This window comes from Eumetopias jubatus, unplaced genomic scaffold, assembly GCF_037043125.1.
Source record: "Eumetopias jubatus isolate StellerSeaLion01/CBP00866 unplaced genomic scaffold, mEumJub1_p1.0 scaffold_15, whole genome shotgun sequence".
Classification (NCBI taxonomy): Eukaryota; Metazoa; Chordata; class Mammalia; order Carnivora; family Otariidae; genus Eumetopias; species Eumetopias jubatus.
Window position 1 is genome coordinate 38,353,504 of NW_028274821.1, and position 72,089 is coordinate 38,425,592.

Sequence of the window (72,089 nt, forward strand, 5' to 3'; positions counted from 1 at the left end):
ATAAAGATTAGAGCAGAAAGAAATGATATAGAAATCCCCCCCACCAAAAAAAAAAATTAAAAAGAAAGGACAGATCCATGAAACCAGGAACTGGTTCTTTGAAAAAAAATTAATAAAATTGATGAGCACCTAGCCACACTGATCAAAAGAAAAGAGAAAGCACCCAAATAAATAAAATCACAAATGACAGAGGAGAAATAACAACCAACGCTACAGAAATACAAACAATTAGAAGATCATGAAAATCTATTTGCCAACAAATTGAACAATCTGGAAGAAATGGATAAATTCCTAGAAACATATAAACTACCAAAACTGAAACAGGAAGAAATAGAAAACTTGAACAGACGAATAACCAGCAAAGAAATTGAATCAGTAATCAAAAAATCTACCAACAAACAAAAGTCCAAGGCCTAATGGCTTTATAGGTGAATTCTACAAATATTTAAAGAAAAAGTCATACCTATTCCTCTCAAACTATTCCAAAAAAATAGAAACGGAAGGAAAACTTCCAAATTCATTCCATGAGGCCAGCAGTACTCTGATACCAAAACCAAAGAGTCCACTAAAAACGAAAATTATAGGCCAATATCACTGATGCACATGGATGCAAAAATTCTCAGTAAAATACTAGCAAATCAAATATGACAGTACATTAAAAGAATCATTCATCACGATCAAGTGGGATTTATTACTGGGCTGCAAGTGTGTTTCAAAATTCACAAATCAATCAACACAATACGCCACATTAATAAAAGAAAGGAAATGATCCTTTCAGCAGATGCAGGAAAAAGCATTTGACAAAATACAACATCCACCCATGATCAGAACCCTCAACAAAGTAGGGTTAGAGGGAACATACCTCAACATAATAAAGGTCACATTTGAAAAACCCACAGCTAATATGATTCTCAATGGGGAAAAACAGAGCTTTGTCTCTACAGTCAGGAACAAGACAGGGATGTCCACTCTCACCACTGTTATTTAACATAGTACTAGAAGTCTTAGCCTCAGCAATCAGACAACAAAAAGAAATAAAAGGCATCCACATTAGCAAGGAAGAAGTCAAGCTTTCACTATTGGCAGATGACCTGATACTCTATATAGAAAACCCAACTCTATCAAAATATTGCTAGAACTGATACATGAATTCAATAATGTCACAGGATACAAAATCAACATACAGAAACCTGTTACATTTCTATATACCGATAATGAAACAGCAGAAAGAAATCAAGGAATCAATTCCATTTACAATTGCACCAAAACCAATAAAATACCCAGGAATACCTAACCAAAGAGGTAAAAGATCTGTATTCTGAAAACTATAAAACACTGATGAAAGTAAGTGAAGATTCAAAGAAATGGAAAAACTTTCCATACTCATGGATTGAAAGAACAAATATTGTTAACATGTCTATACTACCAAAGGCAATCTACACATTTAATGCAATCCCTATATCAAAATACTAACAGCATTTTTCACAGAGGTAGAACAAACAGTTGTATAATTTGTATAGAACCACAAAATATCCCAAATAGCCAAAACAATATCGAAAAACAAAAGCAGAGTCATCTCAATTCCAAACTTTAAGTTACATTACAAAGCTGTAGTGATCAAGACAGTATGATATTGACACAAAAATAGACACATAGATTAATAGAACATAATAGAAAACCCAAAAATGAACCCACAAGTATATGGTCAATTAATCTTCAATAAAGCAACAAAGAATGTGCAATGGAAAAAAGACCATCTCTTCAACAAGTGGTGCTGGGAAAACTAGACAGCAGTATTCAAAATGATGAAACTGGAATACTTTCTTACACCATACACAAAAATTAATTCAAAATGTGAAAGACCTAAATATGAGACAAGAAACCAATAAAATCCTAGAAGAGAAGAGAGGCAGTAATCTCTTTCATATCAGCCTAGTCACTTACTAAATTTGTCTCCTAAGCCGAGGGAAACAAAAGCAAAAATAAACTATTAGGACTTCATCAAAATAAAAAGCTTCAGTACAACAAAACAAACAATCAGCAAAACTGAAAAGCAACCTCCTGAATGGGAGAAGATATTTGCAAATGACATATTTGATAAATGGTTAGTATCCAAAATATATAAAGAATTTATAAAACTCAACACCCAAGAACAAATAATCCCATTAAAAAATGGGCAGAAGACATGAATAGACATTTTTCCAAAGAAGTCATACAGATGGCTAGCAGACACATGAAAAGATGACTCATTATCTTAGAAATACAAATTAAATATACAAGGAGATATTACCTCACACCTGTCAGAATAGCTAAAATGAACAACACAGGCAACAACAGGTGTTGTGGGGAGGATGTGGAGAAAGGGGAACACTCTTACACTGTTGGTGAGAAAGTGAAGTGGTGCAGTCACTCTAGAAAACACTATGGAAGTTTTTCAAAAAGTTAAAAATAGAATCATCCTAGTACCCAGCAATTGCTCTACTAAGTGTTTACCCAAAGGATAAAAAAAATTCTAATTTGAAGAGATACATGCCCCTTGATGTTTATAGCAGCATTATCAACAGTAACCAAATTATGGAGACAATCCAAATGTTGTCCATCTACTGATAAATGGATAATGGATAAAGAAAATGTGATATATATAAATTTTATGTATATATATATACATAAAAATTATATATAATGGAATATTGTTCAACCATAAAAAAGAATGAAATCTTGCCATGTGCAATAACGTGGATGGAGCTAGAGAGTATAATGCTAAGCAAAATAAGTCAGTCAGAGAAAGACAAATAGCATATGATTTCACTCATATGTAGAATTTAAGAAACAAAACAAATGAGCAATGGGGGGAAAAAAGAGAGAAAGAGAGACAAACTAACAGATTCATTACCATAGACAACAAACTGATGGTTACCAGAGGGGAGGTGAATGCAGGGTTAGGTTAAATAGGTGATGGAGATCAAGGAAGGCACTTGTTGTAATGAACATCTGGTATTGTATGTAAGTGTAGAATCACTAAATTCTATACCTGAAACTAATATTATACTGTATTAAAAACTTGAAAAATACAGGGGCGCCTGAGTGGCTCAGTCAGTTAAGCATTTGCCTTTGTCTCAGGTCATGATCCTGGGGTCCTGGGTTCGAGCCCCATGTGGGGCTCCCAGCTTTGCAGAGAGTCTGCTTCTTCCTCTCTCTCTTTGCCCCTCCCTCCACCCCAGCTCATGCTAGTTCTCTCTCTCTCAAATAATTTTTTTAAAGATTTGATTTATTTATTTGAGACAGAAAGAATGAGACAGAGAGAGAGCATGGGGGGAGGGTCAGAGGGAGAAGCAGACTCCCTGCTGAGCAGGGAGCCTGATGCCAATTCAATCCTGGGACTCCAATATCATGACCTGAGCTGAAGGCAGTCGCTTTACCAACTGAGCCACCCAGGCACCCTCTCTTTCTCAAAGAATTAATAATTTTTTTTTAAAGATTTATTTATTTGACAGGAAGTCAAAGCGATAGAAGGAACACAAGTGGGGGGAGTGGGAGAGGGAGAAGCAGGCTTTGCACCAAGCAGGGCTCCCGAAGCGGGGCTTGATCCCAGGACCCTGGGATCATGACCCGAGCTGAATGCAAACACTTAACTCCTGAGCCACCCAGGTGCCACAAAGAATTAACAAAATCTTTAACAAAAAAACTTGAAAAATACATAAATAACTAACAATCTCGTGTACAAAAAAAAGAAAATCCATCTTAACATTTGTATCAAAGTGATTTTTTAATTCATATCCTGTTACCTATTTGAAAATTAAATATTCTTTGAGTTTTTATCCTCAAAACTTTAACCTATATGCTTAATTTTAATTAATAGTAATTAATATATTTTTAACTAACTTTCTTTACAAATATACGGATCTTCCTCAATTTATGATGTGGTTAGTTCCAATAAACTCATTGTAAGTTGAAAATATCCTAAGTTGAAAATGCATTTAATACACCTCACCTATCAAACATCAGATCTTAGCCTAGCCTAACTTATACATGCTTGGAACATTTACATTAGCCTATAGTTGGGCAAAATCATCTAACACAAAGCATATTTTATAGTAAAGTGTTGACTACCTCAAATAATTTATTGAATACCATACTGAAAGTGAAAAACAGAATACGCATATTGGTCTAGAATTGTTGTAACAGTATTGGTTGTACACGCTTGTGATCCTGTGGGCAACTGTGAGCTGATGTTTGCTGCCACCATGCAGCATCATGAAAGAGTATCTTATTGCATGTCACTAACCTGGGAAAAGATAAAAATTCAAAATTTGAAGTATAGTTTCAACTGAATGTATATCAATTTTGTGCCATTATGAATTTAAAAAAAAATGAAATTTTAAGTCAAGCCAGTTTAAGTCAGGGCTGTCTGAACTAGAAACAGCTGATATCATCCACATTTTACAGACAAAGAAGCTGAGACTGAAAGAGTTTCAGTAATTTGAATGCAATTTGCAGTTTGTTCCAATTTTAAGTCACATGATTTTTTCGTGTGTGTGTGTGTGTGTGTGTGTGCATATGTGTGTCTTTTGATTGTTTACTTCTCAGGCATTAGATTTGAGCTGTACATTCAAAACTCAGGCTGAAAATAATTGCTGCTCTAACTACTTTATAGTTTGATATATGAATAAATTAGATAATGTATAATACAAATGTAAAATGTAAGATGTATGATATCATGTGTTGTTACTCAGATTATCAGTGTTGCATTTCTGATGATGATTATTGCAAAATTTAAAAATCGGTGGTTTTGTACTTGAATTTAGTTGGGAAGATGGCTTGTACATACTTTTATGAAAATGTCTAAGGACAGGGGAGGAGTAAGATGGCGGAGAAGTAGGAGACCTAAATTTCATCTGGTCCCAGGAATTCACCCAGATAGGGATCAAATCATTCTGAACACCTACGAACTCAAAAGGAGATTGAAGAAAAGAATAGCAGCAACTATCTGAACAGAAAAGCTACCAATTTCTGGAAGGGAGAACATGCGGAGAAGTGAATCTGAGGCGATATTCGGGAAGGTAGATGGCGGGGGAGGAGGCTGGCAAGTGATAGAGCAGCAGAGCAAAAATTCGGAACTTTTAGAAGTCTGCTTCGCTGAGGGACGTCGCACCAGTGGCTAAGCAGGGGGTGAAACACTTGCAGGGACAGTGTGGTCTCAGGCCTCTCAGGATCACAGAAAGACCAGGGGTGCCTGAGTGAAGCAGAGTTCCCAGGTATTGGAACAGGGAAGCTGGCTGCAGAGACAGAGCTGAGGAGCAGGCTCTCAGCTTGGGGTTGCTGTAAACCATGATCCACGGCACAGTCAGGCCACTGCTCTTCCAGCAGGGACCCAAAAAGTGGCAGATCCAGGGAGACTCCACTTCCTCCTCTGGGAGGAGTGGTGCAGGAGTGCACCACAGGGATCTGATGGGTTTGGAGACTCCACACCGGGTCATGTGCCAGAGATAGAAATGCTCGGTCACAGGCTGGGTGAGCATGGAGTGAGGCTGGAGCCCAGGGAGACGGGAGTGATTGACTGCTTTTCTCTGGGGGATCACTGAGGAGTGGGGCCCCAAGTTCTCAGCTCCTCTGAGGCAGAGATTGGGAGGCCGCCATTTTCACTCTCGTCCTCCAACGCTGTATGGAAAGCTTGCAGGGAGCAAAAGCTCCCGAGAGCAAACCCAAGCAGATTACTTAGCCTGGCCCCCAGAAAGGGCAGGGCAATTCCGCCTCTGGCAAAGACATCTGAGAATCACTGTAATAGACCCGCCTCCAGAAGATCAGCAAGAACCACCAGCCAAGACCAAGTTTACCAGTTAACGAGAATGGCAGAACATCATCACTATGGGAATACTGCACACAGAATTCATGGCTTATTTTTCCCTGATTCTTTTGTCTTTCAAAATTAATTTTTTAAATTTTCTTTTCTTTCTTTTTCTTTTTCTTTTTTTTTTTGATTTTTTTTTCCCTTTTCAACCAACATCTTATCAATCCCTTTCTTAAAAATCTTTTTTATTTTTCATTTTTAGAGTCATATTCTCTCCCTTCATAGTAGTTAACCTTATTTTTGGTATATATATAAGTTGTTCTCTCTTTAAAATTTTGGGATACCGTTTCTTCTAACAGACCAAAATATACCCTAAATCTCTAGTGTATGGCTTTGTTCTAGTCTCCTGCCTGATCACATTCTTTCCCTTTTTCTTTAAAATTTCTCTTCTTTATTTTCTCAAGCATCTTTGTATATTATCAATCCCTTTCATAAAATCCTTTATAATTTTCATCTTTACAGTCATATTCCATGCCTTCATCGTATTTACCCTTATTTTTGTACATATATAAGCTTTTCTTTCTTTAAAATTTTAGGAAGCACTTTTTTCTAATAGACCAAAATATACCCAAAATCTAGTGTGTGGCACTGATCTATGAACCAGCCTGATCATGTTTGATCATATTCTTTATTTTTATTTTTTTTTCCTTTTTTTCCTTTCTTTCCCTTTCTTTTCCCCTGGTTTCAGGTCTACTGATTTGTTTAGTGGGTATTTTTCTGAGACCATTGTTACCCTGTTAGCATTATGTTCTCTCATTCACCCATTCTCCTCTAACAAAATGACAAATGGAAAAAATCACCTCAAAAAAAAAAAAAAAAGAACAGGAGGAAATACCAACTGCCAGGGACCTAATCAATACAGACATTACTAAGATGTCAGAACTAGAGTTCAGAATGACGATTTTAAAGATACTAGGTGGGCTTGAAAAAAAGCATGGAAGATATTAGACAACCCTTTCTGGAGAAATAAAAGAACTAAAATCTAACCAAGTTGAAATCAAAAAACTATTAATGAGGGGCAATAAAAAATTGGAGGCTCTAACTGCTAGGATAAATGAGACAGAAGAGAGAATTAGTGATACAGAAGACCAAATGATGGAAAATAAAGAAGCTGAGAAAAAGAGAGATAAACAACTACTGGATCATGAGGGAAGAATTCGAGAAATAAGTGATAACATAAGATGAAAAATATTAGAATAATTAGGATCCCAGAAGAAGAAGAAAGAGAGAGAGGGGCAAAAGGTATATTGGAGCAAATTATAGCAGAGAACTTCTCTAATTTGGGGAAGGAAACAGGCATCAAAATCCAGGAGGCACAGAGAACACCCCTCAAAATCAATAAAAATAGGTCAACAGCCTGACATCTAATAGTAAAATTTACAAGTCTCAGAGACAAAGAGAAAATCCTGAGAGCAGTGCGGGAGAAGAGATCTGTAACCTATAATGGTAGAAACATTAGACTGGCAAAAGACCTATCCACAGAGACCTGGCAGGTGAGAAAGGACTGGCATGACATATTCAGAGCACTACATGAGAAAAACATACAGCCAAGAATACCATATCCAGCTAGGCTGTCATTGAAAATAGGAGAGATAAAAAGATTCCAGGACAAACAAAAACTAAAGGAATTTGTAAACATGAAACCAACCCTCCAAGAAATATTGAAAGGGGTCCTAGAAGCAAAGTGAGAGCCTCAAAGTAACATAGACCAGAAAGGAACACAGAAAATATACAGTAACAGTCACCTTACAGGCAATAAAATGGCACTAAATTCATATCTTTCAATAGTTACCCTGACGGTAAATGGGCTAAATGCCCCAAACAAAAGACACAGGTTATCAGATTGGATAAAAACAAAACAAAACAAAAAACAAAAAAAGACCCTATATGCTGTCTGCAAGAGACTCATTTATAGATCCAAAGTCACCTCCAGATTGAAAATGAGGGGGTGGTAAAGATTTTACCATGCTAATGGACACCAAAAGAAAGCTGGGTTGGCAATCCTTATATCAGACAAATTAGATTTTAAACCAAAGACTATAAGAGATGAAGAAAGACACTATATCTACTTAAAGGGTCTATCCAACAGGAAGACCTAACAATTGTAAATATCTATTCTCCTAACGTGGGAGCAGCCAATTATATAAGCCAATTAATAACAAAAGCAATGAAACACATTGACAACAATACAATAATAGTAGGGGACATTAACACCCCCCTCGTTGAAATGGACAGATCATCTAAGCAAAAGATCAACAAGGAAATAAAGGCTTCAAATGACACACTGGACCCAATGGATTTCACAATATATTCAGAATATTCCATCCCAAAGCAACGGAATACACCTTCTTCTCTAGTGCCCATGAACATTCTCCAGAATAGAACACATCCTAGGTCACAAATCAGGTCTCAACTGGTACCAAAATATTGGGATCATTCTCTGCATATTTTCAGAATACAATGCTTTGAAACTAGCACTCAGTCACAAGAGGAATGTGAGAAAGAACTCAAATCTATGGAGGCTAAAGAGCATCCTACTAAAGAATGAATGGGTCAACCAGGAAACTAAAGAAGAATTTAAAAAATTAATGGAAACAAATGAAAATGAAAACACAACAGTTCAAAATATTTGGGATGCAGCAAAGGCAGTCCTAAAGGAAAGTATATGGCAATACAAGCCTTTCTCAAGAAAGAAGAAAGGTCTCAAATAAACAACCTAACCCTACACCTAAAGGAGCTAGAGAAAGGAGAGCAAATAAATCCTAAGCCCAGCAGGAGAAGAGAAATAATAAAGATCAGAGGAGAAATCAATAAAATGGAAACCAAAAGAATAATAGAACAGATCAACGACACTAGGAGCTGCTTCTTTGAAAAAATTAATAAGATTGATAAACCCCTAGCTGGACTTATCAAAAAGAAAAGAGAAAGGACCCAAATAAATACAATCATGAATGAAAGAGGAGAAATCACAACCAACGCCAAAGAAATACAAACAACTATAAGAACATATTATGAGCAACTCTATGCCAACAAATTAGATAATCTGGAAGAAATGGATGCATTTCTAGAAATGTGTCAACTACCAAAACTGATCCAGGAAGAAATAGAAAACCTGAACAGACCTATAACCACTAAGGAAATTGAAGCAGTCATCAAAAAATCCCAAAAACAAGAACACAGGGCCATATGGCTTCCCAGGGGAATTCTACCAAACATTTAAAGAAGAATGAATACCTATTCTGAAACTGTTCCAAAAAATAGAAATGGAAGGAAAACTTCCAAACACATTTTATGAGGCCACCATTACCTTGATCCCTAAACCAGACAAAGCCTCCAAGAAAAAGGAGAATTACAGACCAATAACCCTGATGAACATGGATGCAAAACTCTCACCAAAATACGAGCCAGTAGGATCCAACATATATTAAAAGGATTATTCACCATGACCATGTGGGATTTATTCCTGGGCTACAATGTTGGTTCAACATCTACAAATCAATCAATGTGATACATTAATAAAAGAAAGAACAAGAACCATATGATCTGCTCAATCAATGCTGAAAAAGCATTTTATAATGTACACCATCCTTTCTTGATCAAAACTTTTCAGAGTATAGAGATAGAGGGTACATACCTCAATATCATAAAAGCCATCCATGAAAAACCCACAGCGAATATCATTCTCAATGGGGAAAAAATGAGAGCTTTCCCCCTAAGCTCAGGAACACGGCAGGGATGTCCACTATCACCACTGTTATTCAACATATTACTACAAGTCCTAGCCACAGGAATCAGACAACAAAAAGATATAAAAAACATCTGAATCAGCAAAGAAAAAGTCAAACTCTTGCTCTTTGCAGATGATATGATACTTTATGTGGAAAACCCAAAAGATTCCACCCCAAAACTGCTAGAACTCATATAGGAATTCAGTAAAGTGGCAGGATATAAAATCAATGCACAGAAATCAGTGGCATTCCTATACACCAACAACAAGACAGAAGAAAGAGAAATTAAGGAGTCGATCTCATTTATAATTGTACCTGAAACCATCAGATACCTAGGAATAAATCTAACCAAATAGGCAAAGAAACTGTACTCAGAAAACTATAAAATACTCATGAAAGATATTGCGGAAGATACAAAGAATTGGAAAAACGTTCCATGCTCATGGATTGGAAGAACAAACATTGTGAAGATGTCAATGCTACCTAGAGCATTCTACACATTCAATACAATCCCTATCAAAATACAATCCACTTTTTTCAAAGAAATGAAACAAATAATCCTAGAATGTGTATGGAACCAGTAAAGACCCCGAATAGCCAGAGGAATTTTGAAAAAGAAAAGCAAAGCTGGCAGCATCACAATTCCAGACTTCCAGCTCTATTACAAAGCTGTCATCATCAAAACAGTATGGTACAGGCACAAAAACAGACACATAGATCAATGGAACAGAATAGAGAGCCCAGAAATGGACCCTCAACTCTATGGCCAACTAATCTTCAACAAAGCAGGAAAGAATGTCCAATGGAAAAAAGAGAGTCTCTGCAACAAATAGTGTTGGGAAAATTGGACAGCCACATGCAGAAGAATGAAACTGGACCATTTCCTTACACCACACACAAAAATAGACTCCAAATGGTTGAAAGACCTAAATGTGGGACAGGAGTCCATCAAAATCCTAAAGGAGAACACAGGCAGCAACCTCTTCCACCTCAGCCGCAGCAAATTCTTCCTAGAAACATCGCCAAAGGGAAGGGAAGCAAGGGCAAAAATGAACTATTGGAATTTCCTTAAGATAAAAAGCTTCACACAGCAAAAGAAACAGTCTACAAAACCAAAAGACACCCGACAGAATGGGAGAAGATATTTGCAAATGAAATATCAGACAAAGGTCTAGAATCCAAAATCTATAAAGAACTTATCAAACTCAACACCCAAAGAACAAATAATCCAATCAAGAAATGGTCAGAGACATGAACAGACACTTTTCCAAAGAAGACATCCAAACGGCCAAGAGACACTTGAAAAAGTGTTGAACATTGCTCGGCATCAGGGAAATCCATATCAAAACCTCAATGAGATATCACCTCACACCTGTCAGAATAGTTAAAATTAACACGTCAGGAAACAACAGATGTTTGCGGGGATTTCTGAAAAAGGGGAACCCTCTTACACTGTTGGTGGGAACTCAAGCTAGTGCAGCCACTCTGGAAAACAGTATGGAGGTTCCTCAAAAGTTGAAAATAGAGCTACCTTACGACCCAGCAATTGCACTACTGGGTATTTACCCCAAAGATACAAATGTAGGAATCTGAAGGGGTATGTGTACTCTGATGTTTTTAGCAGCAATGCCCACATAGCCAAACTATGGAAAGAGCAGATGTCCATTGACAGATAAATAGATAAAGATGTAGTTTATATATACAATGAAATATTATGCAGCCATCAAAACGAATGAAAGCTTGCCATTTGCAACGACATGGATGTAACTAGGGGGTATTATGCTGAGTGAAATAAGTCAATCAGAGAAAGACATGTATCATATGACCTCACTGATATGAGGAACTCTTAATCTCAGGAAACAAACTGAGGGTTGCTGGAGTTGTGTGGGGTGGGAGGGATGGGGTGGCTGGGTGAAAGACATTGGGGAGGGTATGTGCTATGGTGAGCACTGTGAATTGTGTAAGACTGTTGAGTCACAGACCTATACCTCTGAAACAAATAATAAATTATATGTTAAAAAAAAGTAGAAGATATTAGGAAGGGAAAAATGAAGGGGGAAAAGTGGAGGGGAAGATGAACCATGAGAGACTATGTACTCTGAGAAACTAACTGGAGGTTCTTGAAGGGAGAGTGGTGAGGGGATAGGTTAGCCTGGTGATGGGTATTAAAAGGGCATGCATTGAATGGAGCACCGGGTGTTATACACAAACAATGAATCATGGAATATTACATTAAAAACTAATGATGTAATGTATGGTGATTAACATAACATAATAAAATAAAAAAAAGAAAATGTCTAAATATGATTCTCCAATGGAGGGTCTAAATGAAATTTAAAGCATTCAACTATGACATGATAATATTTTCTAATATTGTATAGAAACCAGAGGGGTACTCATTGAAAGCAGTCAACAAAAGCATAAATTCAAGTGACTTTCACTGTCTTTATTCTTTGTTAGACAAAGCCACCCCTCATTAGGGACCAGACTTATTTATAATTCATTAGCTTGACCCAGATGGTGAAGTCTAAGTGTAATCGCAATATCAGCCTAAATTACCCCATGCTGTTTTGGGTGACTCACATGTGCTATACTATACACAGTTAACAAGAACAAAGCAATACTGAGTTCAAACATTTCCCAAAGAAGTGAGCACATGGGGCACACTGGATTCACTGTGAATGCTCATTAAAACCACTGAACATCTTGCACGGGTAAGGATTTTGGTATTGGGCCTGTGGTGTCCATGTTACTATAGCAAAAACTATTATCTCTTGAGCTATTGCAATTCTGACCTGCACTGTTTAATAACACTCACCCACCTCAAAGGGATGTAATCATAATTTATTAATTTTTGTAAAACAGTGTTAATTTAAAAATGCAATGTAAGATCTAAGTATTATTTTTTTCTATGTACCTTAAAATTTATCTATGTGACAAAATTCCATATACCCTACAGCATCAATTAAAACTTAACATCTTTGATACTAGTGCTTCTTGGTCTCCCTTTTAAGGGAGAATCTTCAAAAGAATAACTTTTCAATTGCTGGTCTTATAGTTATTCGAGCTTTGCATTCAATACCTTTTTCCCTTTGCTTTTCTCTGCTAGAAAAAAAAAAAAGCATGCTCTTTTGAACCTTAGAGTGGTTTAGTCCACTTTTAAAAATCAAGATAGAAAATTTACTACTCTTGCCATTAAATATTACAGTGGGACTAATACACTGAATTTAATATGTAAGGGAAGTTATTTATCCCAAGGGGGGGGAAAAACAAATTCTCTTTATAAATTACTAGTGACATTAGTAAGTCATATATTAAAGAGCAACATGTTTGGAACTCAAATAAAAAGCCATTTTAACTACCCAGTAGGGATAATGTAAAGTAAATTAAACTGTTACAGTCTAGCATTTGGTTAAGTTCTATTGGGTTTAATATACTTATATTTATACTTGAGACTTTTGAGTATGTAGTCAAATTTTGAGCATATATTTATAGATTAGCAAATTAGCAATGATTTTAAGTTTCCCTTATTGTCTACTGCTAGGCATCAAAGATATCACTACCAGTTTTCAAATTTATGGCTAGGAACCCAGAATAAATTTCATGGGTGTATAGTAGACAAAGTTTAGGGAAATCCTAAAAGACTGACAGAATGTGAATAAAAATATCTCAATTATTAACATTAGCTCTGTGTCCAACCATAATGCCTTTGGGGAATTCACTTTGGATCTGTTTCCACAACTGTACAATGATGTTCATCTTAGAAAGTACTCAATTGTACCTTCTGGCTTTAAACTCAAGGGTTCCTGCTCATGATACAATGTAGAATATTGAGAAAACCTAAAGAACGAAAGATAGAGGATATAAGAGAGAATCTAATTGCAAGGTAATATTCACACTTGGCAATGTGATCTAGCCACCAGACCATATGAAAGTGCTGCTAGTAATCTTTCCATTTGTGCGAGAGGCTGAGAAAACTACTGCTATAGATGTTCTAAGATCATGGGATGCAAGAATGGGGAGCTAAGATTATTTCTATGGAATAATAAGAACCAGTTGGAAGGTGGAGGTGATCAGCAGACTTGAAATAGAGAAAACTGGGTGATTTGAACATTCTGCAACTTTAGTTTTACAAACTATAATTTTATATTTAGAAATGAATAATTAATAATTTGAACGTTCTTTTAGTTTGTTTAACAAGTTTAAACTTTGGTCCACTAACCTTAAGTAAAATAATGCGACCATATAATGGGTTTATGAGATAAGGTACTCTATTTATAAAATGCTTTATTGTGTGTGTGTGTGTGTGCGTGTGTGTGTAACTGGCTACAGTATCGTTATGTAACAATCACAAAATCTCAGCAATATACACATATTAATATTCAAACATGTGCTTGCAGATGAGCTTATAGTTGGTTCAGTTTACAAAGTAGTTGAGCTGTATTTAGAATATTCTCGCTTCTGTACAGGCTGGAGGTCATCAGATGTAGCTGGGGTTAGCTAAGGGTGGCTCTGCTCCACATATCTCTCATTCCTCTTCCTTGAACCAGTGGGTTAGTCTGGGCATGTTCTTAAGGAAATGGCAGAGCACATGGTATTTAATAAGTATTATAGGTACTCAAAGTTATTCATTTTTTTCAAGGTCAGCTTAGTAAGTCTTTATCTTGTATTTTCCAATACAAACTTAGGAATCAGCTTATTAATGTCCCAAACACCTGACTTGAGTTTATATGTATTTTATTGAAACTATATATCATAATTGAGGTATCCTCTGCATGAACATGATACATATTTCCCCTTAATATGTCTTCAGCAATTTCTCTAATACTTAGTTGTTTACAAATATTTAATAAATTGTGTAATATTTCTAATATTTTATTAACAGTATATAAATGATTTCTATATTTTGGAACTAATTTGTAGAATGTGAAATTCTTTTTGTTTTCTTTTTTTTTGCAAGCAGCTATATCATCTTCTAATAATTATCCTCTAATTTCTTCCTATTTTATTTATTTATTTATTTGTTTGTTTGTTTATTTAAGTGGGCTCCATGCCCAGCATGAAGCCCAACATGGGGTTTGAACCTAGAACCCTGAGATCAAAATCTGAATTGAGATCAAGAGTTGGATGCTTAACTGACTGAGCTGCCCAGGTGCCCCTCTCCATTTATTTAATCTTTCATTTTTCCCTCTTGCTATTTACATTGGCTATGAGCTCTGCTATAATGACTAATAGAAGTGGAAATGGCAGGTTCCATTGTCTTTCAAGTTCCTAGGAGAAAAGATTCAATTATTCGAAATTAAGTATAATGTTTGTGTTATATTTTTGAGAAATATTTTATTTTAACTCTATGTAAATATATAATGCATATGGTAGGGTAGAGTGTATATATATATATATATTAGATGAACATTATGAATTGTTACCAAGTGAATACATTTGTATAGAGAGCAAACTAATAATCCAAGAGACAGAATATTTTTAGATTTTCAAAAGCCTCCTTCATGCTATCTTTACAACTCCCTAAATGGAACACATTTCCTAACGTTTATATGCATAGAATCATCCACTATATATTCATTTATTTTTCTGTCTGTTTTCCTCAATCTGATGTCTATCTGAGTCATCCATGTTGTGACATATTTCTTATTTCACTCTCTTCCATTTTAGTATAGTTCTCTATAATATGAATCTATCATACTTTATTACATTGTGTTTTGAGGGTGTTTGTTTTGTTTTGTTTTGTTTAGAGAGGGAGGGGAAGGGACAGAGGGAGAGAGAAAATCTTGAGCAGGTTCCATGCCCAGCGTGGAGCCTGATGCGGGGGTTGATCTTACAACTCTGAGATCATGACCTGAGCTGAAATCAAGTGTTGGATGCTTAACTGACTGACCCATTAAAGTACCCCTATTTATTCCATTGTTAATGAAATAGTGCTTTAAGTTATTTTCAGTTTGGCCCTACAAAAAAACCAAAATAAAATGTTATAGGACTTCCAATTCTGGGAATTTGGAGAAGACATGCTTTTCCTTTTTCCCTACTAGGTACACCTAAATACCTGGACAAATATATATATAATGTTAAATAATTGGGTTATAGCTGTTTTAAATGTTTTATGTTATGCTGAAATAACATATATATATATGATATATATATATATACATATATATATATCATAAGAAGACTCTGAAAGGTGAAGAGAGGAAGACAGGTTAATGATCTCAAGATCCAAGGACTAATACAATGGTGACTTTCTTCAGACTTTTTTTTTGTCTCATGTATCTCAAAATTGGAGATGAAGAAGCTGGTAACCCAGAAATAATGCAGACAAAAAAAAAAAAAGCTTCAACAAAGAGTGTTCTCCCTAGCTAAAAGATGAAAAAAGGGGCAACCTAACAGGACAGAAAATATTAGATAAAAATTGTTCTATTTCAGCATAACATAAAACATTTAAAACAGCTATAACCCAATTATTTAACACTTAAGGAACTCATTAGTGACTATGTTCGTAGTGTAAAATGATCTTGTACATTATCAAATGTAAATTGTGATTCCATTTGCATGACAATAATCATGTATTATAATAAAAATGAAAAATATTAGTGTTACTAAAAACATAGTCTTCATTGAGTATAGGTTGATGATATTTCCCCAGTGCCTAGCAGAAGTACATTTTGGGATCTATGAAAGGCTAAGCCTCAAGAAAAATATGGGGAAGATCATAGTAATAAATGCATGATATATTTAAATGGCATGAACAGCAAATAGAAGACTCCTGAGAAAAAGCTGAGGAGTAACTGCAGTGCCCTATACATGTTCTATTTGTGGACTTAACCAAAGCATGTTTTCCTCCTGGCATGCATGCAAGTTGATTATAGCAGAGTTTTTATTCACATATTCAATTTTAAAGAAAAAAATAGTTGTTATAGAAATTATTTTGATAATGAGAATTTCAATAGCAAGAAGTAGATGTATTTTGAGAGAATGATTTTATGATTTTAATTTATTTCACCACCTTTGCCCAGAAGTATTAGTTATTAGTCATTCTTTTATCCTAATTATGACCAAATGAAAAATGTTTACTTAAATTGTTAATAGAATCAAATACATTTGCATTTCTGAATCCTAAATACCTGACTTGGATTCCCTGAATTAATGTTTATCAGGTGACTCAAACTGAGTATTTATCAGTGAATGCCCTAAAGACAGCAATATGCTATGGCATAATTGGAAACAATTATGAATCTGGAGTCAGAAAAATGGGACTTACTTCGTGATGCAAGACTTCCAAATTTCAAAAAGTGTTTTATCTCCTTGGAGCTGCCGTTTCTTTAATATCAGCAAAGTTATTTCTAGAACTTACAGAATTTTAATGGTGACAAAATGAAATGATGTAGAATTGTATTTTATACTGGAAAGTGCTAGATAAGTGTAGCATATTTAATTAGAATGAAGATGATGTACTTCTAGTCATACATGAGGTGTAAGCTTAATGTTTTTCTGTGTTACTGACACAGCCACTTTTTGTCCTAGGCTGTAATGCACACCAGAGATGGAGATGGAATTTTAACTAATATAGTAAAATAAATCCATACCTACTGTGTCTTGTTGGACAACATAAGCAATATTGTATCTGTTTTGCTTGTTTTTATGAATTTAAACCCTAAAAGAGTCAATATTGGAAGTTAACATGTCTTAGCATTATGTTAGGCAGATTTGCATACAAAGGTATAAATTGGAATTTCCCATTTTTATTTTTCATATTAAACCTACATTTTAATCACAAGATGTTCTTTGAAATGAATACTGGTAATGTTTAAAATAAAATCCTATAACCTAACAGTGCACATAGAAAGTTTTCTTAAAGAGATGGGCAAGCATTCTAAATAATATTTTATTTTAACATGCTTTAGTTATTCAAATTATCCTTTTCATGTTTTTCTTAAAAAAAATGAATGTGTACTTGTATTATCTCATACACACTCAAAAAATGAAAATTATGGAAATTCCAGTTAGTCAACTATAACAGATATGACTTGTCAGAGCCCTGAAATCTCTGATAAAATTTATCCTGAGCTAGCAAGATGGAGATCATGTTTTAGTACATGCATCTGATATTAGAAGCCCATCTTCCTCTGGCTTTGAGCTTGATGACCGATATATAGAATCACATTTTTCAGATATGTCTTTAAGAATAGAAGCAGAAGAAAGAATGTTAACTCCATTTTCCTAACAGGCTCACTCTTAATTGAAAATACCTCCACATTGGAATTCAGAAGTTTCATTTGTACTCCCAGGTCAACAGCCGTGCTAATGCATTGTACTATACTACAATTGATTCTATTATTTTATCCAAAACAACTCACTGTGTATTATGGTACCAGACCAAGCATCTGTAATATAAAACAGGTTTATACTTTGTATATGAAAAACTAACACACAAGTACTTTAAGGATTACTTTCTATTGTAATGGCTTTTATTTTATTTTTTAGATTGTTAAAGATCAGAATATAAAGGCTATAGTTTCCATTTCAAGTAATGTTGATTTTGACATAGTAAATTTTCTATTTAACTGGCTTTTAAAATATTGGATGAGAATTATATTTTGATAGAAATGCATTTATCATATTCTACTCATTTGAGGAGGAAAGTGACAGGAGTCAGAAAAGTGAAGTTATGTTAGTAATCAAAAATGTAGTTTGCCAGCTGTTTTTATTATGCCTCCTCCATTCATGGTACAGGATTGCTTTCATCAGCTCCCTTGTATTTGGAAGCAGTTATAACATTTGTTCTGAACCATGGCTTATGAGTACAGTGGTAGCTGTCATTTTCAGCTTGGATACTCAATGTTAACACGAGACATGCCAGAACTCTATTTGCTCCAGGTTAAGGAGATGTGTACCAATGTCTCCGACAGACCTAAAATGAACAGGTAGTGCAACCCAGGAAACACTCTACTTTAAACCAATAAGATCTGGGGATTGTTTGTTATCGCAACATAACCTAGAAGGCCTTGGTTGATTAATACTAGAATTGTAACACTGCTAATAACAGAAACACTCTACAGTATGTAGCTTTGACTAGAAGGCTGATAGCAGTAAAGGGTATTTTTGAGAACATGGAAGGCATTTAATACAGTCAGTGAACTTTTACCTCCAAGGGAAAAGATTGGAAAGCAGAAGTCTAATTGTATATATGGATTGCGATTGACTGAACCTGTGAAGATTGGATGAGTTACATGAGTTCTCCTAAGCTCAATAAAGAAAAAAAGTCCAAATTTAAGAAATATAAAGGTAATAACAGAAAGAGTCTAGAAATTATAGGCTCTTCAAGTTGAGAAGAGAAAATAGTTTACAACTTGTAAACCTTTGACAAGCGGCAAATCAAGGATATAATAATAACTTATATTGTTGAAATCTCAACATATATATGACCAAGATGACTTTAATGTTCACTTCAGTTTGACTAAACTTTAGACAGTTTTCTTCCTCACTCTAGGCCCTTGGCCTTCCTATTTTAGAGCACTGGCTTTTGAAAACTTCAGTTATAATTTCTTTCTCTGTCTCTCTTGTATGTATATCTTTTCCCAGCATATTGACAGTTTTAGAACCCAGGAATGTCTTTCTCAAAGACCTGAGTTATCTCTTTGAAATGTAATCATAACCTTAAGTATATATCATTTTTATTTGTCAATTATACCTCAAAGCTGGGGGATAAAGAAATATAAGTCTCCTATCTTTCAGTATATGTGGGACGATAGGAGTCTAACTTCAATAAGCACCAATTAGCAAACAAAATTGGTCTAATTGTATTGACAAACCTTTCCCCTAAATCCCCCAGTACTTTTCCACTAGCTCAACCTAGTGCTTAAAATCTTCCCCATCTTTTAAGATAAGATTTAAATAATGAAAAACATGTCAAAAACTCTTCAGAACTTACACTGAAGAATTAACAGGCAATAGATCTATTTAACTTGATTGCAGTGCCTATCTTGAGAGAACAATGATGATACGGACAATATTTCCTTTAATTTTTTTTAATTTTTATTGTTATGTTAATCACCATACATTACATCATTAGTTTTGGATGTCGTGTTCCATGATTCATTGTTTGTGCATAACACCCAGTGCTCCACGCAGAATGTGCCCTCTTGAATACCCATCACCAGGCTAACCCATCCCCCCACCCGCCTCCCTGATGATACAGACAATATTAAGAGTTGCCCGGGGTGCCTGGGTGGCTCAGTTGGTTAAGTGGCTGCCTTTGGCTCAGGTCATGATCCCAGGGTCCTGGGATCGAGTTTCACATTGGTCTCCCTGCTCAGCGGAGAGCCAGCTTCTCCCTCTCCCTCTGCCTCTGCTCACCCTGCTTGTGCTCTCTCCTCTCTCACTATCTCTCTCTGTGTGTCAAATAAATAAATAAAATCTTAAAATTAAAAAGAGTTGCCCGTCAAGGGGACCCAGCTACCTCAGTCAGTGGAGTGTGTGGCTCTTGATCTCGGGGTTGTGAGTTTGAGCCCCACATTGGGTATAGAGATTACTCAAAAAATAGAGAAAAAAAAGAAACTCTCAAAAAAAGTAGCCAATGAATTACCTGGATGTCTAGTTTAAGTAAAATGATAGGTAATACATAGTTGTTTATTGTCAGTAATTATTAAATATATCTGAACCATGATGAAAAGCTTTCCTTTGGTAGACATATCCCTTAGAGTCCCATAAAAATATATAAAAAACAATAGAAATGTAAACAAATTCACTTTACAATTTTTTCATTCTAAAATAGGAGAATTCAAGAAAAGTTCTGTTGAATGTTGGGATCCTAGGAGATGTCTGTAGGTATTATAGATGATCCTGATGTGAAAAAAAAATCATATTTGAACTTCATGTGCTACATGATGTTAGTGACTGAGCAGTCCTGCTTACAATTTTGTTAGAGGCCTTTCATCCTCATATGGTAATGCATAATAAGACTATGTTTTAGTATTTGAGACTATTTTCAATTTGTGAATGAACGAGGGGAGGCCATGAATAAATGGTAAGTGGTGAATCACAGAGAGGGGAAAATGGTAGGCTGATGGCATAGCTTCTCCCTCCTATATTGATTCTTTCAACAACCTCTTAACACCCTACTGTGTAACATTACTGTAGCAAGCAAGCTCTACTACTATAACAGAAAACTAGAGGAAATTCTTATTATAAAGAAGGAATATTTATGCATCACAACTCATCTCCTTCTCTATAGCAGTGTCTTTTGGCTGATATTGGGTAGGTTAGCTGTTACATTGTCAGGTTTTTGTATTTTTTGTCATTTTTTATTCACATATTTATTTTTCAATTTTGTTATATTTTATATGATATTAGAGTTTGTGTTTTATAAAGTATTCAACCTTTCAACATGGAAAACTGTGAAGCAAAGATGTGAGGTGGAAGAGAATAGGTAAATAATGAAAAATTAAAACTTAACTTGCTAACATGTAAAGTTATAAAGCTTGAAATGATAGAAAAAAATGCACTATGAGAAATGGAAAGTCTTCCTTTTTTAAACAAATTAAACCATGTGTAAGTAATATGTCACATATGCTAAAGAGGTATTACATATTAAAGTGAAAAATATCCCTCCTTTTTCTGGGTTGATTATAAACAAATTTTATCAGAAAAATGTGATGCTGTAGCATTAATGAAATTTGGAAATGATGGCAAAATTAAAGCATTTTCCGTTACAAAGAGCTGATTGAAATAAGCAATAGTCAAGATATATTTAAAGTTTTCTTTGTATCTGAAAATAAATGTTCTGCTTTGGAGGAAATATGTTGATATTTATACTGATGCTGTCCCATTAGTGGGTGCTTTCATGAGAGTTTTTGCCTGTACTGTAAGTAAAAGGAAATCCTGATGCATTCAACAAATTTTTTCCTTCCCAGGCAAGTTTGGTGCATAAATTCTTGGAGATAAAAAAAAAATCTGGAATATGCTACAAAAATGATCATCTTTATTAAACCAAGATGTTTATTTGACAATGTTTAAAAATCTGTGCAAAAGCCTGGGACTAGAAGCAATATCTTTTCTAGTTTGTAGAAAAATCCAGTGGCTCAACAGGAAAAACTCTCAAAAGGCATATTTTAGCAAAAAAAAAAGTGATCACAGGAGTACATTTAAGGAAACAGTAGGCAAAAATGACAGGTAGCATAACTAAGAAATGAGCCCTTTTCATTCTAAGCTAGTGAGATTTGAAATTTGTTCATTACAACAGCATAATTTAGCTTATCTGGATCTAAGCATTATGTAAAATGAAAAAGAAAGAATAACAAATATGGCTGGATCATGTTTCTAACAGAGTGTCCAATGAAACAATCTTTCAAACACAGAATAGCATATTATTTTAAGTAAAGGTATAATGACGCTGAATAAAGTCAGGGTCATTACAACTAGTGATACCCACATTGTCAAGTTCATTCTTAGGTAAACATAACAAAGAGGAAAGAAGATTCTCATCAATGGCTTTTAGAATTACTTTGAAATTCCTCACATCATTCAATTTTTTAAATATGTTTTGATTTAAAGGTAAAGGAAACAATAAATTACAACATAGATATCATATTTCAAGCTACAGGAGTAAGTTCAAATACATAGATATATTTGAAATGCAGAGTGCTATCACCTAATGTAACTACTGTTTTAGAAAAATTTTCTCCAAGCTACAGCTACATATCTCTTTATTTAAATTTATAGGCATGCATATAGGGAATATTGAGCAATAGATCATAAAAGAAAAAGTCAAATTACAGAGAAAAAGGTGTGGTTACATTCAAACCTGTCTGTATGGTTAGATATGTTACTTCCAAAAATGAAGTATTACCTAGATGTTATTAGTTTCACAAAGGCATCATGTTTAGTATGGCTTTGTAAATTCTAAATATACCACACCATAAAAAAATGTACTTTTTTTCCTCCATTTCTCCTAACCCACCCAATATGTTCTTGGAACCTACAATTTTAATTAAAAATTAAGGTGTATGTGTGGGGTGCCGGGGTGGCTTAGTCGGTTAAGTGTCTGCCTTCAGCTCAGGTCATGATCCCAGAGTCCTGGGATTGAGCCCTGCATCAGGCTCCCTCCTCAGTGGGGAGCCTGCTTCTCCCTCTGCCTCTCCCCCTGCTTGTACTCTCTCTTTGTGTCAAATAAATAAATAAAATCTTAAAAAAATAAAAAAAATAAAGTGTATGTGCATCTAAGAGAACTCTGGGATATTAAAGACCAACTGTAGCCTTCACAGATTGTGATATATGTGATATATATACATATATATGTATATAGATGTGATATATATACAGATTTAAAGGTATCCCTAAATGCCTGTGTACCTCAGTATAAACACTACTCTAAGATACATCTTTAATGTGACATATTGATAGGCTGATTATAATGATCACTTTTTAACTTTTCTCATTGCCTATAACCAAATTTCCTTCTTGGTTCTTAGGAATGCTGCAGTTCATGGATATCCACCTTTGAACATTGAAGAAAGGGAGGCAAAGCAAGGGTTTTCTATGAGTGTTAATACATGGGAACATTACTTGGACTTGGCCAGGTGGATCCCCAACTGGGATTTTGTTGAACAATATTTTTTTTTTTTTCTAATGGGGAGATGGCAATATTAGATTCTCATCGACAGTATTAGCATCAGATAATAATGGCAAGATCCTGGATAAACTTTTTTGCTGCTTATCCTCCATTGATTCCTATTCAGTGGTGGAGCCTAGTCCAGTTAATCAGTCATTCCTTCTACTAACAATGAAGTAACCCAAATAATACATTACATGTTAAAAATACATCTAAGAAAAAGTAATGCTAGAGCTGTGCACAACAAAAAGAAATTCAGCAAGACATAAAAGAATAGCTCTGAGTGTTCACATAAGCAGAATTCCTTAATCTCATCAAATAGATCTTATAAAACCTCTGATAACTATTTTATCAAAGTGCAGTAAAAGCAAATAATGTATCTATCACAGTTATAATTTTATGCTAAGTCACATGCAGTTGTTTAAACATCCAGAGACCTACTATATAATTCCTATATGAAGACTGAAAAATCTTTATTTCTTTCAAGATGCCAGCATATAATGAAGTTAAACTCTAGCTTGATTTGTTTATTTCTAGTTATTTGTTATATTGGGTAGTAAATTTTAACTTATATGTATTTGTTAGAAGGGTACTAGCTGCTGTAACAAGCAAACCTAAAAATCTAATATGGCTCAAATATGATGGAAGTTTATTTTTCACTCACATAAATTCTAAAATGTATGTTCTGATAAGAGTGGGTCTATCTTCCAAACAGAGACTCAGGGACGCAGACTCTTTCCTTCTAAGGAGTCTCTCTTTTTCAACACCCAGCCTGAAGAAGGAAAAAAATTGTAAGCCATTATTGTAAAGCCTCTAGCCTCAGGCCTGGAAATGGTGCAGCTTAACCTTCTACTGGCCAAATTTCAGCCCTATGTGGTCACTTCTAATTGCCAACAATCTGGAAAAAAAAAGTTTAGTTGTGTTCCAGAAAGATTGATTTGATGAGTAGCCAGCCACTACACATCACATGAGACTTCTGTTTCAATCAATTCACCCTACAGTCAGAATGAGCACCATAAAAATGCAAATCCATACATGTAATTCATCTTTAATGTTATTCTATTGTCTTCCACATAAAGTCTAAACTCAATAACATTATATAGAAAGTTCCATAAGGTCAAGGTTTCTTCTAAGTTCTTTAACCTCATTTCCTATGCACATTAAGTTCCAGCCATTCTAAACTAATTAATTAAACAAATTAATCCACAACTTTGCAATCTACATCTCAAATCTGACCTATTGCATATATTATTTCTTTTTTTTTAAGATTTGTTTATTTATTTGAGAGAGCGAGAATGAGAGAGAGAGAGTCCATGACAGGGGGGAGTGTCAGAGGGAGAAGCAGGCTCCTTGCTGAGCCCGGAGCCTGATGTGGGACTTGATCCCGGGACTCCAGGATCATGACCTGAGCCGAAGGCAGTTGCCCAACCAACTGAGCCACCCAGGCGCCCTATATTATTTCAATATGAAATGACTTGACCTTCCACCTTACCTGATTAACTCCTATTTATTCTTCACATCTTAGATCAGAATCACCTAATTTAGAAAACATGTATGGATTCCATTCCTTTCCATGCTCTCAATTTATGTTTACTACATATCTACATATCACACAACCCCTGTGTAATTAGACAAAAATGGTCACTTTATGAGTATATCCAAGCTCTCTCTTCTTCCTGCCCAGTAAAGAAGATTCTAGGTTTATGTCTTTATTTACTTTCTTTGATTCCCTTTGAGATAGAATTTCACCAACCAAGAATGAGTCCACAAGACTTTGTGAATGAAATCAGAAATATGTTGTGCAAGATCACTACTCAGGACCACTTCTTGGGAAAAACAAAAACAAAAGAAATATGTTGGACAAGGAAAATACCAATTAGGTGGGTTCTTCCAAGAATATCAAGCAAAAGGAAGATCATCCCATTGCTCAAGTGTGGATGATATATTAAAACAACAACAATAACAACCATGCCTTCTTGTGAAAGCAACAAATTTGGAAGGGCAGGAAGAACAAGGTGGAGAGATCACAATAATGAACCTTATGCATGAGGAAAGAGAAAACTTGAAGAGACAAAGGCATTAGAAAAGAAGAGATTATTGTTTTCTGTGTTCTTAGAAGTTTTTCAAGAGTGAGTGGGGAGGTAAATATCAGAATTCATGTTTGTATTATGCTCCTTTGATGGGGCGCCTGGGTGGCTCAGTCGGTTAAGTGGCTGCCTTCGGCTCAGGTTATGATCTCAGGGTCCTGGGATTGAAACCCACGTTGGGCTCCTTCCTCAGCAGGGAGCCTGCTTCTCCCTCTCACTCTACCTGCTTCTCTGCCTACTTGTGTTCTCTCTATATCTCTGTCAAATAAATAAATGAAATCTTAAAAAAAAATAAAGTGGTCTACAAAGGTCAGGACTTCATTTGAGTTGGATTTGTCCACTTGTCTTTCCCACTAGGCTCCAGGGTACTTGAATTTCTAGTGCGGTGCCTATCTGGAATTCATAAATCTTCACTTGGATTCAAAGTAAAAGTCTTTTAAGGAGAATTAATATCATAGATGAAAGAATACAAATATATACACAATAGTCTTAAAGCTTGGTAGAGATAGAACTAGATGCAGAGGAAAATATAAAGGCTGATTACTATGCATGCATTATGTAGGAAGTCTATATTCCTCTCTCCCCATTTTCACAGAGAAGAGGGAAATCAAACCCTCTTTCCAGAAGGGAGTATTAGAAGAATAGCATAGAATTCTATGGAATACTGTTGGAAGAATACTTCCAGTCCAGCCTGCTGTCCTTATGGCTTGCTCTTCCTCACAGAAGGACTGATATATAATTGTTGAAGTTGAGACAAGGTGCCAGCTTGCATAGCTCAGACATGTTTCAATTATGGGACTGGGAAAGTCTGTCTGCAAATAATGTGGTTTCTTTCTGCCCTTATTCTCCATGCAGTTAGAACTGGGGAAGGACAGGAGAAAATTCTAACATTCCTTTCTGCTTTGCATGGTGCTATTAAGAAAACAATTAAGAAACTTATTTTTCTTTGGATCCAAGCAAGATTCTCCCATCTAGCCTTAAATGTAAGATAGCTGATCCTTGGCTAATTCCAATGTATATATATATTTTTATATTTCAAAATGGTGAGGTGCAATGTATGGTTAATTATCATCCTCAAACTTCCCCAAAATTTTTAACTACAAACCCCAAATTTTAAATCAGTAATGATAATTGAGGAGGATCTTTCTACTTTCATGCAATTATAAAGGCTTCCCCCATAACTGAATCATATGGAGTTAATTGTGTAATACATTTCTAGTTGCCTAACAATTTTCATCTGAGAAACTCAAAATTTGTATGGAGAAAATGTCTATTTTTAATGCTAGGCTGACAAAATTGGACATGGCCTGCTAGGCTGAGAGAACAATGTGCCTGAATTGTAATTCTCATTTTTGCAGGCAACGTTTCTCTCTCTCTCATGTTAATAGAATCTCTGATAAGAACTATTATTTGCAATGTTTTGTTGTAATATATTCAGACTGGTTAATTGTAATCCTTAGCAACTAGTTTTATCATAGCACAAGGTTAAATTCATATGATAGTGAAGAATAAATATTTTTAAAAACTTACCATGACAGATTCTGCTTATGAAAGGAGATAGCTGTTTTCCCTTTTTGCCTTGGAGACAACCACACTCCCAAATCTAAAGAAGTTAAAGCATTAAAAATGTGTCTTTCATCTCATGTATCACATAGAATGAGAAATTTGTCCAGCTACTCCTCACTCTCTTTCCAATTTCTGATTTTTCCATCTAAGAATTGGAACAATATCTAGGGTGTGAATTGAAATAAAACTGAAAAAGAAACAAGTGCTTTTTCTTCCTATATAGAGCTTCTGAATTTTATATATACTATAATCTTGATTTTCCATAACCCAAATAAATATTCAAGAACTCAAGATTTGTTGAAATAATTTACTAAATATTTATGGTGATTGGCTAACAAAGAAATGTGAGATATAACCAAATTTACTGATATAAACTATTGACTTGTCTGAAAAGTATTATGAGAAAATTACAACCTTGGCATCTATATATTATCAGAGATTATCTGAGAATATATGACAAAATTATTTGATGCTATTAGCTAATAAAAGCAGGAGTTCATATATTCTTTAAAAAAAATAAAAAATACTTGCAAATGTTCCAACATTGCTTGCATCCCTATATTTTGTAATATGTTGGGACATGTGTCATATAATTATAAAATAAATATAATATAATAATATAATATAATATATCACATTTCTATTTTTTCACTTTTCTATTAAATATATCTTTGTTAAAAGTTATGCTGTGCCTCACTCTAGTTGTTCCTACTCATTATAAAAATTATCAAACTGTGTTGGAACAACTAAAATTTTCTATTGACTATAAACATTTTAATTTGGTAAAGAATTTATATATATATATATATATGATAATTGACTTTCTCTGCTTGACTTATTTCACTTAACATAATCTCCTCCAGTCCCATCCATTTTGATGCAAAAGTTGGGTATTCATTCTTTCTGATGGCTGAGTAATATTCCATTGTATATATGGACCACATCTTCCTTATCCATTCATCTGTTGAAGGGCATCTCAGCTCTTTCACAGTTTGGCTATTGTGGACATTGTTGCTATGAACATTGGGGAGCATATGGCCCTTTTTTTTTCACTACATCTGTGTCTTTGGGGTAAATACCCAGTAATGCAATTGCTGGGTCCTAGGGTAGCTCTATTTTTAATTTTTTGAGGCACCTCCACACTGTTTTCCAAAGTGGTTGTACCAACTTGCATTCCCACCAACAGTGTAAGAGGGTTCCCCTTTCTCCACAACCTCTCCAACATTTGTTGTTTCTTGCCTTGCCAATTTTTGCCATTCTAACTGGTGTAAGGTGATATCTCAATGTGGTTTTGATTTGAATTTCCCTGATGGCTAATGACGATGAACATTTTTTCATGGGTCTGTTAGCCGTTTGTATGTCTTCTTTGGAGAAGTGTCTGTTCATGTCTTCTGCCCATTTTTTGACTTTGCTAATGTTCCAACATTGCTTGGGTGTTGAGTTTGAGAAGTTCTTTATATTATTGTGATATGCCACATCACCAAAAATGTTAGCTAAAGGGATTGTGACATATTTAATGGTATTTGAAATGTATTTTAAAGAAAATTTAATAATATATAATCCTACCTAAATGCAGTCCCACTTTCAGAAAAACTACAGAAGCTTTATATCAACATCCAAGGGACAATAGTACAAATGACATTAGTATAGAGAAATAATAAAATCCAAAGGTTAATTTGAAAGGAATGATAAAATGAGAGTATGGATATTATATAACTGTCATAACACTGTTAATGTATAACGAGCCTCCTAAAGATGAAGTTGAGCACACTCTAGGTTGATGTTTGGTAGAAAATGGATAATGTACAAAGTGAGAAAATTTAAAGCTGCTTCATATTCTTAATACAATCTCCCATCTTTCAGAGCTATGCCTTGTATTTGGGAGGAAAGATGAGATTTTGGATTATGTCCAGGATTTGAAATCAGGCAAATGTGAGACTGAATTCAGGCTTTGCCTAATCACTTAGTTTTCATTAAGTCAACAAATACTTCCCAAGTCCCTGCTATATATCACAAACCTATAATACAAGTCAATAAAGTAATTGTCAAAAAATCAATCAACTCTAGTTATTTATGCTCTCTAAATGTTATTTCCTCATAAATTATTGGTTATAATAATTAAAATTTAAAACTATATTGCTTTAGTATAAAATAATAAAATAGCTGTAGCTTATATATATATATATGACTACTCTATTAACATACATAAAATTTTGCAAGTAAGGATAATGCAACAGAAAAGGATTTCACACATTCTGGAAATCAAACACTTACACAGTCAGAGTTAGATTTAAGTAAACTGTGACAGCCTCAGTTAGCACTGTTAAAAATGAGCAGTTAAAAGTGAATTGTGGGAGGGGGTGGAGCAAGATGGCAGAGGAGTAGGAGACCTAGATTTTGTCTGGTCTCAGGAATTCAGCTGAATAGGGATCAAACCATTCTGAAAACCTACGAACTCAACAGGAGATCGAAGAGGAGAGTAGCAACAACTCTGAACAGAGAAGCGACCACTTACTGGAAGGTAGGATGTGCGGAGAAGTGAATCCGAGGCGATATTCGGTAGGATAGACGGCGGGGGAGGGGGCCTCCACCGGCCACTTCTGGCAAGTGATAGAGCCCCGGAGCACAAAATCGGACCTTTTAGAAGTTGGCTCCGCTGAGGGACGTCGCTGCAGTGGCTAAGAGGGGGGTGGAATCCTCCCGGGACAGTGTGGTCTCAGAACCTTCGGGGTCACAGAAAGACTGGGGATGCCTGAGTGCGGCAGAGCTCCCAGGTATTGGAGCGGGGAAGCCAGCTGCAGAGACAGAGCGGAGGCGCGGGCTCTCAGGTCGGGGTTGCCATAAACTGTGATCCGCGGCCCAGTCGGGCCACTGCTCCTCCAGCAGGGACCCAACAAGCAGCAGAGCTGGGGAGACTCCCCTTTCTCCCCTGGGAAGAGCGGCGCGGGAACGCACCGCAGGGATCTGCCGGGTTTGGAGACTCCACACAGGGTCGGGTGCCAGAGATAGAAAAGCTCGGTCACAGACCAGGTGAGCACGGAGTGCGGCTGGAGACCAGGGAGACGGGAGTGACTGTTTTTCTCTGGGAGCGCATTGAGGAGTGGGGCCCCGAGTTCTCGCTCCTCCGGGCAGAGATTGGGAGGCCACCATTTTCGCCCTGGTCCTCCAAGGCTGTACCGAGAGCTTGCAGGGAACAAAAGCTCCTGAGAGCAAACCTGAGCAGTTTGCTTAGCCCAGACCGACAAGGGCGGGCAATTCAGCCCCCTGCAAAGACATTTGGAAACCACGGCAACAGGACCCTCCCCCAGAAGATCAGCAGGAACAGCCAGCAAGCCAAGACCAAGTTTACCGATCAAAGAGAATGGGAGAACTCCAGTGCTAGGGGAATACTGCACATAGAATTCATGGCTTTTCTTAACCATGATTCATTAGTTCGTCAAAGTTAATTTTTTTAACTGTTCTTTTTTTTTTAATTTTTCTTTTTCGCTTTTTCAAACAACATCTTATCAATCCTTTTGGAAAAAAACATTTTTTATTTTTCATTTTTAGACTCATATTTTATCCCTTCATAGTAGTTACACTTATTTTTGGCATATATATGTATATATATATATATATATATAAGTTGTTCTCTCTTCAAAATTTTGATATACAGTTTCTTCTAACAGATCCAAATATATCTTAAATCACTAGTGTATGGCTTGGTTCTAGTCTCCTGCCTGATCACATTTTCTCCCTTTTATTTTTAAATCTTCTTCTATCTTTTTTCAAACAACTTATCTTATCAATTCCTTTTATAAAATCTTTTATAATTTTCATCTTTACAGTCATCTTCCATCCCTTCATTGTATCAAGCCTTATTTTGTACATACATGTCTTTCTTACTTAAAATTTTAGGAGGCACTTTTTTCTAACAGACCAAAATACGCCCAAAATCTAGTGTGTGGCACTGATCTATGCACTAGCCTGATCATATTTGATCATATTCTGTTTTTTTTATTGTTCTGTTTTTGTTTTATCTTTTTTCTTTTTTTCTCTTCTTTTTTCTTTCTTTCCCTTTCTTTTCCCATGGTTTCAGGTCTTTTCTGATTTGTATACAGTATATTTGCTGGGGACGTTGTTAACCTGTTAGCATTTTGTCCCCTCATTCATCTGTTCTCCTCTGGACAAAATGACAAGATGAAAAAAATCACCTCAGCCAAATGAACAAAAGGTAGGACCATCAGCCAGGGACATACTCAATATGGACATTAGTACGATGTTGGACATAGAGTTCAGAATCATGACTTTAAAGATACTAGCTGGGCTTGAAAAAAGCGTGGAAGTTATTAGAGAAACCCTTTCTAGAGAAATAAAAGAACTAAAATCTAACCAAGTCGAAATCAAAAAGGCTATTGATGAGGTGCAATCAAAAATGGGGGGACTAAATGCTAGGATAAATGAGGCAGAAGAGAGAATCAGTGATATAGAAGACCAAATGATGGAAAATAAAGAGGCTGAGAAAAAGAGAGATAAACAAATACAGGATCACGAGGGCAGAATTCGAGAGATAAGTGATACAATAAGAAGAAACGACATTAGAAATATTGGGATCCCAGAAGAAGAAGAAAGAAAGAGACGGGCTGAAGGTATATTGGAGCAAATAATAGCAGAGAACTTCCCTAATGTGAGGAAGGAAACAGGCATCAAAATCCAGGAGGCACAGAGAACCCCTCTCAAAATCAATAATAATAGGTCAAAACCCGACATCTAATAGTAAAACTTACGAGTCTCAGAGACAAAGAGAAAATCCTAAAAGCCGCTCAGGAGAAGAGATATGTAACCTAAAACGGTAGAAATATTAGATTGGCAACAGACCTAACCACAGAGACCTGGCAGGCCAGAAAGGACTGGCAAGATATCTACAGAGCACTAAACGAGAAAAATATGCAGCCAAAAATACTATATCCAGCTAGGCTGTCTTTGAAAAAAGAAGGAGAGATAAAAATCTTCCAGGACAAACAAAAACTGAAGGAATTTGTAAACACGAAACCAGCCCTCCAAGAAATATTAAAAGGGGTCCTCTAAGCAAAGAGAGAGCCTAAAAGCAGCAGAGATCAGAAAGGAACACAGACAATATACAGTAACAGTCAACTTACAGACAATACAATGGCACTAAATTCATACCTTTCAATAGTTACCCTGAATGTAAATGGGCTAAAGGCCCCAATCAAAAGACACAGGCTATCAGATTGGATTAAAAAACAAGACCCATCCATATGCTGTCTGCAAGAGACTCATTTTAGACCCAAAGACACCCCCAGACTGAAAGTAAGGGGGTGGAAAACAATTTACCATGCTAATGGACACCAAAAGAAAGCTGGGGTGGCAATCCTTATATCAGACAAATTAGATTTTAAAACAAAGAGTGTAATAAGAGATGAGGAAGGACACTATATCCTATGTAAAGGGTCTATCCAACAAGAAGATCTAACAGTTGTAAATATCTATGCCCCTAACATGGGAGCAGCCAAATATATAAGGCAATTAATAACAAAAGCAAAGGAACACATTGACAACAATACAATAATAGTGGGGGACTTTAATACCCCCCTAGCTGAAATGAACAGATCATCTAAGCAAAAGATCAACAAGGAAATAAAAACTTTAAATGATACACTGGACCAAATGGAGTTCACAGCCATATTCAGAACATTCCATCCCAAAGCAACGGAATACACATTCTTCTCTAGTGCCCATGGAACATTCTCCAGAATTGATCACATCCTAGGTCACAAATCAGGTTTCAACCGGTACCAAAAGATTGGGATTATTCCCTGTATATTTTTAGACCACAATGCTTTGTAACTAGAATTCAATCACAAGAGGAAAGTCGGAAAGAACTCAAATACCTGGAGGCTAAAGAGCACCCTACTAAAGAATGAATGGGTCAACCAGGAAATTAAAGAAGAATTAAAAAAGGCAATGGAAACCAAAGAAAATGAAAACACAACTGTTCAAAATCTTTGGGATACAGCAAAGGCAGTCCTGAGAGGAAGGTATATAGCAATACAAGCCTTTCTCAAGAAACAAGAATGGTCTCAAATAAACAACCTAACCCTACACCTAAAGGAGCTGGAGAAAGAACAGCAAATGAAGCCTAAACCCAGCAGGAAAAGAGAAATAATAAAGATCAGAGCAGAAATCAATGAACTAGAAATCAAAAGAACAGTAGAACAGATCAACGAAACTAGGAGCTGGTTCTTTGAAAGAATTAACAAGATTGATAAACCCCTGGCCAGACTCATCAAAAAGAAAAGAGAAATGACCCAAATCAACAAAATCATGAATGAAAGAGGAGAGATCACAACCAAGACCAAAGAAATACAAACAATTATAAGAACATCGTATGAGCAACACTATGCCAACAAATTAGATAACCTGGAAGAAACGGGTGCATTCCTAGAGATGCGGCAACTATCAAAATTGAACCAGGAAGAAATAGAAAACCTGAACAGACCTATAGCCACTAAGGAAATTGAAGCAGTCATCAAAAATCTCCCAAGAAATAAAAGCCCAGGGCCAGATGGCTTCCCAGGAGCATTCTATCAGACATTTAAAGAAGAATTAATACCTATTCTCCTCAAACTATTCCAAAATATAGAAATGGAAGGAAAACTTCCAAACTCATTTTATAAGGCCAGGATTACCTGGATCCCAAAACCAGGCAAAGACCCCATAAAAAGGAGCTTTACAGACCAGTATCCTTGATGAACATGGATGCAAAAATTCTCACCAAAATACTAGCCAATAATAGGACCGAACATTACATTGAAGGATTATTCACCAAGACCAAGTGGAATTTATCCCTGGGCTGCAAGGATGGTTCAACATCCGCAAATCAATCAACGTGATACAATACATTAACAAAAGAAAGAACAAGAATCATATGATCCTCTCAATAGATGCAGAAAAAGCATTTGACAAAGTAGAGCATCCTTTCTTGATCAAAACTCCTCAGAGTATAGGGATAGATGGTACATACCTCAATATCATAAAAGCCATCTATGAAAAACCTACAGCAAATATCATTCTCAATGGGGGAAAGCTGAGAGCTTTTCCCCTAAGGTCAGGAACGCGGCAGGGATGCCCACTATCACCACTGCTATTCAACATATTATAAGTCCTAGCCACAGCAATCAGACAACAAAAAGAAATCAAAGGCATCCAAATCGGCAAAGAAGAAGTCAAACTCTCACTCTTTGCAGATGATATGAGACTGTATGTGGAAAACTCAAAAGACTCCACCCCAAAACTGCTAGAACTCATACAGGAATTCAATAAAGTAGCAGGATATAAAATCAATGCACAGAAATCAGTGGCATACCTATACACCAACTACAAGACAGAAGAGAGACAAATTAAGGAGTCAATCCCATTTACGATTGCACCCAAAAATATAAGATACCTAGGAATCAATCTAACCAAAGAGACAAAGGATCTGTACTCAGAAAACTATAAAATACTCATGAAAGAAATTGAAGGTAACACAAAGAAATGGAAAAACGTTCCACGATCATGGATTGGGAGAACCAACATTGTGAAGATGTGAATGCTACCTAGAGCAATCTACACATTCAATGCAATCCCCATCAAAATACCATCTACTTTTTCAAAGAAATGGAATAAATAATCCTAAAATTTGTCTGGAACCAGAAGAGACCCCGAATAGCCAGAGGAATATTGGAAAAGAAAAGCGAAGCTGGCGACATCACAATTCCGGACTTCCAGCTCTATTACAAAGCTGTCATCATCAAGACAGTATGGTACAGGCACAAAAACAGACACATAGATCAATGGAACAGAATCGAGAGCCCAGAAATGGATCCTCAACTCTATGGTCAACTTATCTTTGACAAAGCAGGAAAGAATGTCCAATGGAAAAAAGACATTCTCTTCAATAAATGGTGTTGGGAAAATTGGACAGCCACATGGAGAAGAATGAAACTGGACCATTTCCTTACACCACACACAAAAATAGACTCCAAATGGTTGAGAGTCCTAAACATGAGACAGGAGTCCATCAAAATCCTAAAGGAGAACACAGGCAGCAACCTCTTTAACCTCAGCCACAGCAACTTCTTCCTAGAAACATCGCCAAAGGGAAGGGAAACAAGGGCAAAAATGAACTATTGGGATTTCAATCAAGATAAAAAGCTTTTGAACAGCAAAAGTAACAGTCCACAAAACCAAAAGACAACCGACAGAATGGGAGAAAATATTTGCAAATGACATATCAGATAAAGGGCTAGTATCCAAAATCTATAAAGAACTTATCAAACTCAACACCCAAAGAACAAATAATCCAATCAAGAAATGGGCTGAAGACATGAACAGACATTTTTTAAAAGAAGACATCCAAATGGCCAACAGACACATGAAAAAGTGCTCAACATTGCTCGGCATCAGGGAATTCCAAATCCAAACCTCAATGAGATACCACCTCACACCAGTCAGAATGGCTAAAATTAACAAGTCAGGAAACGACAGATGTTGGCGGGGATGTGGAGAAAGGGGAACCCTCCTACACTGTTGGTGGGAATGCAAGCTGGTGCAACCACTCTGGAAAACAGTATGGAGGTTCCTCAAACAGTTGAAAATATAGCTGCCATACGATCTATCAATTGCACTACTGGGTATTTACCACAAAGATGCAAATGTAGGGATCCGAAGGGGTACGTGCACCCCAATGTTTATAGCAGCAATGTCCACAATAGCCAAACTGTGGAAAGAGCCACGATGTCCATTGACAGATGAATGGATAAGAAGAAGTGGTATATATACACAATGGAATATTATGCAGCCATGAAAAGGAATGAGATCTTGCCATTTACAACGACATGGATGGAACTGGAGGGTGTTATGCTGAGTGAAATAAGTCAATCAGAGAAAGATAGGTATTATATGACCTCACTGATATGAGGAATTCTTAATCTCAGGAAACAAACTGAGTTTTGCTGGAGTGGTAGGGGGTGGGAGAGTTGGGGTGGCTAGGTGATAGACATTGCGTAGGCCATGTGCTATGGTGAGTGCTGTGAATTGTGCAAGACTGTTGAATCACAGATCTGTACTTCTGAAACAAATAATGCAACATATGTTACGAAAAAAGAAAGAGAAGAAGATAGCAGGAGGGGAAGAATGAAGGGGAGTGAGTCAGAGGGGGAGACGAACCATGAGAGACGAAGGACTCTGAAAAACAAACTGAGGATTCTAGAGGGGAGGAGGGTAGAGGGATGTGTTAGCCTGGTGATGGGTATAAAGAGGGCACATTCTGCGTGGAGCACTGGGTGTTATGCACAAACAATGAATCATGGAACACTACATCAAAAACTAATGATGTAATATATGGTGATTAACATAACAATAAAAAATTTAAAAAAAGTGAATTGTGGTAACAAAAAATTTACTTTTCAAGTCTCATAGTGATTTTGACACATAGCAGGAAAAATACTGGCTTGATATGTGTGTTAATAATATGAATAGATGTATGTCTATGTGTATGTGTGTACACACATGTATGTACATATTGTATATAGACTCAGAACTCTTTTACTCCATTTCTGTTGTTTGGCATATGCACTTTTGTTATGCATGGAAGGTCAGTAGGTAATATCATCCCAAACCTCAGTAAAGTTAAAAAGTTTGACAAAGACTATACAATACACACCCAGTAAATTACAGAGCCAGTGTTTGAACCTAATTCTAATCTGACTTCAAAAGTCCCTGACTTTTTCTACTATGACACTCAAACCCTGATTAAAAATTGTCATTAGTTGACTCTCATATGCTTGCTATCCTACGGATACCACATTTTTGGATGGTCTTAAATGGCTATAATTAAGCAACTGTAAATTAATGAGTGTCCATAGGAAAATATAAACAAAATATTAAAAAGGTGTTGTGAAAACTGCTGTACTACTTTATATAGTTAACTCTTTTCTTCTACTGCCAAACACTCCTATCACCAGGGAATTGTGCCACTAGCAGGCTGCCAACATTTTTTCCACCTTACCTTGTATGTGTATTTCTGAGATGCTTAATACATCCTATTTCCCTTTACAAGATACTCCTTCAGATTCATGTTAAACAGATATTAACTGTGCAAGTTTTTTGGGGGGGGAGAATCTATAAAAGACATTTTAATTGCTTCAACAAATAATAATGTCATGTGCAAATCATTGCCACAAACAGAACCTATCCAGAATTTAAAACATGTAGGATGTTAGATATTAAACAAGTAATTAAAAATAAAGTACAATGACCAATATAAGAGAAAGAAATGTAATAAAATGAGGGCATAAACAGAGAGATTTAATCTCTGCTAGGTTACCAGAATAAATGTAAAAGGCAATTAACAATGGGAAGCAGATGGTGGAAGGAAGAAAATTTTCAGACAGAAAAGATATATATGTTCAAAGGCCCCATGCAATGAGGAAGCATGACACTATTCAGAATCTAACCCTCTGAGCCAGAAATCCTGACAATGAGGGTAAGTGTGTGGAGTTGCAGAAAAAGAAATAAACTAGATTGTTCCGGACTTTGAAGGCATGCTAAGGATTTTGCTCTTAGAAGCAAAGGAAAGTGATCTAAGATTTCTAAAATTGTATTAATATTCTTTTGACTTTAAAATACTATTCTGACAAATGGTTTGGAGAAATTAATAGTGGATGTGATGGGAACAGTTCAAAGATCATTGCTTTTTAACTCTTTAGGGGAGAAATAGTTTTGTGGGTTTTGAATTAAAGCAATAAATATGGAGAAGACTATGTGTATTTAAAATACATATAGAAGGTAAAATAGATAGGACTGCTCATGGATTATATAGAGGCCATGAACAAGAGATCAGTGTTGAAGGTGAATCCTAGGTTTCTGCCCAAGATAATAAAATGAGGGATAAGGCCATGGTCTGAACTGGGAAGTTTTAGTTTTGAGTATCATGAGTTTGTATTTAGACACAAGACACTCCTGAGACAGAGTTTCAAATTTAGTTTCAGGAAGCAAACAATGAGATGGAGATTAATATGCAGATTTATACCTGGAATGTTCTTAGAATCACAACATTTGGAAGGGAAGGTAGCATGCCTAAATAGGGAGAAATTGCCCCGTGGCAGAACAATCCCAGGGAAGACTTCAGAACACACCATGGGGAACATGACACTGGGATAGACCTTCAGAGTTTTCCTGTGTTGGGGGACAGTAGGGAAGTCTTTGTATCATTTCCACAGTCTTCCATGCAATTGTGTCGTTTTATCTGCCTTAGAGTCAGCACTTATGTTTTCACATTCCTATGAGCTATCCTGTAGAACATGTTTGCACCATCTCCCAAGGTTAAGCCATTGTATTCAATCTTGAATCCTGGGGAGTGTTCCGAAATCAATAAATCCTTCTTATCCAACTTTCTGTTCCACTCCCCTTTGATCTCATAGTTTCAGAAAATAGTCCCAGGTACTCACTGCACCATTGCTGGTACTTGTTGTTTAAGTATTACAACTCTTTTGGTAATTAGTCCTATGCATGGGTTATGATGCCACATGACCTTAGTTATTGGCATCTCCTGTATCATATTCAAGCAGGGTGTATTGCCAGTCTCTAATAGGGAGGAGTGAACATCTTCCTCAGGGTCAGAGGTTCAGGGCAGTTTGGGAATTAAGGATTTTCAGGTGTGTCAATCTAAAAATTCTTATCCATATGTCAGGGTCACATTTTTTCCACCCTAGGGCCTTAATGATAGCATAGCAGGCCAGTATTGGGAGTTTAACTCCCTTTGAATTTCTCTAGATTTTTTTTTTAAAGATTTTATTTATTTATTTGAGAGAGAGAGAGAGAATGAGAGAGAGAGAGTACGAGAGGGAAGAGGGTCAGAGGGAGAAACAGACTCCCTGCTGAGCAGGGAGCCCGATGCGGGACTCGATCCCAGGACTCCAGGATCATGACCTGAGCCGAAGGCAGTCGCTTAACCAACTGAGCCACCCAGGAGCCCCAAATTTCTCTAGATTTTTGATTATGATAAGCCCCAAACCTGTTTTTAGTCTTTTTAACCCTCAGGCTGCAAAAAATGATAGCCTCTTTGCAACCTATGGAGGAGGCCTTCTGGATTCACACTTAGCTTTTCATTGCTGATTAATCATGCTTACCCTTTGATTATCTTTTTCTAAGGCCTTTGATAGCAGTCAATATTAGGAGCAAAGACCAAATTCTTCTCTCTTAAGTATTATTTCCTCGATATTTTTGTAACTACTTAATACATCACAGCAGTTAGTGGCTTCTCCTGTATCAAAACATCATCCCAATTCATCACTAGGGAAAGTTTTTTTTAATGTTATTTTATTATGTTATGTTAATCACCATATATTACATCATTAGTTTTTGATGTAGTGTTCCATGATTCATTGTTTACATATAACACCCAAGTGCTCCATTCAATAAGTGCCCTCTTTAATACCCATCACCAGGCTAACCCATCCCCCCAGCCCCCCTCCCCTCTAGAACCCTCAGTTTGTTTCTCAGAGTCCATAGTCTCTCATGGTTCATAGGGAAAGTTTTAACATTGTCCTACCATCTTGTGCTAGAGACTATCTGAGCTTGCCCGAGTCAGTGAGGGTATCTTCACTGCTACCCAGATGAGGTGGGATCCAGCTGTATCTTAGTATCTGTTTTATAGAACCACAACTAGTATGAATTGCCACGGATTGTGTTCCACAAGAAGCAAGTTCTAGATAGAGAACTACCTGTGGAAAGTAAAGAAATAAAGCAGAATTGGACAGAGAAAAAAGTTCCCTTATAATAGAGTCTTAGCAGAACAACTCAGCCAACTACTCTGATGCTACCTAAATAGAGTGATCCTCATAAAGGGAGAGAGTTCTGGGCATTATGTCCCCCATATAACAAGAGATTTTATGTGAGCTGCCCCGGATAGAGGCAAAGGTCTTGAGAGTGATGACTCTCATCAGCTGAATATAGTCTTAAAAGAACTAACAGCTGAGAGTTTTTGCTGGTAGGATTTCTGGGAGTGTCTAAGTAAGTCTCTCATTCCTAAGGGCGCTATCTGGGTGGGCCTTAAAGTGCCATTACAACAATGAAACCAAGTTGGATAAGAAAAGCGGCTATATGGGTTTGGAATATCAGGAGGTGGATTCATGCTGGAGATCAATTTGAGTTATCTGTGTATATTTATCAATGATGCCTGACCTGTTTAAAACTACCTAAGGAAGGAGTAGGAAGAAATTACCTCAGGCTGGGTCTCAGGGAGTCAACGAATCAAGGGGTGTAAATTTACAAAGGAGAGGGAAAGGGGAAATCTAAGAAGTTTATAATCATTCAACTTAAATTTAGAGATTTTACTTCTTAAAATTAGATCTCCATTTTCTTAGTGATATTACTGTTCAATTCTTTGGAATTATGTGTATGGGCTTCTAATAATTTGGGACTCACAGAATTTCAGAAATAAAAATTTTAAAAATGTTGTATTTACTTCAGGAGAAATAAAGTTTTATTTGAAAGAACATGAATAAGTTTAAAAGGTGGAAAGATTCTACACATTGAGAAGTAGTGTAGTACCTTTCAATGAATGTGAGAAAAACAGAAAAAAAGAGGATTAATATTAATACAAAGAGGTTCTATTGTTGCTTCAAATAGTCATTCTTAAAATTATATATGACTTCAAGCTTGAAAAGCTCATTTGGAATCATGTTCTAATGTCTTTAGAACAATTGTGTCCAGGTCTTAGGGAGTTCAGAATGAACTAGAAACACCATCAGTGCTACTTCAAATTGAAGTAAAAATACAAGTGAAGAATTCTGGTTTAAAGCATATAAATTCATTCTTATTTCACAACCTAATGTAGGTATTTTTAGAATTAAGGAAGGAGTGTGCTTACCAGATGATTGGGATTAATGCTTGGTGAACAATGTAAAAAACATTTCATAATATATGTTATCTACATGTCCTTATTACATATACTATCTCACATGTAGAATTTCTTAACTCTTTATTTTAATGTATAATGTATATGACAAATTTTTATTTTGAGATAATTGTCAGTTCACACACAGATGTATGGAGTAATACAGAGAAATCTGCTATACCTTCCACCCAATTTTTCTCAGCGTTAAGATCTTGTGTAACTATGAACAATTTCAAGATTAGAAAACTGACGTTGATACAACCCACTTATGTTATTCAGATTTCACCAGTATCACCTGAACTCATTTGTGTGTGTACATGCATTTAATTTAAATTTATTTTAGTGGGAGGAGCAAGATGACAGAGGAGTAGGAGACCTAAATTTCATCTGGTCCCAGGAATTCAGTTAGATAGGGATCAAACCATTCTGAACACCTACAAACTCAACAGGAGATCGAAGAAAAGAAAAGCAACAACTCACTGAACAGAAAAGCGACCACTGTCTGGGAGGTAGGATGTGCGGAGAAGGGAATCTGAGGCGATATTCAGGAAGATAGATGGTGGGGGACGGGGCCCCATCAGCCACTACTGGCAAGTGATAGAGCAGCTGAGCACAAAATTGGAAATTTTAGAAGCCGGCTCTGCTGAGGGATGTCGCTCCAGTGGCTAAGTGGGGAATGGAACCCTCGTGGGACAGTGTGGTCTCAGGACCCTCGGGGGTCACAGGAAGACCGGGAGTGCCTGAGTGCAGCAGAGCTCCCAGGTATTGGAGTGGGGAAGCCGGCTGCAAAGACAGAGCCAAAGAGTGGCCTCTTAGCTCGGGGGTGCCATAAACTGTGATCCGAGGCACAGTTGGGTCACTGCTCTTCCAGCAGAGACCCAACAAGCGGCAGATCCAGGGAGACTCCCCTTCCTCCCCTGGGAGAAACGTCATGGGACCGCACTGCAGGAATCTGCTGGGTCTGGAGACTCCACACGGGATCATGTGCCAGAGATAGAAACGCTTGGTCACAGGCCAGGTGAGCATGGAGTGCAGCTGGAGACCAGGGGGATGGGAGTGATTGACTGCTTTCCTCTGGGGACTCACTGAGGATTGGAGCCCTGAATTCTTGGTTCCTCTGGGGTGGAGATTGGGAGGCTGCCATATTCACTCTCACCCTCCAAAGTTCTACAGAAAGTTTCCAGGGAACAAAAGCTCCTGAGAGCAAACCTGAACAGATTATTAGCCCAGCCCAGGCAAGGGTGGGACAATTCTGGCTCCAGCAAAGTCATTTGAGAACCACTGCAACAGGCTCCTCCCCAGAAGATCAGCAAGAACAGCCTGCCAAGACCAAGTTTACCAATCAATGAGAATGGCAGAAATCCAGCACTAGGGGAATACCACACATAGAATTCATGGATTTTTTCCCATGATTCTTCAGTCTTCCAAAGTTAATTTTTTAAATTTTCTTCTCTTTCATTTTCTTTTTCTTTTTTTTTCTTTGAATTTTTCTTTTTCCTTTTTTCAACTACATCTTATCAATCCCTTTTTAAAAAATCTTTTCTATTTTTCATTTTTAAGTCATATTCTATCCCTTCATAGTAGTTACCTTTATTTTTGATATATATCTATACAAGTTGTTCTCTCTTTAAAATTTTGGGATACAGTTTCTTCTAAAGACCAAAATATACCCTAAATCTCTAGTGTTTGGCTTTGTTCTATTCTCCGGCCTGGTCACATTCTCTCCCTTTTTTTTTTAATCCTCCTCTTTCTTTTTTTAAACAACTGCTTATCTTACCAATTCCTTTTTAAAAATCTTTTATAATTTTCATCTTTAGAGTCATATTCCATCCTTTCATCGTATTTACCCTTATTTTTGTATATATATGTTTTTTTTCTTCAAAATTTTGGGAGTCACTTTCTTCTAACAGACCAAAATACTCCCCAAATCTAGTCTGTGGCACTGATCTATGCACCAGCCTGGTAATATTTGATCATATTATCAATTTTTTAATCTTTTTCTTTTTTCTTTCTTTTCCCTTCTTTCCACCGGTTTCAGGACTCTTCTGATTGGTTTTGTGTATATTTTTCTGGGGTTGTTGATTCCCTATTAGCATATTGTTCTAATATTCATCTATTCTCCCCTGGACAAAATGACAAGATGGAAAAAAATCACCTCAAAAAAAAAGAAGAGGCAGTACCAATTGCTGGGGACAAAATCAATATGGACATTAGTAAGATGTCAGAACTAGAGTTCAGAAAGGTGATTTTAAAGATACTAGCTGGGCTACAAAAAAGAATGGAAGATATTAGATAAACTTTTTCTGGAGAAATAGAAGAACTAAAATCTAACAAAGTCGAAATCAAAAAAGTTATTAATGAGATGTAAAAAAAAAAATGGAGGCTCTAACTGCTAGGATAAATGAGACAGAAGAGAGAATTAGTGACACAGAAGACCAAATAATGGAAAATAAGGAAGCTGAGAAAAAGAGAGATGAACAACTACTGGATCATGAGGGCAGAATTCGAGAGATAAGTGATACCATAAGATGAACCAATATTAGAATAATTGGGATTCCAGAAGAAGAAGAAAGAAAGGGAGGGGCAGAAGGTATAATGGAGCAAGATAGAGGAGAGAACTTCTCGAATTTGGGAGAGGAAATAGGCATCAAAATCCAGGAGGAACAGAGAACGCCCACAAAATCAATAAAAATAGGTCAACACCCCAACATCTAATAGTAAAACTTACAAGTCTCAGAGAAAAAGAGAAAATCCTGAAAGCAGCTCAGGAGAAGAGATCTGTAACCTACAAACGTAGAAACATTAGACTGGCAGCAGACCTATCCACAGAGACCTGGCAAGACAGAAAGGACTGGCATGATATTTTCAGAGCACTAAATGAGAAAAACATGCAGCCAATACTATATCCAGCTAGTCTGTCATTGAAAATAAAAGGAGAGATAAAAAAACTTCCAGGACAAACAAAAACTAAGGGAATTTACAATCACGAAACCAGCCCTCCAAGAAATATTGAAAGGGGTCCTCTAAGCAAAGAGAGAGCTTAAAATAACATAGACCAGAAGGGAACACAGACAGTATACAGTAAAAATAACCTTACAGGCACAACAATGACACTAAATTTATATCTTTCAGTAGTTACCCTGAATGAAATGGGCTAAATGCTTCAATCAAAAGACACAGGGTATCAAATTAGACAAAAAAAAAAAAAAAAGACCCATCAATATGCTATATGCAAGAGACTCATTTTAGATCCAAAGTAACCTTCTGATTGAAAGTGCGGGGGTGGAAAACAATTTACCATGCTAATGGACACCAAAATAAAGCTGGGGTGGCAATCTTTTATCAGACAAATTATATTTTAAACTAAAGACTGTAATAAGAGATGAGGAAGGACACAATATCCAACTTAAAGGGTCTATCCAACACGAAGATCTAACAATTGTATATATCTATGCCCCTAATATGGGAGCAGCCAATTATATTAACCAATTAATAACAAAAGCAAAAAAACACATCGACAACAATTCAATAATAGTGGGGAACATTAACACCCCCCTCACAAATATGGACAGATCATCTAAGCAAAAGATCAACAAAGAAATAAAGACTTTAAATGACACACTGGACCCAATGGATTTCACAAATATATTCAGAACATTCCATCACAGAGCAACAGAATACACGTTCTTCTCTAGTGCCCATCAACATTCTCTAGAATAAATCACATCCTAGATTACAGATAAGGTCTCAAATGGTACCAAAAGTTTGGGATCATTCCCTGCATATTTTCAGACCACAATACGTTGAAACTAGCACTCAATCACAAGAGGAACATGAGAAAGAACTCAAATACATGGAGGCTAAAGGGCATCCTACTATGAAATGAATGGGTCAGAAAGGAAATTAAAGAATATTAAAAAAATTAATGGAAACCAATGAAAATGAAAACACAACTGTTCAAAATCTTTGGGATGCAGAAAAGGCAGTCCTGAGAGGAAAGTATATGGCAATATAAGCCTTTCTCATGAAACAAGAAAGGTCTCAAATACACAAACTAATCCTACACCTAAAGGAGCTAGAGAAAAAAGAGAAAATAAAGCCAAACCCAGCAGGAGAAAAGAAATGATAAAGATCAGAGCAGAAATCAATGAAATAGAAACCAAAAGAACCGTAGAACAGATCAAAGAAACTAGGAGCTGGTTCTTTGAAAGAATAAATAAGATTGATAAACCCCTGGCTAGAATTTTCAAAAAGGAAAGAGAAATGACCCAAATAAATAAATTCATGACTGAAAGAGGAGAGATCACAACCAACACCAAAGAAATACAAACAATTATAAGAACACATTAGAGCAACTATATGCCAGCAAATTAGATAATCTGGAAGAAATGGATGCATTCCTAGAGATGTATCAACTACCAAAACTGAAGCAGGAAGAAATAGAAAACCTGAACAGACCTATAACCACTAAGGAAATTGAAGCAGTCATCAAAAAATCTCCCAACAAACAAAGGCCCAGGGCCAGATGGCTCACCAGGGAATTCTACCAAACATTTAAAAAGAATTAATACCTATTCTCTTGAAACTGTTCCAAAAAATAGAAATGGAAGGAAAACTTCCAAACACATTTTATGAGGCCACCATTACCTTAATCCCAAAACCAGAGAAAGACCCCATCAAAAAGGAGAATTACAGACTAATATCCTTGATGAACATGGATGCAAAATTCTCACCAAAATACTAGCCAATAGGATCCAAGAGTACATTAAAAGGATTATTCACCATGACCAAGTGGAATTTATCCCTGACCAGCAAGACTGGTTCAACATCCATAAATCAATCAACGTGATACAATATATTAACAAAAGAAAGAACAAGAATGATATGATCCTCTCAATAGATGCAGAAAAAGCATTTGACAAAGTACAGCATCCTTTCTTGATCAAAACTCTTCAGAGTATATGGATAGAGGGTACATACTTCAATATCATAAAAGCCATCTATGAAAAACCTACAGCAAATATCATTCTCAATGGGGAAAAACTGAGAGCTTTCCCCCTAAGGTCAGGAACGTGGCAGGGATGTCCATATCACCACTGTTATTCAACATATTATTAGAAGTCCTAGCCACAGCAATCAGACGACAAAAAGAAATCAAAGGCATCCAAATCGGCAAAGAGGAAGTCAAACTCTCACTCTTTGCAGATGATATGAGACTGTATGTGGAAAACCCAAAAGACTCCACCCCAAAACTGCTAGAACTCATACAGGAATTCAGTAAAGTGGCAGGATACAAAATCAATGCACAGAAATCAGTGGCATTCCTATATACCAACAACAAAACAGAAGAGAGACAAATTAAGGATTCGATCCCATTTACAATTGCACCCAAAACCATAAGATACCTAGGAATAAATCTAACCAAAGAGACAAAGGATCTGTACTCAGAAAACTATAAAATACTCATGAAAGAAATTGAGGAAGAAACAAAGAAATGGAAAAATGTTCCATGCTCATGGATTGGAAGAACAAACATTGTGAAGATGTCAATGCTACGTAGAGCAAACTACACATTTAATGCAATCCCCATCAAAATACCATCTACTTTTTTTCAATGAAATGGAACAAATAATCCTAAAATTTGTATGGAAACAGAAGAGACCGCGAATAGCCAGAGGTATGTTGAAAAGGAAAAGAAAAGCTGGCAACATCATAATTCCGGACTTCCAGCTCTATTACAAAACTGTCATCATCGAGACAGTATGGTACTTGCCCAAAAACAGACACATAGATCAATGAAACAGAATCGAGAGCCCAGAAATGGACCCTCAACTCTATGGTCAATTCATCTTTGACAAAGCAGGAAAGAATGTCCAGTGGAAAAAAGACAGTCTCTTCAACAAATGGTGTTGGGAAAACTGGACAGCCACATGCAGAAGAATGAAACTGGACAATTTCCTTACACCACACACAAAAATTAATCCAAATGCTTGAAAGACCTAAACATGAGACAGGAGTCCATCAAAATCCTAAAGGAGAACACAGCAGCAACCTCTTCGACCTTAGCCGCAGCAACTTCTTCCTAGAAACATCGCCAAAGGCAAGGGAAGCAAAGGTAAAAATAAACTATTGGGGTGTCATCAAGATAAAAAGCTTTTGAACAGCAAAAGAAACAATCCACAAAACCAAAAGACAACCGACAGAATGGGAGAAAATATTTGCAAATGACATATTAGATAAAGAACTAGTATCCGAAATCTATGAAGAACTTATCAAACTCCACACCCAAAGTACAAATAATCCAATCAAGAAATGGGCAGAAGACATGAACAGACATTTTTCCAAAAAAGACATCCAAATGGCCAACAGACACATGAAAAAGTGCTCAACATCGCTTGGCATCAGGGAAATCCAAATCCAAACCTCAATGAGATACCACCTCACACCAGTCAGAATGGCTAAAATTAACAAGTCAGGAAACGACAGATGTTGGCGGGGATGTGGAGAAAGGGGAACCCTCCTACACTGTTGGTGGGAATGCAAGTTGGTGCAACCACTCTGGAAAACAGTATGGAGGTTCCTCAAACAGTTGAAAATAGAGCTACCATATGATCCAGCAATTGCACTACTGGGTATTTACCCCAAAGATACAAATGTAGGGATCCGAAAGTTTACGTGCACCCCAATGTTTATAGCAGCAATGTCCACAATAGCCAAACTGTGGAAAGAGCCAAGATGTCCATCGACAAATGAATGGATAAAGAAGAAGTGGTATATATACACAATGGAATATTATGCAGCCATCTAAAGGAATGAGATATTGCCATTTGCAACGACGTGGATGGAACTGGATTTTGTAATGCTGAGTGAAATAAGTCAATCAGAGAAAGACATGTATCCTATGACCTCACTGATATGAGGAATTCTTAATCTCAGGAAACAAATTGAAGGTTGCTGAAGTGGTGGGAGGGTGGGAGAGATGGAGTGGCTGGGTGATAGACATTGGGAAAGGTATGTGCTATGGTGAGCATTGTGAATTGTGCAAGACTGTTGAATCACAGATCTGTACCTCTGAAACAAATAATGCAATATATTCTAAGAAAAAAAAAGAAGAAGTAAATAGCAGGAGGGGAAGAATGAAGGGGAGTAAATCGGAAGGGGAGATGAACCATGAGAGATGATGGACTCTGAAAAACAAACTGAGGTTTCTAGAGGGGAGGGGTTTGGGTGGATTGGTTAGCCTGGTGATGGCTATTAAATAGGGCACGTTCTTTGTGGAGCACTGGGTGTTATACAGAAACAATGAATCATGGAACACTACATCAAAAACTAATGATGTAATGTATGGTGATTAACATAGCAATAAAAAATAAGAAAAAAATAAATTAAAGAATGGGCCTAGATCCATAACATTAATCTAAATTCTCTCTAATTAATAAATGAGTTAAAAAATAAGTTTAATCTTTACATATGATCTAAAATTCTCCTTAACTGACACATTTAGAAATTATTGATAGTATTTTGTGTATTTGTAATGATGTTGTCTAATTTTGACATGGTAAATCATTTTTTTGGATCTTTGATATGAGAAGGAAAAGAAAACATTCTGGAGGTAATTATTTTGCCTCTTATTTTAAATAGGCATTGATCAATATTACTGTCATTGTAAATCCAAAAACAACCATGTATTCAGATTTCTCCTAGACTATCAGGTATCTGTATAAGGAGATTATCAGCATAACTTAAATTATTTCCCATTTTAAATAAGTTTGCACATTGCTTAAAATATTCAATAGGATATTTAGTAATATAGTCCATAAAATTCTTTAATACATAGATGAATGGCCAGATTGATGATACATATTCGAAGAGGACTTAGGTACCAAAAATGATTACATAATCTTTTCACATATTTGGGCTCTGTTAGCTGTTGATGAACTAAAATCTTTTACAGAACTATGACTTCATAGCAACTAAATATATTGTGTTTTTCTGCATTATCGACATTATACTTGTTTATATGTTGTTAGTAATTATGTGTTGCTTACAAAGGAGATTACATAGGATATAAATATAGATTTTCATTCAAAATAGATGGATAAAAGCAATATGACTCAAAAGGAAAAGCAATCTAGACATTACTGAGTTATGAAAATGCTTTATAAATAAGATTTTTAAAAACCCCAAAATATAAATCAGAAGACATTTTTCACTTCACTTAAATCGTTACTCTGCATAACCACTGATAAAATGTTAGTTTTAATTATCTGAGGAATAAAAATGCTGTCTTTAAAAGAAAAAAAAGTATATGCAATAGGACTGCATCTCTTGTCCTATTGCTATTGATTTTTTTTTTCAAATGAATAGATGCTTTTGCTACTGCTGGGCTGAGTCTAAAAGTAGATCTAAAAATGGTATGAAATTCCACTGTTCATTTTAATGAAATAGGAGTTTGGCTTTAATAACTGCAAGTTATCAAGACATGCTGTTAAATAAATCACAGTGGCATTTTTTAAAATTTGTGTTTATTTTCTCCTATTATGAATTAACTGAGGAGTTATAAGCTGGTGGAGGGGAGTGGATATAAAAATTAGCACAAACTAAAACTAAATGTGTTTAACTATTTGAATTTCAGTGAATTCATACTAGCATTTTTTATCTTGACAGTGTCCGTGTGCATGGGTATGCGCACATGCCACTTTTGTCCATTCATCTGTTGGTGGGCGCTTAGGTTGTTTCCCTGTATTAGTTATTGTACTAAGGTTGCAATGAACATGAGAGTACAGATATCTTTTGAGATAGTGATTTCATCTCCTTTAGATATATGCCCAGAAGTGAATTGCTGCATCAAATAGTGATTCTATTTCTAGTTTTTTGTGGAAACCCCATACAATTTTCTATAGTGGCTGTACTCAAAATGATCCCTTTTTTATGCCACTTTTTAAAGATCATTGTTTCCAGTATCAATTATTTTATTTTTATTTGTATTTTAAGTATTTTTTGGAAACCTGTTGGAAGTACAGTCTATTATAGACAGTTATGTTCTTTCTATCGTTCTTTCTTTTTTTCTGATCCTCCAAGTTTGTTTTATCATTTTGTTTCTGTTTGAAGAACTTCATTTAGACATTCTTTAACAGTGGGTCTGCTGCAGATAAATTCCTTTGGCTTTTCTTTATCAGAAGAATGCCTTTATTTCTCATTTGAGAGACTGGATAGCCAAACAGACAACAGCTGCACATATTTTAAAATAGAATACTATCCCACAATGTACAGAAATCAGCATAGGAAGCCAAACCACCATCTGCCATAACTAGTCAGGAAGGCAACCTATAACTTCTGTAACAGTCAGAATTTCATCAACAAGTGACAGTTTTTATTTTTGTCCCTGTTTCCAACAAGTGACCAGGTGGTGAAAGCCAAGTATGCCCCTCTAACTAATCCTTTAGGATGCCTTGCTACAAGTTGACTTGCTTCCAGCTTCATTTAAGAGCTTCCAATCAGGGCATAGCTGAAGGCTTTCCCTTTATTTATTATGATTTTTTCCATTTCTTCTGCTTGCCTTGGAGTCTCTGCCAAATTTAAGTGATGCTATCTGACTCCCTTGTTATAGCAAGCACTGAGCAAGTAGTCTTTGCTTGCTCTCATTTATTTAAACACCTTCATTCCCAAGAAATAGTCCTGACAGACCTAGAATTAGCAGTTGGCTCTTCTTTTCTTTCAGCAGTTGAAAAATACTGTCCCTTTCTACATGGGAAAAATTTGCTGTAATTTGAATTTGTGTTCTCCTATAGATAATTCATTACTTCTGTCTGGCTGCTTTCAAGATTATTTTTTTTTTAATTTTCAGAAGTTAAACTCTGGCCTAGTATGGATTTATTTGGATTCATTCTATTTGTATTTTCTCAATTTCTTGAATCTGGAGGTTTATATATTTTACCAAATTTGGGAAGTTCAGCCATTATTTCAGCCACTCTATATTTTCTCTCCTTCTATGACTCTGATAGTATGGATGATGATCCTTTTCATTGTCCTATAAGTGCTAGAGAATCTATGTTCTTAAAATTCTATATTCTCTCTGGTGTTGCAATTGGGTAAATTCTATTGGTCTGTTCTCAACTTCACTAATTATATCCTATGTCCTCTCTACACTACTATTGAACTCACCTAGTGAGTTTTTTCAGTAAGTGTTTTGGTTTTTTAATTTCCATTTTATTCTTTTAACTTTTATGTCTTTGCTGAAATTTGTAATTTTTCCAAGAGATTGGTAATTTATTCTTGAAACATTTTTATGATGGCTGTTTTAAAGCCTTATTGGATCATTCCATCATCTGATTCTTCTCAGTGTTGATGTCAGTTGTCTTTTTTCATTCTATGTGATTTTTTTTTTTCCTATCTTCTGGAACAATAGGTGATTTATTTTTTTTTCCTCCTGGATATTTTATCTATTAGGAGACTTTGAGTCTTATTTAATTCTTCTATTCAGCGGTCAGTCATCCTGTTTAGATCTAGCACGTGGGTTCTGGTCTATTTTTATGGGGTTTTAATTACAATTCAATTTTCAGAGACTTCACAGTGATATTTGTCTGCTTGGTATCTCTGGTACCACTGAGGCTCCTATTATCCTGATGGAGCTGGCTTAGGAAGCAGTAGAATTTTCCCAAGCTGTGGCTCTAGATAGAAGAAAGTAGTTTCTGATCTGTGAAGATGATGTCTGTTTTCCAGTTTAGGCAATTGTGGCAGGATCTCCCTGTCAGAGCCACCTTGTTAGTGTGCTCAGTAGGAGTCCACAGGGATGAAAAGTACATCTTGGCTTAGGCTGCATGTTGTAAGCACCCCAATATTCACAGCAGCAATGTCCACAATAGCCAAACTGTGGAAGGAGCTAAGATGCCTTTCAACAGATGATTGGATAAAGAAGATGTGGTACATATACACAATGGAATATTACTCAGCCATCAGAAAGGATGAATACCCACCATTTGCATCGACATGGATGGAAATAGAGGGATTATGATAAGTGAAATAAGTCAAGCAGAGAAAGACAATTATCGTATGGCTTCACTCATATGTGGAACATAAGGAATAGCACAGAGGACCATAGGGGAAGGGAAGGACAACTGAACGGGAAAAAATCAGAGTGGGAGATAAATCATGAGACTCTGGACTCCGGAAAACAAACTGAGGGTTACAGAGGAGAGTGGGGTGGGGGGATGGGGTAATTGGGTGATGGGTATTAAGGAGAGCATGTGTTGTGATGAGCACTGAGTGTTATATGCAACTAATGAATCGTTGAACACTACATCAAAAACTAATGATGTACTGTACTATATATTGGCTAACTGAACATAAAAAAAAAAAAAAAATCCCCCTTCTTTGTGTACCATGGCCACTTGATGCCTCTGTGCTGAGCTAGGGTGTCTCAAAGACATGGAAATACATAGGCTTCCCAGGCTGGGCAGTTGTTCTGGTATAATTCTCCTTGCCAGTATCTTCCAGCTGCCTAGCATCTTAAGGTGAAGGAAGGGATCATCAGGGCTAGAGGGGAAACAAGGCTCACTCTTTGACCATTTATACTTAATGAGATTCACCATTGACACCCTCCCCAGTATTGCTTGAGTCACCTAGTGTTGTAGGTGTCATATCTCTATGATCCTGGGAGGAATAAATCAACCTAGGCCATCTTCTTTTGTTCAGTGGGTGGTTGGAAGATGCATTTCCTTAAAAAGCTTTCCTGGGTTGACCTGCTGTTGTTTGGGGACTTGCAGAACTCCCCACTATAATGTAGTTTCTCTAATCTGGGATCCATAAGCAATCGCTCTTCTTTCCACCTTTCACAGTCTTACTTGGTTGCCTTTGTATTATTTCTAGGTCTTATAGTTGTAGTTAGTGGGGAGGATCAGGGAGAGAATTTATTTCATCTTATCTGTTATTTTCATTTTTTTATAAATTATTTTTGATGAATTATAACCTCTGTTTTTTTTTTTTTTACTTTCAGAAACTTAATGACATTGCTCTACTGTCTTTGTTTGTTTTCTTTCTGATGACAAATCTGTTAAACCTTAATCTTTTTTTCTTTGTGTGTAATGCACCCATTTAATCTTACTGCTCTTAATATTTCTCTTTATTACTGAAGGAAATTATTTATGGTATAATTTTGACATAGTTTTTTATGCTTCTTATGCTTAAATTTGTTGATATTTTTGAACTTTTCATAGTTTTTGTCATATTTGCAAAAAGTTCACCTAGTTTTTCAAGTATTTTTCTATTTCTTCCTTCAGTTGCTCCATTTATATTAATATTAAGGTGTTTGAAGTTGTCTTATGGCTCACTGATGCTTTATTTTTTGTTGATTTTTTTCTCTGTATGTTTAATTTTAGATACTTTCTTTTGCTATGTGTTGAGTATTCTTGTACATTATAGGATATCTGGCAGCATCCTTGGCCTCTATTTACTAGATGCTAAGAGCATTTTCTAAGTTGTAACATCAAAAATATCTCCAGACATTGCCAAATAGCACTGAGGAATGGAGGGCAGAATCACTCCCAGGTCAGAACCACTGCTCTAGACCTCAGAATTGGATCAGTTTATATCCTCCATGTCTCTGCTTGACAGGCCCATCTTCTATTCTGGATTGCGTCCATGCTGGCTTAGTTAAAGCTTCATTCTCTTAGCAGTGTTGTATGTGTAAGGAAACTTTAATTCACCTGTCTTCTCCCCAATGACTTGTACTTACAAGGAGTATTGACCTATAAAACACAATTTATAATTCAGACAAACGCCTGTGCAGAATCCATAAGCCCTGAAAATTACAACCATTTTAGCAGCAACACTCTTGAATTCTGATCAACATTTCCTATGTGCAGTCATACTACCATTCGATGCTTATGATCAATTTGCCTGGGTTATAGTTTATAGTTCACCCCGGGCATGAAATGGGAGTGAATGTGGAGGTTACCTCAGGTACTTCTTTCAAGAAGCTCTACCTTTTTCCAATACTGAAATGAGTTACCTTATAGATTATTCCAGTTTTATATTTGTTTTAATTCTGGGAGAGTAAGTTTGATACCAGATACTCTTATGATTGGAATTAAAATCATTCCAGTGGTGCCTGAGTGGCTCAGTTGTTTAAACGTCTGACTCTTGATTTCTGCTCAGGTCATGATCTCAGAGTCCTACTCACTCTCCCTCTGCCCCTCCTGCCATCTCTCTCTCTCTCTCAAATAAATAATTCTTCAAAAAAAAAAAGAAATCACTCCAAAAGGAAACATTTAAGGATATATATAAACAATCAAATTAGGTTAGCTCTATGAAAACATGTTATATAGAAAAGTGAATTCTTGGAAATATCTTAATCACATAGAGAACAAAATCAGATGTTGAAATATCCAGCTATTTTAATGCTCAGTTTTTAATCAACAGTAACTGTATTTTTCAAATATATAATTCAGTAACAGACTATTTAAGTCCTACATAAAACTAAAAGTGGAATTTTGGAAATTGGTATTTAAAATCTCTGAATTTACTATATTCTTTAAATTTTCCCTTTAAGTTCACTTAGAAAGTACCTTACATGTGAATTTTTTGTCCTTCCTAGTTGGTAAATTTATGTTGGTTTTCACCTGAACTACCCATTCATGTCTCTGTGCACATGTGTGTGATATCTATGGAATGTTTTTTTGTTGGTTTCAAAAAGCCTAAAATATGGATACGCATACATTTCAAAGTGGGCAGATGGAGATTAAGGTATCAGTTGTGATCTCACTTATATGTTGAACCGTTAATAAAACCAAAACAAACTCCTAGATATAGAGAACAAATTAATAGTCTTCAGAGACAGGGGGTGAAGAGTGGGTGAAATGGGTGAAAGGGTCAAAAGGTAGAAATTTCCAGTTATAAAATGAATATGTCATGGAGATGTAATGTACAGCATGGCGACTAAAATTAATACTCTATTGTATATTTGAAAGTTAAATCTTAAAGTTTCATAAGAAATTTTGTCACTATGAAATTTTTTAACTATGTATGATAATGAATGTTAACTGGATTTACTGTGATGGTCATTTTGCAATCCTTGCAAAGATGAAATGATTATGTTATACACCTGAAACTAATATGTTGTATATCAATTACACACAATAAAAATTAATTAAAAATTTATTCAACTTAAGAATGTAGAAACATATTAAAACATTTATGATAAAATTAAAAAAAATACTAGTTTGTTTTGTTTAGTTTGTATCAACTACTTTTTTCAATCACATTCCATAGGTCATCTTTTGTTTAGAAAAATCTATAGGATAATTATATTTGGCCTCAGTAGAGAAATATGGTTATTTAAATGGGCATTTAAAACATTAGTTTTCAACCTGGGCTTAACTTAAAAGTATCAGTTTGGAAGTAAATATTAAGAAAAATGGATTACAGAAAATTAGATTATATATAATATAAAAAAGAACAGAGTAAATATAATGAAGTAGAATGTTTTCCTAATTGCAAAATATCTTTTAACCGGGCAGTGTGTTATTATTGTGACATGGGCTGTCATTTTTTGTTTTGGGTTTTTTATTTTTTAATTGAACTATAGTTGACACACACTATTACATTAGTTTTAGATGTACAACATAGTGATTCAGTAAATCTGTGCCTTATGCTCACCACAAGTAGCTACTATCTGTCATCATACAAATGTTATTACAATACTATCAACCATTTCCTATGCTGTACTTTTTATTTCTGTGACTTATTGCATAACTGGAATTCTATATCTCTCCTTGTCTTTTGGAAGCCATCAGTTTGTTTTCTGTATTTGAGTCTATTTCTGCTTTTTGTTTGTTTATTAATTTGATTTTTAGGTTCCACATATAAGTGAAATCTTATGCTTTGTGTCTTTTACTGTCTGACTTCTTTCACTTAACATAATACCCTCTATATCCATTTATGTTGTCAGACATGGCAAACTATACTTTTTTATACCTGAATCATATTCCATTGTGTGTGTGTGTGTGTGTGTGTGTGTGTGTGTGTGTATCATATCTTCTTTATCCATTTATCTATGGATGGACACTTGGGTTACTTCCATATCTTAGCTATGGTAAATAATGCTGCAGAACACATAGGGGTTCATATATCTTTCTGAATTAGTGTTTTCATTTTATTTCATTTTATTCTAGTAGAGGAAATTATGGGATCATATGGTATTTCTGTTTTTAATTTTTTGAGGAAACTCCATCCTATTTTCCACAGTGGCTGTGCCAATTTACATTCCTATCAACAGTGTAAGAGGGCTCCTTTTTTCCCACATCCTTGCCAACACTTCTTTTTTTTAATATATTTTTAAATTTTTATTGTTATGTTAATCACCATACATTACATCATTAGTTCTTGATGTAGTGATCCATGATTCATTGTTTGCATATAACACCCAGTGCTCCATGCAGAACGTGCCCTCTTTAATACCCATCACCAGGCTAACCCATTCCCCACCCCCCATTCCTCTAGAACCCTCAGTTTGTTTTTCAGAGTCCATCGTCTCTCATGGTTCATCTCCCCCTCCAATTTACTCCCCTTCATTCTTCCCCTCCTGCTATCTTCTTTTTTTCTTAACATATGTTGCATTATTTGTTTCAGAGGTACAGATCTGTGGTTTGACAGTCTTTCACAATTCACAACGCTCACCATAGCACATACCCTACCCAATGTCTATCACCCAGCCACCCCATCCCTCCCACCCCCCACCACTCCAGCAACCCTCAGTTTGTTTCCTGAGATTAAGAATTCCTCATATCAGTGAGGTCATATGATACATATCTTTCTCTGATTGACCTATTTCACTCAGCATAAACCCTCCAGTTCCATCCACGTCATTGCAAATTTGCCAACCCTTCTTATATCTTGTCTTTTAGATAATAGCCATTGGACAGCTGTGAAGTGATATCTCAGTGTAATTTTGATTTGTATTTCCCTAATGACTAGTCATGTTGAGCATCTCTTCACATGTCTGTTTGTCATCCTCATATCTTTTTTGGGGAACCGTGTCTATTCAGGTCCTCTCCCCAACAAAGTTAATATTTTCATTTTGGCTCTTGCAAACAAATATGACAGAGATATTTAGTCTTCTTAAAATACATTTTTGTGATTTTTGTCTTTAAAAATTTTTGAGTGTTTGTAAGAAAAATTAGTTATATGGGAATGATTAGCTTTATAATATATTTATTTATTTATTTATTTCAAAGATTTTATTTATTTATTTTTTAAAGATTTTATTTATTTATTATTTGACAGAGAGAGCGAGAGAGTGTGAGAGCAGGAACACAAGCAGGGGGAGTGGGAGAGGGAGAAGCAGGCTTCCCGCCGAGCAGGGAGCCTCATGAGGGACTTGATCCCAGGATGCTGGGGTCACGACCTGAGCCAAAGGCAGACGCTTAACTACTGAGCCACCCAGGCGCCCAGCTTTATAATATTTTTAGAGTATACAGCAAATCATGCTTACTTGTGCTTCTAGGCCAAAAACATATGTATTTGGAAGTTTTGTACCTGGAAATGCTTACCTAAGTTTTCTGCAAATGAATACATTATTATTTCTTAACCCATATTGATTGTTATACTTTCTGTGCCAAGCACTGTACAAGGCATGGGGAAATAATGGTGGTAAGACAAAATCTCTGTCCTGATGAAGCATATGGTCTAATGGCTGGAGAAAAGAAAAAGTAAATATAAAATAGTTAATAAAAGGGACTTAGAGATATAAAAAGATATAGAGTATGACTTATATTTACTGGAGTGGTAACCTATTTTTTTAGAGTCAGAGGAAATCTTTATTAGTGGTCACATTCAACCTAAGATCTGAAGAATGAGTAGGTATTATGTGTTTTTGTAGTGGGTAAAAGAGTTTCAGACAAGAGGATAGGATTGCTTGAAAACTCAGAAGAGTGATGGGCATGAAGGGAATAGTGTATGGTTGTAAAATTATCGTAGATATTAAAGAAAAAATAGAGTATGTGATTTAAAATTGCAAGAGTCCTATTTTTGAGAACTTTGGAGACATAACAAGAAAATAGACACAATGAGAAGTAATCCCCTCCATCACATTTGAATTGAGTATTTCATTCACATTATAAAAGTAGTAAAAACTCCACTCAAAAAACAAGATGAGAAGAAATGTTTTTTAGTGGAATTTAAAAGAAACTTTGAATTGTATTTACTTCATTTAAAACTTTTTGTAGAGAAGTTTTAGGTTTATAAAAAATTTGAGAAAGTGTAGAGATTTCCTATATACCTCCCTGCCCACATGCATACATAGTGTCCCTCAGTATCAACATCATTTTTTTTAAACCAAGGATCAACCTTGCATTAATACATCAAAATCAGCCAGAGTCCATACTTTGCCCTAAAAGTACTCTGTGCCTTTCCTGTTCATCCCCCCCTCCTTATTCAACCCTGGCAAGTACTAATCTTTTTATGGTCTTCATAGCTCTATCATTTCCAGAATGTCCTAGAGTTGGAATCATACAATATGTAGCCTTTTCTGATTGGTTTCTTTCATTTAATAATATATTTTTAAGTTCTCATGTCTTTTCAAGGCTTGAGTACTCATTATTTTTAAGTGCTGAATAATATTCCATTTTCTGGATGTACTACAGTTTATTAATTTACCTTCTGAAAGACTTCTTGGTTGCTTCACAGTTTTGATAAGTATAAATAAAGCTACTATAAACATCCGTGTGTAGGTTTTTGTATGGACCTAAATTTCAACTCCTTTCTGTAAATACCAAGGAGCATGATTGCTGGATTATATATAAAATTATGTTTAGCTTTGGAAGAAACTGCCAAACTGTTATACAAAGTGCCATTTTGCATTTCCACCAGCAATAAGTGTTTCTGTTGTACCACAGGCTCGTCAGCATTTGGTACTGTTAATTTTGGGGGTTTTAGTCATTCTAACAGTTGTGTAGTTTTATCTCATGCTTGTTTTAATTTACATCATCTGATATATGATGTGGAACATCTTTTCATATGCTTTCTTGCCATCCACATATCTTCTTTGATGAGGTGTCTGTTAAGGTCTTTGGACTGTTTTTTAATCAGGTTGTTTCCTTACTAATGAGTACTTTTTTTAAGATTTTATTTATTTAATTGACAGAGAGAGAGAGAGAGACAACAGGTGAGGGAACACAAGCAGGGGGAGTAGGAGAGGGAGAAGCAGGCTTCCTGCTGAGCAGGGACCCCCAATTGGGGCTTGATCCCAGGACCCCGGAACCATGACCCGAGCTGAAGGCAGCTGCTTAACCAATGGAGCCACCCAGGCACCCCTGTTTTCTAACTAATGAGTCTTAAGAGATCTTTGTTTATTTTGGATAAGAACACTGTATCAGATGTGTATTTTGCAAATATTTTCTCCCACTCATGTTTTGTCTTTTCATTCTGTTGATACATATTTGTTTAAATTAAATTCAGTTTATCATTATTTCTTCTATGGATTTTATTTTTAGTGTATCTAAAAAGACACCATCATATTCAAGATCCTCTGTTTAGAAAACAGAGTTATTATCTGGGATTTTATATTATACTTTTGCAACATATATGTAAGTCTGAAATCCATTTTGAGTTAAGTTTTGGGAAAGGAATAAGATCTATATAGAGGTTATTTGTTGGTTTGTTTTTTGGGGGGAATGTGGATGTCCAGTTGATTTGGTACCATTTGTTGAAAAGACCATCTTTGCTCTATGGTATTGCTTTGGTCCTTTGTCAAAGTTCAGTTGATAATATGGGTTGATTTCTGGAATCTTTATTGTATCATTGCTCTATTTGTCTATTCTTTCATCAGTACCACATTGTCTTGATTACTATCGTAGCTTTAGAGTAAGACTTGAAGTCATGAAATATTAGCCCTCCAACTTTATTCTTCTTCAATATTGTGCTGGCTATTCTGGGACATTTGACTAGCCACATGATCTATAGAAATCAGTCTGTTAATAACTCATAAAATAATTTTCTTGGATTATAATTGGGAATTCATTGAATCTATAGATGAAGTTGGGGAAAAAGTGATATTGGACAATATTGAGACTATCTATCCATGAACATGGACTATCTCTCTTTTAGTTTTTCTTTTAGTTCATCGGCGTTTTGTAGATTTTCTTATATGAATTCTGTATAGATTTTTTATTTTTGGAGGCTTTAGATTTATTTATTTATTTATTTATTTATTTATTTATTTATTTATTTATTTTCGTTATGTTATGTTAATCACCATACATTACATTATTAGTTTTTGATGTAGTGTTCCATAACTCATTGTTTGTGTATAACACCCAGTGCTTCATTCAGTATGTGCCCTTTTTAATACCCATCACCAGCCTAACATATCCTCCCACCCCCCCCCCTCTAGAACTCTCAGTTTGTTTCTCAGAGTCCATAGTCTCTCATGGTTCCTCTCCCCCTCCGATTACTCCCCATCATTTTTCCCTTCTTGCTAGTGTCCTTTTTTTTAACATATAGTGTATTATTTGTTTCAGATGTACAGGTCTGTGATGCAACAGTATTACACAAATCACAGTGCTCACCATAGCACATGCTCTCCCCACTGTCTATCACCCAGCCACCCCATCGATCCCACCCCCAACCACTCTAGCAACCCTCAGTTTGTTTCCTGAGATTGAGAATTCCTCATATTATGAGGTCATATGATAAATGTCTTTATCTGACTTATTTCACTCAGCGTAATACCCTCCAGTTCTATCCACGTCCTTGCAAATGGCAGGATTTTATTCCTTTTGATGGCTGCATAATATTCCATTATATATATATATACACACCATATCATCTTTATCCATTCATCTGTCAATGGACATCTTGGCTCTTTCCATAGTTTGGCTATTGTGGACAATGTTCCCACAAACATCGGGGTGAACGTACCCCTTTGGATCCCTACATTTGTATCTTTGGGGTAAATACCCAGTATTGCAATTGCTGGATCATAGGGTAGCTCTATATTCAACTTTTTCAGGAACATCCATACTGTTTTCCAGAGTGGCAGCACCAGCTTGCATCCCCACCAAAAATGTAGGAGGGTTCCACTCTCTCCACATTCCTGCCAACATCTGTCATTTCCTGACTTGTTAATTTTAGCCATTCTGCCTGGTGTGAGGCAATATCTCATTTAGGATTTGATTTGGATTTCCCTGATGCCAAGTGACGTTGAGCACTTTTTCATGTGTCTGTTGGCCATTTGGATGTCTTCTTTGGAATAATGTCTGTTCATGTCTTCTTTTCTTGATTGGATTATTTGTTCCTTACATGTTGAGTTTGATGAATTCTTTATAGATTTTGGATAGTAGCCCTTTATCTGATATGTCATTTGCAAATATCTTCTCCCATTCTGTTGGTTGCCTTTTGGTTTTGCTGACTGTTTCTTTTGCTGTGCAAAGCTTCTTATCTTGATGAAGCACAAGAGTTCATTTAACCTTTTCTTCCCTTGCATTTGGTGATGTTTCTAGGAAGAAGTTGCTGAGGCTGAGGTCGAAGAGGTTGCTGCCTGTGTTCTCCTTTAGGATTTTGATGGACTCCTGTCTCACATTTAGGTCTTTCAACCATTTTGAGTCTATTTTTGTGTGTGGTGTAAAGAAATGGTCCAGTTTCATTATTCTGCATGCGGCTGTCCAATTTTCCCAACACAATTAGTTGAAGAGACACTCTTTTTTTCCATTGGAAATCCCTTCCTTCTTTGTTAAAGATTTGTTGGCCATAGAGTTGAGGGTCCATTTCTGGGCTTCCATTCTGTTCCTTAGATCTCTGTGTCTGCTTTTGTACCAGTACCATACTGTCTTGATGATGACAGGTTTGTAATAGAGCTTGAAGTCTGGAATTGGGATGCCACCAGCTTTGCTTTTCTTTTTCAATATTCCTCTGGCTATTCGGGGACTTTTCTGGTTCCATACCAATTTTAGGATTATTTGTTCCATTACTTTGAAAAAAGTGGATGGTATTTTGATGGGGATTGCATTGAATGTGTAGATTGCTCTAGATAACATTGACATCTTCACAAAGTCTGTTCTTCCAATCCATGAGCATGGAACGTTTTCCATTTCTTTGGTTCTTCCTCTATTTCTTTCATGAATATTTTATAGTTTTCTGAATACAGATTATTTGCTTCTTTGGTTAGATTTATTCCTAGGTATCTGATGGTTTTGGGTGCAGTTGTAAGTGGGATCAACTCCTTAATTTCTCTGTCTTCTGTCTTGTTGTTGGTGTATAGGAATGCCACTGATTTCTGTGCATTGATTTTATATCCTGCCACTTTACTGAATTAATGTACGAGTTCTAGCAGTTTTGGGGTGGAGTCATTTGGGTTTTCCACATACAGTATATCAGTGGAGAGTTTGACTTCTTCTTTGCCTATTTGGATGCCTTTTATTTCTTTTTGTTGTCTGATTGTTGTGGCTAGGACTTCTAATATTATTTTGAATAACAGTGATGAGAGTGGACATCCCTGCCACATTCCTGACCTTATGGGGAAAGCTCTTAGTTTTTCCCCATTGAGAATGATATTCGCTGTGGGTTTTTCATAGATGACTTTTATGATATTGAGGTATGTACCCTCTATCCCTATACTCTAAAGTGTTTTGATCAAGAAAGGATGGTGTAATTTGTCAAATGCTTTTTCTGAATTGATTGAGAGGATCATGTTTTTTGTTCTTTCTTTTATTAATGTAATGAATCACATTGATTGATTTGTGGAAGTTGAACCAATTTTGCAACTCAGGGATAAATCCCACTTGGTCATGGTGAATAACCCTTTTAATGTACTGTTGGATCTTATTGACAATATTTGGTGAGAATTTTTGCATCCATGTTCATCAAGAATATTGGTCTGTTCACATGAAAAAGTGCTCAACATTGCTTGGCATCAGAGAAATCCAAATCCAAACCTCAATGAGATACCACCTCACACCAGTCAGAATGGCTAAAATTAACAAGTCAGGAAATGACAGATATTGGTGGGGAAGCAGAGAACGGGGAACCCTCCTACACTGTTGGTGGGAATGCAAGCTGTTGCAACCACTCTGGAAAACAGTATGGAGGTTCTTCAAACAGTTGAAAATAGAGCTACCATACAATCCAGCAATTGCACTACGGGGTATTTATCCCAAAGATACAAATGTAGGGATCCGAAGGGGTACGTGCACCCCAATGTTTATAGCAGCAATGTCCACAATAGCCAAACTGTGGAAAGAGCCAAGATGTCCATCGACAGATGAATGGATAAAGAAGAAGTGGTATATATACACAATGGAATATTATGCAGCCATCAAAAAATGAGATCTTGCCATTTGCAATGACGTGGATGGAACTGGAGGGTGTTATGCTGAGTGAAATAAGTCAATCAGAGAAAGACATGTATCATATGACCTCACTGATATGAGGAATTCTTAATCTCAGGAAACAAACTGAGTGTTTGCTGGAGTGGTGGGGGTGGGAGGGATTGGGTGGCTGGGTGACAGACATTGGAGAGGGTATATGCTATGGTGAGCGATGTAAATTGTACAAGACTGATGAATCACAGATCTGTACTTTTGAAAAACTAATGCAATATATATTAAGAAAAAAAAAAGAAGAAGATGATAGCAGGAGGAGAAGAATGAAGGGGAGTAAGCAGGAGGGGGAGACGAACCATTAGAGATGATGGACTCTGAAAAACAAACTGAGGGTTCTAGAGGGGAGGGGGTGGGGGGATGGGTTAGCCTGGTGATGGGTATTAAAGAGGGCACATTCTGCGTGGAGCACTGGGTGTTATGCACAAACAATGAATCATGGAATACTACATCAAAAACTAATGATGTAATGTATGGTGATTAATAACAATAAAAAAATTATTTAAAAAAAGGATATTGGTCTGTAATCCTCTTTTTTGATGGAGTCTTGGTCTGGTTTTGGGATCAAGGTAACGGTGGCCTCATAAAATGAGTTTGGAAGTTTTCCTTCCATTTCTATTTCTTGGAACAATTGCAGGAGAATAGGTATTAATTCTTCTTTAAATGTTTGGTAGAATTCCCCTTGGAATCCATCTGGCCCTGGGCCTTTGTTTGTTGGGAGATTTTTGATGACTGCTTCAATTTCCTTAGTGGTTATATGTCTGTTCAGGTTTTCTATTTCTTCCTGGTTCAATATTGGTAGTTGATACATCTCTAGGCATGCATCCATTTCTTCCAGGTTATCTAATTTGCTGGTATATAGTTGCCCATAATGTGTTCTTATAATGGTTTGTATGTCTTTAGTGTTGGTTGTGATCTGTCCCCTTTTCATTCATCATTTTGTTGATTTGGGTCATTTTTCTTTTCTTTTTGATAAGTCTGAGCTAGGGGTGTATCAATCTTGTTAATTCTTTCAAGGAACCAGCTCCTAGGTTCGTTGATCTGTACTACTGTTCTTTTGGTTTCTATTTCATTTCTGCTCTGATCATTATTATTTCTCTCCTCTTCTGGGTTTAGGCTTTATTTGCTGTTTTTTCTCTAGCTCCTTTAGGTGTAGGGTTAGGTTGTGTATTTGAGACCTTTCTTGTTTCTTGAGAAAGGCTTGTATTGCCATATACTTTCCTCTTAGGACTGCCTTTGCTGCATCCCAGATTTTGAACAGTTGTGTTTTCATTTCCATTGGTTTCCATGAACTTTTTTAATTCTTCTTTAATTTCCTGGTTGACCCATTCATTCTTTAGTAGAATGCTCTTTAGCCTCCATGTGTTTGAGTTCTTTCCGACTTTCCTCTTGTGATTGAGTTCTAGTTTCAAAGCATTGTGGTCTGAAAATATGCAGGGAATAATCCCAATCTTTTGGTACCAGTTGAGACCTGATTTGTGACCTAGGATGTGATCAATTCTGGAGAATGTTCCATGGGCACTAGAGAAGAATATGTATTCCATTGATTTGTGATGGAATGTTCTGAATATGTCTGTGAAGTCCCTTTGGTCCAGTGTGTCATTTAAAGTCCTTATTTCCTTGTTGATCTTTTGCTTAGATGATCTTTCCATTTCAGTCAGGCGAGTGTTAAAGTCCCCCACTATTATTGTATTGTTGTCAATGTCTTTCTTTGCTTTTGTTACTAATTGCCTTATATAATTGGCTGCTCCCATGTTAGGGGCATAGATATTTATAATTGTTAGATCTTCTTGCTGGATAGACCCTTTAAGTAGGATATAGTGTCCTTCCTCATCTCTTATTATAATCTTTGTTTTAAAATCTAATTTGTCTGATATTAAGGATTGCCACCGCAGCTTTCTTTTGGTGTCCATTAACATGGTAAATTGTTTTCCACCCCCTCACTTTCAAACTGGGGGTGTCCTTGGCTCTAAAATGAGTCTCTTGCAGACAGCATATTGATGGGTCTCTTTTTTTAATCCAATCTGATAGCTTGTGTCTTTTGATTGGGGCATTTAGTCCATTTACATTCAGGGTAACAATTGAAAGTTATGAATTTAGTGCCATTGTGTTGTCTGTAAGGTGACTATTACTGTATATTGTCTGTGTTCCTTCCGGTCTATGTTGCTTTTAGGTGCTCTCCTTAGAGGACCCCTTTAAATATTTTTTGTAGGGCTGGTTTCCTGTTTGCCAATTCCTTTAATTTTTGTTTGTCCTGGAATCTTTTTATCTCTCCTATTTTCAATGATAGCCTAGCTGGATATAGTATTCTTGGCTGCATATTTTTCTCGTTTAGTGCTCTGAAGATATCATGCCAGTCCTTTCTGGCCTGCCAGGTCTCTGTGGATAGGTCTGTTTCCAATCTAATGTATCTAACATTATAGGTTACATATCTCTTTTCCTGAGCTTCTTTCAAGGTTTTCTCTTTGTCTCTGAGACTCGTAAGTTTTACTATTAGATGTTGGGGTGTTGACCTATTTTTATTGATTTTGAGAGGGTTCTCTGTGCCTCGTGGATTTTGATGCCTGTTTCCTTCCCCACTTAGGGAAGATCTCTGCTATAATTTGCTCCAAGATACCTTCTGCCCCTCTCTTTCTTCTTCTTCTGGGATCCCAATTATTCTAATGTTGTTTTATCTTATCATATCATTTATCTCTCGAATTCTGCCCTCATGATCCAGTAGTTATCTCTCTTTTTCTCAGCTTCTTTATTTTCCATCATTTGGTCTTCTATATCGTTAATTCTCTCTTCTGCCTCATTTATCCTAGCAGTTAGTGCCCCCATTTTTGTTTGCACCTCATCAATAGCCTTTCTGATTTCGACTTGGTTAGATTTTGGTTCTTTTATTTCTCCAGGAAGGGTTTCTCCAATAACTTCCATGCTTTTTTCAAGCCCAGCTAGTATCTTTAAAATCATGATTCTAAACTCTAGGTCTGACATCGTACTAATGTCCATGTTGCGTAGGTCCCTGGCAGATGGTACTACCTCTTGTTCTTTTTGTTGAGGTGATTTTTTTCATCTTGTCATTTGTGCAGAGGAGAATAGATGAATCAGAGACAAAAATGCTAACAGGTTAAAACGTCCCTAGAAAATATACTCTAAACAAATCAGAAAAGACCTGAAACCAGGGGAAAAGAAAGGGGAAGAAAGAAAAAAGAAAGAGAAAAAAAAGAGAAAGATAAAAAGAAACAAAAACAGAACAAAACAAACAAACAAAAAAAACAGAATATCGTCAGACTACTGCATACATCAGTGCCATACACTAGAATTTGGGTATATTTTCGTCTGTTAGAAAAAAGTGCCTCCTAAAATTTTAAAGAAAGAAAGACTTATATATGTAAAATAAAGGTTGATACAATTAAGGGATGAAATATGACTATAAAGATGAAAATTCTAAAGATTCTATAAAAGGAATTGATAAGATAAGAAGTTGTTTGAAAAAAGAAAGAAAAAGATTTAAAAAAAAAGAAAAAAAAGGGAGAGAATGTGATCAGATAGGAGACTAGAATAAAGCCATACAGTAGAGATTTAGGGTATATTTTGTTCTGTTAGAAGAAATTGTATCTCAAAATTTTAAGGAGAGAACAACTTATATTTATATGTCAAAAATAAGGGTAACTACTATGAAGGGATAGAATATGACTTTAAAAATGAAAAATAAAAATGTTTTTTTTTAAAGGGATTGATAAGATGTTGGTTGTAAAAGGGAAAAAGAAAAAATCAAAAAAAGAAACAGTTAAAAAAATTAACTTTGAAAAACTAATGAATCATCGTAAAAAAGCCATGAATTCTCTGTGCAGTATTCCGCTAGCGCTGGAGTTCTGTTCTCATTGATTGGTAAACTTGGTCTTGGCTGGCTGTTCGCACTTATTTTCTGGGGGAGGGGCCTGTTGCCATGGTTCCATGGAGCTGGAGGTGGAATTGCCCCACCCTTGTCAGTTCTGGCTAAGCATTCTGCTCGGGTTTGTTCTCGGGAGCTTTTGTTCCCTGCAATTTCTTGATACAGCTATGGAGGACGAGAGTGAAAATTGTGGCTTCCCCATCTCCGCCCGGATGAGCAGAGAACTCAGAGCCCCGCTCCTCAGTGCGCCCCCAGAGGAAAGCAGTCAGTCACTCCCATCTCCCGGGTTTCCGGCCTGCACTCCATGCTCACCCGGCCTGTGACCCAGTGTTTCTGTCTCTGGCACCTGACCTCCTTTGGAGTCTCCAAACCCAGCAGATCCCTGTGGTGCGCTCCCGCGCCCCTCCTCCCTGGGGAGGAAGGGGAGTCTCCCCCGCTCTGCTGCTTGTTGGGTCCCTGCTAGAGGAGCAGTGGCCAGATTGTGCCACGGGTCACTGTTTATGGCAACCCTGAGCTGAGAGCCCATGCCTCAGCTCCGTCTCTGCAGCCGGCTTCCCGGCTCTGATACCTGGGAGCTCTGCTGCACTCAGGCAGCCCCGGTCTTTCTGTGACCCCCAAGGTCCCAAGACTACACTGTTAGCGAGGGTTCTAGCCGCCGCTTAGCCACTGGAGTGACGTCCCTCAGCGGAGCCGACTTCTAAATGTTCTGATTTTGTCCTCCGCGGCTCTATTACTTTCCAGAAGTGGCTGACGGAGGCCCCCTCCCCTACCATCTATCCTCCCCAATATCGCCTCGGATTCACTTTTCTGCATGTCCTACCTTCCAGAAAGTGGTCCCTTTTCTGTTCAGAGAGTTGTTGCTATTCTTTTCTTCAATCTCCTGTTTAGTTCGTATGTGTTCAGAATGGTTTGATCCCTATTCAGCTGACTTCTTGGGACCAGATGAAATCCAGGTCTCCTACTCCTCCACCATCTTGCTCCGCCCCCCCCAGAGTATATTTATGAATTAAACCAAACATCTCATTACATACTTTAAATGTGTTATTAAACGATGGATGTCTTTAATAAATGAAGTATAATATCCATGGAGAGAGCAGTAAAGAACAAAAATATAAAAATTATGAATTGATATTTACAAGTTTCTTGCTGTCTCTATATTTCATAGTATGTTTTAGTGGAAATATTGCTAGAATATAAAATTATCCTGTCTTTTAGTTGAAGGACAAAAGGAGGGAGGGAGAAATGGGAGAAACATTTACTTAGGACTGATATGGTACCAAAAACATAAAGGATGTTTTCACTTAATAGCTTAAGAATTTGTTATGCTTGTCAAGTTTATGACCAGTGTATTATATTTGTTAAATAATTATCTAAGATGCAAGAAGTAAGCATAGTCTCTATTTATTTTTGGAAAACCTGGAGGAGTTGGAGAAGACCTGTCATTTGGAGCCTTTGGAATTTTAAGCAGTTATTTACACCCAATCAGCAAGAAAGTGCCATTATTTTGTGCTGGAGTAAATTAAAATAAAGAGTTGTTCATTTTGCTGCCATTTACTATAGGAATCATTTACATCTAAAAATAAACTATAATGCCTCACACACAAATCTCCCTCATGTCACATTTCCATAGCCTGAGTTGGTATTACTGAAAGATGTCAGTAATGGTCTTCCTAAAATGTAACTTGCATATTACTCCTTTCTAAATTTACTTTTTGTTATATCTAAGTACTTTACAAAAAAAATAGCAAGCTTTATTTCTTAAAGTAGAGCATTTAAGAACCTAAAACAATTGTGAGCCGTAACATGTAAAATGAATTAAAAGACCTTTCTGGCCTCATAATTCACCAGAATCATTTGCTTTTTTTGAATTTAATTAATAGTTTATCCTAACCTATTGAGTTACGAAGCCCCTGGAAATTTCATAGGTATTCATGTTATTGTTCCTCAGTTTATAATTTTTCAAAACTAAGGAATATATGAAGTAATTTAAAACATTTTCTAGTTTTAAGTAATATATGTAAAAAAAGTGTTTTATATATATATATATTTCATGTCTCAAGAATATATTTTAAAATTAATTGGGATGTATGTGTAAACAAATACTTTATGCATCTGTTACCCTTAGATGATCTTATATCTTTGTTATTTGTGTTTCCAGAGTAAACTTATCATGATCTAATGAACAAAAACTATATTGTTGATCCCTCTATAACCTTTGCTACTGCAATTTTGTAGTCAGCCTCTACCAACCTATAGAATAAATTGTCATGTATCTAAATCTTGGGAAAAAAATGTTTTCTGTTTGTCTTTAGAATTTCTTCTCCCCTGCCTCCCAATTACTTTTGTTTTTTCAGAGAAAGTTTTGTTTGTTGATATTGTTTCTTATTTATTAGCTTACATCTTGAAGGGTATTGGGAATGGAATAATGCAAGCATTGACAATAAATAGGCTAATAAGAAAAACTGATAAGTAGGTATGAATTTGAATTCATTTTCAGTAGACTTCGCTATGTGTGGAAAAAAAACTAAAATGTTATTTTCTTTTAGTCCTATATTGTGAATGTGAGACTTTTTTCATAAAAGTCAGGAAAGCCAATGTAAAACCATTTTATTTTTGGATTATGTCAAAACATATATATTTGCTAATATTTATCTGGTTTTAAACTTAAAAATCAAATAAAGAAGAAAATATATCTTTAGGTGGAAAATACATCTTTTATTGATTTTATGAAAATTCTAAGTAAATAAGGGAATAAAACATCATTTGTCAATTAGTAAATATATATGCATCCAACATCAGATCACCTAAATATATAAAGGAAATTTTAAATCTAGAAAGAAAAATGGACAGCAATACAATAATAATAGGAGACTAAATACCCTACTTTCAATAATGGATAGAATATACAGACAGAAAATCTATGAATAACAGACTTGAGCAACACAATGGACCAAATGGACCTAACAAACCTATATAGAACTTTCCATCCAACAATAGAATAATTCTTCACAATCATATGGAACACTCTCCAGGCTACATCCCATTTTGGGTCACACAACAAGTCTTAACAAATTTATTAAAACTTAAGCCTGGATTGACATTTATTCACTGTAATACTCCAAGCCTGAAATTTACTTGTCCCAGTTACTAACTTATTTTGGGAAGCCTCTCTCTTCAAAAATTCCAAAATTCACTGGGAAGGGATGGAGAGATAAAACATAATTTGGATAATTTAGTGGTTTTTAAACAAGTATTTCATAAAGTTCTTTAATGGTGACGCTTATTTTCTATCCTGCTGATGAATATTTCCGTATTATTAAGCAAACTGTGAAAGTACATTTCTGTACAGTTTCTTAATATTCCTTACTAACATTTCATAGCAGGAAACAGGTTGTGTTCAATAAATAGCAAATTGATTATTGAATGTTATACTAAAAGTTGAATGCATTCTATGTTTTGCACATTTACATTTGGAGAATGCTATTCTTTTGTATTCATCTAACTAAGTGCTGCCACTGTTCTCATTGTAGATATCTCTCCACAACTATTGGAAAAGTTCTATGAGAATACATATTAACTATAGCTAGGACTGGATCTGTCTTGTAGGACTTTGTTCCAAGTCCATAGATAGACTAGCGATGTAATTCAGAACGGCATCAGGAAAATGGCTAAATTACCCATAAAATTAAGAAGAGAGATGGAATGGGTTAAATAGGTGATGGGGATTAAAAAGTGCATTTGTGATGAGCACCAGGTGATGTATGGAATTGCTGAATCACTATATTGTACACCTGAAACTAATATAACACTAAACTAACTGGAATTAAAATAAAAACTTAAATCTAAAATGCAAAAAAAAAAAAGAAAAAAGATGGAAAGGGGAAGTATGTAGTTCAAGGTACTGTCATCCTATCAGTTCACCTGACCATTTTTTTTTTGTCTTAAAACTAGATAGATTGTTTCTCAGGGAAGGAAAATGCTAAGGGAAAGAGACATATATTATGTATCAGTCTGGTAATAATAACCACTTCTTTGAGTTTATACTCCTTCAAAATTTGGAATAATATGGAATAGTTTTAAATTTAGTAAAGCAAAATTATGTACTCTATAAAACCCCAGTTATTTCTATCTGTTTTAATATCTGAAGCACAGATTTTAAAATTAATTGGGATACATGTGGAAATACATATTTTATGCATCTGTGCCCTTAGATGATCTTGCATCTCTGTTACTTAGGCTTCCTAAGGAAACTTATCATGATGTAATGAGCCAGAACTAATTCCATAAGCAAGATAAATTCTCTCATTTAACCTGTATTATATATAACCACCAAAGTTAACTTCATGAGCTCATGTACTTCTCAGCTGTAGCTTTTTCTTAAAAAAAAACTACAGTATTTCAAGCAGATAGTGCAATGTATCCAATATATCTAATAAGATGCATATCATAATATGAACAGTCAATGGGTAATAAATATTTTTGTAGTTTGCTTAACTTCATTACTTTCATCTATAAAAATATACATATTCCAAATAGCATCTGAATGTGTATGCATATTTTGATCACTTACAGACTTTTTTTAAAAAAGTTTTTATTTATTTGTCAAAGAGAAGGAGTACAAACAGGGGAAGCTGTAGGCAGAGAAGGCAGAGGGAGAAGCAGGCTCCTGCTGAGCAAGGAGCCCGATGCGGTATTTGATCCCAGGACCTGAAGAAGGCAAACACTTAACTGACTGAGCCACCCAGATGTCCCAATCACTTACAGATTCTTAAGGTGGGTTGTTACAATTCATGAGTATACTTTATACATAACTGATCCTTTTATATTTAACTCTATTATAGTACATTGTGTTCTAGACACAGATGTTCATACTGTTTTTACAATTGTTCAAGCATCTTGGCAAACTAAAATACTTAACTATGAATTACTGTGAAGGCAATTTATTCAAATTACTATACCTTAAGTCAATAGGCTGAACAAAACATTTTGCCCTCTCACCAGCAACATATGAGAGTTTTAGTTGCTACATATCATTGTCTGCAATTGGTGG